The sequence below is a fragment of the Zingiber officinale genome, chromosome 1B (assembly GCF_018446385.1).
Source record: "Zingiber officinale cultivar Zhangliang chromosome 1B, Zo_v1.1, whole genome shotgun sequence".
NCBI classification, from domain to species: Eukaryota; Viridiplantae; Streptophyta; class Magnoliopsida; order Zingiberales; family Zingiberaceae; genus Zingiber; species Zingiber officinale.
The window spans coordinates 157,226,841-157,298,929 of record NC_055986.1 but is presented as its reverse complement, the minus strand read 5'-3'; the positions used below and the strand labels follow the sequence as shown (position 1 = coordinate 157,298,929).

General features: G+C 35.2%; 1 protein-coding gene and 1 long non-coding RNA gene across 5 annotated transcripts; one reads left to right on the top strand and one right to left on the bottom strand.

Annotated features, from left to right (window-relative positions):
- Positions 1-15,841: 15,841 nt before the first annotated feature.
- LOC122013207 lies at positions 15,842-16,063 on the bottom strand. Its single transcript, XR_006120558.1, has 2 exons — positions 16,014-16,063; positions 15,842-15,948 (listed from the first exon to the last, which is right to left on the bottom strand). It is a non-coding gene; the product is annotated as an uncharacterized LOC122013207 (long non-coding RNA).
- A 15,954-nt stretch (positions 16,064-32,017) lies between these two features.
- Positions 32,018-60,392, top strand: LOC121985993 (endoribonuclease Dicer homolog 1-like). Of its 4 annotated transcripts, none has more exons than XM_042539756.1 (19): positions 32,018-33,369; positions 33,441-33,554; positions 39,832-40,042; positions 40,174-40,568; positions 40,639-40,861; positions 50,642-50,814; positions 50,919-51,041; positions 51,364-51,524; positions 51,629-51,862; positions 51,949-52,099; positions 52,175-52,357; positions 54,751-54,909; positions 54,984-55,079; positions 56,895-57,520; positions 57,770-57,870; positions 57,958-58,148; positions 58,244-59,161; positions 59,283-59,447; positions 59,584-60,392. In XM_042539756.1, the coding sequence occupies exons 1-19, from the start codon at positions 32,392-32,394 to the stop codon at positions 60,136-60,138; spliced, it is 5,757 nt and encodes a 1,918-aa protein (XP_042395690.1). In that variant the 5' UTR covers positions 32,018-32,391; the 3' UTR covers positions 60,139-60,392. The 4 variants fall into 4 exon arrangements, with proteins under 4 accessions (XP_042395690.1, XP_042395682.1, XP_042395706.1 ...); XM_042539748.1 differs by having other exon boundaries at positions 57,955-58,148; XM_042539772.1 differs by having other exon boundaries at positions 33,227-33,369; positions 39,873-40,042; positions 57,955-58,148.
- The last annotated feature ends 11,697 nt before the right edge of the window (positions 60,393-72,089 follow it).

Genomic DNA, 72,089 nt, shown 5'->3' with positions numbered 1-72,089 from the left:
GCTTTATTTTAATTGTGACATCTAACTAAGTTGAAAGATCTAGAAAGGGATTATTTTTTATTTTACAGGCAATTCACTCCTCTCTTGTCGGTCGTATGGAACCAACAAGTGATATTAGATCCCAATTGCTTCAGAAGGACTAATCGTCAATCGAAGCAAACAAGATGATGGCCGAACTGAGCATCTACCTGCCAAAGTTTAAGAGAGAATTTGCGATATGGAAGAAACGCATGGAAGTATTTTCAAAACAGATTTTGAAATACTCTTAATAATTAAATATGGTCTTGTAGCCTCCAAAGACCAACAAGGAGCTGAAAAAGAAGAGTATCAATGGACCAACAAGGAACAACCTGACTTTGTAGCGAACGGACTAGCCGAGTTCCACTTGCTAAGCGTACTTCCACCCAAGGAAGGCAATTGAATCAGAGATTACGAATCAACAAAGGAAGTTTGGGAGAAGTTCTTGGAGCTACACAAAGGAACGTCCGAAGCAAAGCTCGGGAGACGAGATCAGCTCCAGAACCAACTAACAAACCTCTGGCTGAAAGAAGGAGAGTCAGTAGCGCAACTCCATGCCAAACTGAAGGAGCTAATCACCAGACTTACAAATCTTGGAGAAAAGATAATAAATCGAGATTCACTAAGGTACGTTTTAAATGCTTTCCCTAGAACACAAGAATGGACGTCCATAGTTGACTCCTATTACATATCAAAAGAGCTAGAGGTAAGTTCATTAGAAAATTTATTTTTCACTTTAAAACTTCACGAATCTATACATGCAGAATCAAAGGAGTCAAGTTAGACAATTATCCTGAAGGCAAGAACAGACGATCCAGACTCTGAAACATCCATCGGCAAAGACGAGGCAGCATTAATGGTAAGAAAGTTAAGTAAATTTATTAAAACTAATAAATTTAGCAAGTTGAAAAAGTATCTTCAGAGCAAAAGGAATGTTCGGTCTACAACTATCAAGAAAAAGTGCACATTAAGGATGACTGCTTTAAACTAAAGAAGAAGGAGAAAGACAAGGGCAAAAGACTAACAAGATCAAAGCATAAGAACTTGAAAGCTACGTGGGATGAATCGTCATCCTCCGAGTCTGAGATCGAAGCCTATGTTGGACTAGCCTTGATAGCAGACCATCAGAGGCACTCCGAAAGTTCTTTAGAGATGAGCATCAACGAAGGGGGAGGATCTTTAGAGGAAAGCAACGATGAAGGGGAAGGAACAAACTACGAGGTAAGTGAGGTACGAGCAATATCTCCTAAGCAGTCTTTCAAATTTATTAAGATGTTATCTAAAAATATGGTAAAATTAGAAAAAGATAATGCTAGGTTAAAATTAAACTTACTAAATTCATGCTCCTTAGATATGCATGATAATTTAAAAATGGAAAATGAGAAATTAAAAGAAGAGATAGAAAATTAAAATCAAAAGGAAATCTTACGTGTTCAAATACATACGCTCCACAAAATAATTTTAGATTCTAGAAAACTAAATTGGTATTATAGATTCCATAATGATTAAATCATAAAAATAACAAGAAAGTATATATCAAGAAAATTTTGATTAATCTAGTAGATAGGAACCTATATTGAGTTTTAAAATCATGCTTAGGTTAAATTTTCATGCATATTCTAATTTTTATTTGCTTTAATGAGTTCCAAAATCATGCTTAGGTTAAATTTTTATGCATGTTCTAATTTTTATTTGCTTAAATATTTTCGTTACATGCTTAAAATTGTCTAACTTTTTAAATAAAATTTTTTTAATCCTTTTTGTTCAAAATTAATTAGATGTTAATTTTTCTATGAAACAAGATTTTATTACTTATCTGTAAGAAAAATTATAAATTTTTTATTGACCGTTAAGTTTTTTCTATGAATTTAATAACAAAAATAGTATTTTTGAAAATTAAAAATATTTTTGATCCGGCAATAAGGTCAGGGGACCCCCTCTGGAGGGGAGTCAACGCCACGTGGAGGTCAAAGGTCAAAAGGGTCAGCAAGAGGTCCGTCCGATCGGAGAAGGGGTGGGTGGACCGGCCGGAAGGGTCCGTGCGGAATCAAAGACAACCCAGCGAGGAGTCGGGTTTCCGACGCTCCTGGTGAACAAGGTCGTCGGGCCGAGCGGGTGGCCCTCTCGGCCGAGGCCAAAAGCAGCAATGCTGTGAAGGAACAGTCTCAGCCGAGCACACGACCGGGAATATCTGGAGCGGACCAGTACCTGCATCCGGTCAGACGTGATGGGACTGCCGAGCGGCTGGGCGCTCGGCGTGGGGAGAGAAAAGACAAAAGGACAAAGGAACATCTTCTGACAGCAAGCATGTTCGAAGACCAAGTCATGCACAGAGTCCTAGGACGGAAGGTTCTACTGTCCCATCAGAGAGGTGCTCGGACTGTAGCAGTATGGTGTCAGGCAAGCTCCTCTGGCAAGTCCATACTGAGGTATGGTAAGAGGACACGTATATGCCTCGGTATGTGTGCATAAGCCTCCTCACAGCTCTATATAAGGGTCCTCATACTTCGCCGGAGGTACGCGATCTCTGATATTGGAAGCCACTTCATATTTTCCTCTTGCCTGACTTGAGCGTCGGAGGGTCGTCGCCGGGAACCCCTTCCCGGCCCGACTCCCTTGCAGGTTCGCCGGAGATTAGTGCAACTGATTGGAGATAGAGGAGAGCGTCACGCTCCCAGCGTCCGTCGACTCAGCGTTCGGACAGGATCAATTTTGTAGATGTATTTTTTTTAAAAAATTATTTTTATTAATAAAACATGATGTTCTCTATCTTAATAAAAAAATTTGATATTTTTTGAATATTATCTTAATTATTTTTTAAAAAGTTAATTTTTAATATTAATTTTTTTTAAAAATATAAATTTGAAAACTTTGATTTTTCTAGCATTAAAAAATATATTTTACATATCCAAGAAAATTAGCATAATTTCTAGAGTTGAAAATATATTTTTCAATATTTATTTTCGAAAATAAGGTTATTCTAATGAGATCAATCAATTATGTTTGATTAAATAATATTTTATTGTGAAAATTTGTCTACTGATATAGATTATTCCGTTTAAGTTTGAAAAATAAATTTAACATTTTTATAAACCAAAAAGTTTTTTTTTAAATTATTTTTGTCAAAACAGAAGATTATTTAGTAAAAATAGAATATTTTTAAAACTTATTTCTGAAAAATATTAGATTAATGGTAACTCTTAGAAAATTATTTTAATTTTTTTAAAACTATTTTCCCTATTTTTTGATGTGATCAAAGGGGGAGAATTATGTACAAATTAAGAGGGAGTTAGGATATTTTTAAAATTTAGAGTTTTTATCCTTGTACTTATTTTGCAAAATTCTTAACTTAGTTAAATCGTTATAATTGCAATTTACTTTACATAATCATGTTATTATATTTTGGTTTAACCCTAACTTTAACTTAGGTTGATGCACACCAAAAAGGGAGATTGTAAGTACCCCATAGTAGTTTTGATGCGGTCAATCAAGTTAAGTTATGTTTTGTTTGTCTTTAATGTCTTGTGTCTAAGTGTATAAGAACTTAGGAGTACAAGAAGTTGAGCGGAAGACACAACTAGAGAGAAGGATGGCACGGGAAATGAGTCGATAGGTTCAATGCATCCAAAAGATGAGGTGTCGCGAAAGAGTACATCAATGGACAAGAAAGACATAAGCGACGTTCAAGGGACGAGAAATCGGGAAGGAAGCCTGCTCGAGGAGAAGGTCGGAGTTGGGTTCAGGTGATCTCAACTCTGGTTAATTGGAACATCACCCACTCAAATAAGATCAGCTAAGGAGCTGATCTGCTTCAGGGAAGGCGCCTTCAATGGCTTGGAAGGCGCCTTCCATGAATAGTGTTGAAGATATCTTCCAGCCTGTTGAAGGCCCCTTTAGATGACCGTCAGCCGAAGATAAAGTTTTATCTTTGACAATAAAACGTATCTCATTGAAGGCGCCTTCAATTGGATTCAAGGCGCCTTCAAGCTTCGGATAGAGTTTTTCGAGACTATAAAAAGATCCCTGGAGGTAGGAAATAAACAACAACTCTTGTATTCATTTCCTAGTTTATTTTTGAGCTTTCAAAGAGTGTAAGAGTCTTCTCCACCTTCATCGAAGGAGATTTTTATTGAACTTTCAACTGCCTTGGATTAACAACCACTTAGGTTGTAACCAAATAAAAATGCTATAGCCTTCTTACTTATTTCCTTTTTTAGTTGTTCAATTTATTTTTGCTTTATTTTAATTGCGCTATCTAACTAAGTTAAAAGATTGAAAAAGGGTTATTTTTTTTATTTTACAGACATTTCACCCCTCTCTTGCAAGCCGCATGAGACCAATAGTAATTCCTTGTGTCTCTTACCTTTTATGTCTTTTACTTTATTTATCTAATGTGTGTGTTTTTGTTGCTAAGTAAGTAGCAAGAGAATAGTTTTAAATTATACTTGCAGGTAATTCACCTCCCTTTTGTTGGCCTCAATGGAACCAATAGAAATAAGCCACGCCTTGTTTGTATAAGATAGAGTGTGTCCCAACCATCCATTAATAGGCCAGACTAAGGAATATTAGTACTTGATTTTAAGTTTGCAAAATCTTAGAACTCGATCGTTGCTTTCCATACGCTAATATTGTAAAGGGTGCATAACTTTTCCAACCCACTTTAATCATGGTTGACCTCTATAATGTGGATGCCTCTAAGATGTTATTATGTTTAAGAATTTGGCTAGATCTCGATGAAGAGCTTGTCTAGAAGGCATTAGGTTAAAGTAGTTTGTATTGAAACATTAGTTCCTTTATTGTGGTTAAGATTGACCTTATTATTTTGATAATTTGATAATATGGTTTAAGTTAGATGTGTATTTGATATTGGTGCATCAAATGTATAAGTTTAGTCGTACCGAATGGACTTAGAGCTCGAGGGTAGGTAGCCTAATGGAGTGGTTTGTATCTAATTAAGGGGAGATAGTTTGAATTAAGGAGGAATTCAAAGAACTCAAAGGGTAAGAAGCCAAATTGAAGAGGAGTTTGGAGGACTCAAGAGCAAGGAGTCCTGTAGTCATAATCAAGAAGACACTCAAAAAAACTCTAAATTATATCGCCCAAGCTGAAAGGAGAAGTTTGGAAGACTAAGGAAATGTAGCTCGGCTAGAGGGAGGAGAAAGTACAAATCATGGAGGAGCTAAAGACAGACATATGTAGCCTATTGATGATTAAATGTTGTAATCTTTGATTTATTATTCAAAGTAGCATGTATTTGTTAGGATTGGTGAGGGAAGTGATTGGATGACTACAAGGGGTGAATGAAAGTTAACCTACAAATAAGAACTTCTATTGTTGCTAATGCCTTACCAAGTTCGCACATAAATTATGCATGATGGAAAAACATAAACTCATAAATTAATCTATAACTGACACAATAGTGTAATATAGTCCAAAACTCTCTTTCCTACTCTGTAACCTTTAACTCATTAATGAGTCACTTCCAAAAATCCATTTTCTTACCTCTCATAACTTTCTTGAGAAGAAGAAATCTCTTACAACAACAATAATCTTTATAAGATTGAGATAAGTGAATGCTTAAAGGATTTTGTTATAAGTACAACAAAAGCTCAAGAGATTACACAATCAATAAATTGTTGGCTTTTGAATGCTCCTCGTAGTTCTTCTTTTATAGCCTCCAACATCTTCATCTTTCACTTTCTACTATGTTGTTATGTTGCTAATCAATTAATTGGATCTACCATCAACCAACTATTTTCTTAATCGCTACAATCTTTAGTTTGCCAATTATTACCTTAGTCTACTAGCTTCCACCATTAATCAACTGATCTTCTGTAGGTCTTAGGTCATCTGACTATTGTAGCTTCAGTGTGTTAGATCAATGACTACATTTTGGCTTTCTTGTTGATTCATCAGTCGAATAGGCTTCAAATAAAAATATTTTATTCATGAGCTACTAAGCTTGAGTCAACTCTTTTTAGTCAACTTAGCTTATTAGTTGAATGGGAACATCTAATCAATTAGAATCCCGACTATGATCATCTTAATGCTCTAGTCTTTGCATGAGTTGGGAACCACCCTTTTTCAAGGTTACGTGTTTCTCAACTCTTACAACTTGCTAATGAGTTTACCTTCTACAATTTGAATTAGCCATCAAGACCATCTCCCACTAGGTTATTTATCCTTCAGATATCATGGTGGCTAGCGCATGAGATGTTGCCACCATGAGGTCCGGAATTTGAATCTCGGTAAAATCGAGGTAAATGTCTCTCTTATGTGTTAGTCACTATTCCAAAGGCTAGTAGCTGCCCGTGATTTACCTCCTCCGTGTTGACCTTGAGACGGATTGACGAGAGCGCTGGGGACGAACGTATTCACTTTTTATACCACCATTTATCCTTCAAATACACTGAATCCTTGGTGTATGATCTCTTAGAAGTCTCATTCCATCCTTCTTCGATTTCTAGTGGACCTTGAGTCACTTAGTCAACTAACTTGACCATGCCAAGTTAAGCTCCATGAGCTACTTCAACACTACCTCAATGATTATAGTCTTATGGTCCCTGAGTCAACCTTTTTAAAACTATATCTAACCTCCAAGTTGTTAAGTGTGTTGCTTTGGCCATGCTAACTCATCATCCACACTCAACCTAAAGGAGGAGTCACAAGCTTCATCTGTTTCATATGCATCTTGCCAAGTTCTTGCATAACTTAACACACATATCAAATACATATCAGGGTTTAATTTAAATCTTTTGCTTAAATATTAAAATCCATAATCAATCATGATGACTTAGGCTATGATTGCACTATTAGAATTAATGAGGTGATCACTTGGGTAATGGTACAACTACTTGAGGTTTAATTATTAAATGTTGATGCGGGAAGTACCCGACGATTGAACCTAGTTTTGATTATGTTAAAGGGTCCAAAGTTAAGTTGTCTTGTTATCTAATAAGGTTGATTGAGCTTGCAGAAAAAATCCTAAGTGTTCTTAGGTAAAAGCCCTAGTGGATTATAGGCAAGTGGAAAATCCTGGGGGTGGTAACCCTAGGTCCTACGGGGCGGTAACCCTAGGTGAGGAAAAGTCTTAGCTGCGGTTAAGCGGGTGGAAAATCCTAGGAGGTGGTAATCCTAGGTGGAAAGTCTTGGCAGGTCGAGTGCTTCGGGCAAAATCCTAGAGTCGGGGACTCTAGGTTGAAATCCTGGTGGTCGCGGACCAGGTGAAAGTCTGGGCAGGTCGTGAAGCAGACATCCAACATGAAGACCAGAAGCATCGAGCGCTGAGCAAAAGTCCAGTCGGTCTGGAGGATCGGTCTAACAACAAGTGACTTCTCATAAGAGGAGTAGGTGATGACACGTTCTCCTGTGAGGGAACAGTAGGCGTCGGTTCGACCTAGGGTTTCCAGAGGAAATCCGAAGTCAAAATCGGACAGTCTGAAAGCTGTCAAAATTATTTATTTACATATTATTTGTTATGTGTTAACTCTGGTTTGCAGGAAGACTAATGATTCTGTAGGTTGATGTTCGGCCTAGATTGGTCGATGGAACTTGAGATCGGTGGGTCGAACTGTTAGACCCCGTGGGTGTTTTGATGTGATCAACCAAGTTAGGTTAGGTCCTGCTTGTTATCTCATCCTTGTGTCTAAGTGTGCAGGAACTTAGGAGCGCAGGAAGTCAAGCAGAAGACGCAGCTAGCGAGAAGGAAGGCACGGGAAGGGAGCTGATAGGCTCGGTGCGTCCGAAGGATGAGAGAGCTGCGGAAGAGTATTCCGGTGGACGAGAAGAATGTGCGCGGCGTTCGAGGGATAAGAAGTTGGGACGGAAACCTGCTCGAGAAAAAGGCCGGGAATTGGGTTCGGGTGAGCCCTATTCCGGTTGGCCGCAATCACCTAAGCTATCGGAGCATCGGAAGCTAAAAGGAAGTGTAAAGGAGCTAGAATGCTAGCTGGAGGCGCCCTCAATGAAGCAATAGAGGCGCTGCGCTGTCCTCAACCTTGAAGGCACCTCCAACAAGTGTTGAAGGTGCCTTCAACAATAGAGGCACCTTCAACACTGCTTGAGGCGCCTCCAAGCTGGTCAACTCGACTGTTTAAGCGTGGATAGAGTTTTATCCGCTTGACTTGGTTAAAGGCGCCTTGGACCTTTGTTGGAGGCGCCTTGGACCTTCGAGATAGAATTTCCAGGAGCTATTTAAAAGCCCCTGGAGCTAGGAAATGATCATTCAATTAAGCATTCAATTCCTAGCAACTTGTGAACTCTTTTAGTGTGTAAAAAAGCTTCTCCGCTTACAGTGAAGGAGACATTCTAGTGGAGCTGTTCAACCGCCTTGGATTAACAACTGTCTTGGTTGTAACCACGTTAATTTCTTGTCTCTTATTTTAATTCTGACTTTTCCTTTAATTATTGCTATTTATTTTGAGTTAAAAAACCGAGGAGGGTATACTTTTATTTTGTAGGAAATTCACCCCCCCTCTTGCCGGCTCCGCTACACCTACAAGTGGTATCAGAGCCTGACCGTCTCAGAATGACTAACCGCCAACTGAAGCACAAAGATCAAGACGATGGTCGGAGCGAACATTCATCCCCCGAAGGACTAACCGCCTGTAGGAAGGAACCTATACTGGGTTCCAAAATCTTTGCTAGTTTAAATTATTTTTAAGTTAGGGCTTACAACGAGAAAATTAAACATTACAATTTTTTTATGAAGTTTTGTCTAAGGAAGTAGTTGTTGCTCCAATAACCAAGAAGGCCTAGTGTCTCGCTACAACCTGGAAACCAAAATATTGAAATAAAATGTTTAATTAACTTTCTGGTAAAACATTAAAATTAGAATTATATAATGCTTTGAATTTTTTTTTTAAAAAAAACATTTTTTTCTAGAAATTCTTCAAAAATATTTTTATACCAAGAAAAATATTTCTTGCATAAAATTTTGATTTAAATAAATTCTCAAAAATATTTTTTTTGCAAAAGTTAAAAATTGTTCTCTGAAATTAGAACTTTTCCTTGAAAATTCTTAAAGATACTCTTAACTTAGAATTTTTTTTACATGGATTTTAAATTCGAAATTTCAAATTTTTACTTAGAAATTTTTTTTACATATTATTCTTTTTGCTGTGATCAAAGAGGGAGACTAAGGTACAAGTTTAGGGGGAGTTAAGAAAATTAAAAATTTTCTATTTTTAAGGTTGAAACTTAAGTTATTATAATTTTTTGTGCTTAAAATGTTAGTTTAGTAATTTTCTTAAATTACTATTTGTTTGTTTTTACCCTAATTTGAACTTGGGTTGATGCACATCAAAAAGGGGGAGATTGTTGGACCCCGTGGGTGTTTTGATGTGATCAACCAAGTTAGGTTAGGTCCTGTTTGTTATCTCATCCCTGTGTCTAAGTGTGTAGGAACTTAGGAGCGCAGGAAGTCGAGCAGAAGATGCAGCTAGCTAGAAGGACGGCACGGGAAGGGAGCCGACGGGCTCAGTGCTTCCGAAGGACGAGAGAACTGTAGAAGAGTATTCCGGTGGACGAGAAGAACGTGCACGACGTTCGAGGGACGAGAAGCCGGGACGAAAGCCTGCTTGAGAAAAAGACCAAAAATTGGGTTCGGGTGAGTCCTATTCCAGTTGACCGCAATCACCCAAGCTACCGAAGCATCGGAAGCTAAAAGGAAGTGTAAAGGAGCTGGAACGCTAGTTGGAGGCGCCCTCAATGAAGCAATGGAGGCGCCTGCGCTGTCCTCAACCTTGGAGGCGCCTCCAACAAGTGTTGAAGGCGCCTTCAACAATGGAGGCACCTTCAACAATGGAGGTGCCTTCAACACTGCTTGAGGCGCCTCCAAGCTGGTCAACTCGACCGTTTGAGCGCGGATAGAGTTTTATCTGTTTAACTTGGTTAGACGCACCTTGGACCTTTGTAGGCGCCTTGGACTTTCGAGATAGAATTTTCAAAAGCTATTTAAAGGCCCCTGGATCTAGGAAATGATCATTCAATCAAGCATTCAATTCATAGCAACTTGCGAACTCTTTTAGTGTGTAAAAAGGCTTCTCCGCTTACAGTGAAGGAGACATTCTAGTGGAGCTGTTCAACCACCTTGGATTAACACCCGTCTTGGTTGTAACCAAGTTAATTTCTTGTCTCTTATTTTAATTCTGTCTTTTCCTTTAATTGTTGTTATTTATTTTGAGTTAAAAACCGAGGAGGGTATACTTTTATTTTGCAGGCAATTCACCCCCCTCTTGCCGACCCCACTGCACCTACACGATCCTCGGGATCGATCGACCGAACCGGGGATAAGCGGTGACGTGGCCGAGCTGAGTTGATCGGACCATATGTGCTGGGGATCGATCGACCGAATTGCAGGATCGGTCGACTGAACGAAGAAAGTATATTTGAGTAGAAGAATCGGAAGGTAGACTGATTTAGGTGGGATTGGTCGACCGATCAACGACGAGTCAAACCTGATCCCGAGATCAGGGGATCTGGATCAGATCAAGCTCGGCTATAAAAGGAGGGCTTGACGAGGTGCTTTGACAACAATTCTTGAAGAACAACTTGAGCTTTTGCGCGTACTCCGAAAACCTCTAAACGCTGCTCTGACGACGATCAAGCTAGAAGTTTTATTTCTCCAAGTCATTGATAACAAGTTTAATTTTGAGCAATACTTGTAAGTTGTATATTTGTACTTGTACTCAATTTTCGAATATATAGTGATTGCCTAACGAAAGCGATCAATGATCGTGAGCCTTGGAGTAGGAGTCACCACAGGCTCCAAACCAAGTAAAAGAAAACTTGTTAGCATTGCTTGTCTTTTCATTCTTTATTCCACTGCGTATTCTGTGTTCTTTGAAATGAGTGAAAAAGCAACGCGTGCTATTCACCCCTCCCCCCTCTCTTATAGCACTTCTACGATCCTACATTAAAGCCTTGTAACTTTTGTAGGACCGTTGGGCCGGCTAGACGGGTTGGTAAATAACCTGTCAATTAAAAACAAACAACCCTTCCTCGAACGATTAAGCTAACACTTGTAAAATGAATTAAGCAGATAAATAAAAGCATAAAAGAAAAGACGAGGCACCAGATGTTTACTTGGTTACAACCAAGGAGGTTGTTAATCCAAGGAAGATTAAGCTCAAAAACTCCTTCAGGCGGAGAAGCCTCTTACAGCGTTTAGGCACAGAAAACAGAAGCTTAACTACAGCTAAAGCATACAAGTGTTTGGAAATAGAATGATCGTAATTGTTGAAAAGCTTCTGGACCAAGGCTATTTTTATAGCCTTGGTCGAAGCGCTGGATGGGTTCCGGCATACAGGATAAATTTATCCCCAGCGGTTGGATCAGTCAAGCTCGATCCGTGAAAGTCCTTCAGGCGCCGGATGGTTCAGGCGCCGGACAGCTCGGCGCCCGGATAGTTCCGGCGCCGAGCCAAAAGTCAACCCAGTTGACTTTTGGTCCGTGCTCTCTTCTGGTTCAGCTCGCCTCTGGTCCGGGTCTTTATGCTCCGGCTCCGTTTGGGTGATCTCTGACATCCGGAATAGGGCTCACCCGAACCCATCTTCCGGTCTTCTCGAGCGTGCTTCCCTCCGGCTTCTCATCCCTCGGAATTGCCGCGTGTCCCTTCTCGTCCACCAGCGTACTCATCCGCAGACTTCGTCCCTCAGTCGCACTCCGTGCCGACCTTCGCGCTAGCTGCGTCTCTTGCTCCCCGAGCAATCTTTCGCTCCGGCTTTCGTACCTCGGAACCACCGCGCGCACTTCCTTCTCGTCCGCCGGTGTACTCTTCCGCAGCACCTCATCCCTCGGACGCACCGCGTGCCGTCCTTCTCGCTAGCTGCGTCTTCCGCTCGAGTACCTATGCTCCTAAGCTCCTGCACACTTAGACACAAGGTTAGAAACAACGCAGGACCTAACTTAACTTGTTGATCACACCAAAACAATCTTGGGGTTCCAACAACTTTGAGATATTCCTAAGTTATTTTTGTTAATGTCTAATGTCCTAGATAATAGCACACCTTATGAGGCTTATAAGTCGATTAGCCTAGTCTAGAAATATTATCGATAGTTGATTGAAGTAGTATTGACAATTGACTATAACACTATAACGATGAATCAAAAATACTATAGCAGTCAACTAGAAATTGTTTTGGGATGATAAAACTTTATACTTATGCTCTAATAGATTGGAAGTCACTAAATGATTAAGTCATCAATCCCTAAAATAAAGCTAAATTGCCTAAAAGTTGGGACATAATTCTCGAGATCCAATTGCTATTATTTTTTTCTCTTCCCTCCATTGATCAAGGATTTTGGTTTTTGGAAGTATCATGTCAATTTCTATGTAATAGAGGTTCTATTTGAGCTTCAATTGACTAGATAGATTATTCAATCAATTGGAAGAATAATCAATTGATTGAAATATTATTTTAGTCAACACTACAAAAAAAAAGACATTTTGGGACAACATTGGGGACGAATTTTAAAAAAAAATTCGTTGCAAAAATTTTAGGGACAAAAATTGGGACGAAAATTTTTTCGTCCCAAAATGGTTGATGCCAACTTTTGGAACGAATTATGAATTGTTGCAAATTTGGGAACGAATTTGGGGACGAATTTGGCGACGAATAAAATTTTCGTCCCCAAATTCGTTGCAAAAAATAGCAACGAAAACTATTTTTGTTGCAAACTTAGGAACGAATTTGGGGACGAATGAATTTGTCTCTATTTTTGCAACAAATTTGGGGACGAATTCGGTGACAAATTATATTTTGTTGCCAAGTTTGTCCCTAATATTGCAACGAATTTGGGGACAAATTCGGTGACAAAATTTTTTTTGTTGCCATTTTTGTTCCTAAGTTTGCAACGAATAATAAATTTGTTGCAAAATTGGCAATGAATTTGGCAACATTCTGTTGCCAAATTCTTTGATTAAATTTTCGTCCCAAAATCTGGGACGAAATTTGGGACGAATTCTGGGACGAATTTTGTGATTCGTCCCAAAATTCGTCCCAGATTAATTTGTCCCAGAATTCGTCGCAGATTTTTTGTTGCCATTTTTGTTCCTAATTTTGCAACGAAAAATAAATTTGTTGCAAAATTGGCAACGAATTTGGCAACAAAAACTTACCAAATTTTTTTATAATCATATGATAAATTTTCGTCCCAAAATTCGTCCCAAAATCTGGGACGAATTTTGGGACGAATTTTGTAGATTCGTCCCAGAATTCGTCCCAGATTCTGGGACGAATTTTGGGACGAATTTTGTGGATTCGTCCCAAAATTCGTCCCATAATCTGGGACGAATTCTGGGACGAAAATAATTTTGTCCGAAATTACGATAGAATTGGGACAACTCATTTTCGTTGCCAAATTCGTCCCTATATCAAATATTTTTTCCAGCTTCAATTTATTTCTGCAATACAATCCAAATACATAAAAATAATATGCATTCAACACATCCTAATTTAACATCAACACATCCTAATTTAACATTCAACACATCCTAATTTAACATCAACTCATAATTCAAGAAATATAAAGATTTCAACAAAGTTTACATACAAGATCCATCTTGTTCAACAAAGTTTACAAGTTCAACAAAGTTTACAAGTTCAACAACCCAAGTCCATCATCCATCTAACAACACTAAGAATACATAACTTTGATCCCCAACACATCAACCCAAGTCATATTCGTGCCACAAAATCTTTGATCCCCATAAAATCTCCTTTGCCTACATAACAACAAACAAATAAACTAGATTATGTGTAACAAGAAAGATTGTAAATATTATACGATATAGCCATGTAAAAAGAATAATTAAAAACAAAACATAAATGTGAAATTCCTTAAACATTCTAATAAAAGCCCTAATTCTAATAAAAGTCATATTTACCAACGATATGAATCATTCATGTCATAGCAACGGTAAATAAAATTATAAGAATTATTTTGAAACTAAATACATGTATCGTAACTATGATACAACCTAATATAATTGGCACATAATATAGAGAGAAAGAGAGAGATCTTGTGAAGTATGGTATTAGGGTTCAAATTTCTCACTTAGTTAACTTTATTTTTCATTTTAATTTGTTGAATTTATAGTTTTATCTTTGGTTGGTATTTAATGTAAACTAAAGGATGTTTAAAATAATTGTTCCTTTCATTGTGTTAACTAGTTGACAATTTCATATGAATAACTTTAGCACATTTTTAACAACTCTTTACAAAATATTAAAGTAGAAGGATGCATCGTTATCTAGTAAAGAATTTTAGAATAGTATGATGTAATTCTAGATGAAATATAGAACTTTTATGTATTTATATAGTTTTGAGATTGTAGATATATCAAATTCAGAACTTTTATGCATCATTATCATTGAAGACAAAACAAGAAAGAGCAGCTTATCAAAAATAAGGAACACAAATAAACAACTATTTAAAGCTAACTTTAACTTAATTATTTAAAGTTAACTTTATATAATTAAACAACTATAACATAATTATTTAAAGCTAACTGTATATATAGATCAGTAAATACATATTAATGAACTTAGGAATACCGAAAAGAAGTGAACAAATACAGCTGTCTTCAACTACAGTGAGATCACACCAAATTGAGACCTGCACAAACAACATTATAAAATCAGGACAAAAATAAAGTCAGAGTATTAGAGACTCCATTCATATTGCCTAGTTATGCTTTAATTTTGTTACTGGTACACAACTAATAATCATATAGATTAGTCTACGTCAAAGATAAGTCATCTCATACATTGACAGTGGAACAGTGCAAGAAGACAACAGACTTAACCTACAAATGGCAGAGTTGAAAAGTTAAAAAACCATTGATTAATATGTAAAGCAGTAAACATGAGAAAAAAATTCATCATACATTATTAAAATCATCAAAAATCATCACCGCCATCATCGTTATCATCGTAGGCATCATCATCGTCATTGGGAGGATTTTGACTTTGAGCGGAGCTCAATGAAGGTGTTTCATGATTAATTCTTGTTGTCGGCGCATATCTCTAATATCTTTCTCCAAATTAGCCCGTTCTAGGTCTCTTTGCACCCTTTCTTGGTCTCTTTGTGATATTATTTCCTTCAGATGGCTAACCTCATCAGTCAAGGTATTTATTTGGGTCGTAAGTGCTGATGTGGAGGAAGAAGTTCCAACTAATCTTTGGGTTCTACTCAAGGAACCCATCCCCAATATTCTTCCCCCTTTTGGTCCTCCACTGGCCTCTAACCATAAACTCAAATTATTGCCAACAGACTCCTCAGACCCCTGACTCTCGATACCAGCTTGTGAGCATGTTTGAGCTAGCTCGAGTTGATCATATTTTTCCTGTTTTATAAAACACATACGATATTGATTAGATATAATAGAAACACATATAATATTAAGACAATAATGATAGATAACTAATTAAATTTAAACCATATATTAAGGTAAAATAAATATTACCTTGACTGCTTTTGCTCTCGCCCCACTCCATGTATTATCTTTTTTTTTAAAAGTGCGAGTGAAAGTATCAATGAAAGAAGGCTCCTTCCCTGTCTCCTTGGTCTAAAAAAACATTATTTCAAATAATAAAATAATTTGATATATATTAAAAATTTATGAAAGAGTGAAACAATTACCATTCTCCGTCTATGCTCATCTATGTTAATGGAGCCTCCCGCATATATAGCACTTGAGTCACCAGAATTGTGAGATTGATTCATTCTATTAAGGTCACTCCTTTGTTTACTTTCCTCCGTTGCCCAAAATATAGTGATCCTCTCCCAATTTTCTTCAGTGATGAAGTTTGGCTTTTTCCCCCGACTCTTTGCGTGGCTTAATACATGTCTAATGTGATCGCCACATTTCTTTTTAAATATTCTTCGTATCTCCATTTCGTCATTCGGGTCCCAATTATTTAAGCGCTGAAATAGAAATTTATTTTATTATATAATCACTATAAAATTGAAGTAAACTCAAGAAAATATACTTTGAACTCGCTCCACCAAAGTTGTTTTGTGGCTGATGGAGTGCTTGAATATGTCAAAGAATCCCCTCCCCAATGGTTGTTCACAATTCTATTTATTTCTCGAACAACTTGTACCGGATTTTCAAAGCTGCATTAAATTACAAAATAACGATGTTAAATAATTAAGAAAGGTCTAACAAATAAAATATTTTATAGTACTTACGAATCACCGATGGGGACTAAAGGAGCTCTATCATTCCTAAACTCAGCAAATGAGTTTCTTGCTGAGTCGGGAGGATCTGAGTGGACAGGTAACTGCTCTGGGTAAGGTACTTGTGGCGGCGAATATGAAACCGGTGCAGAAGGTACATGAGATGGACCCGGCTGATGAAGGGGTGGCATAGGTACACTGGCAGGGGAATATGATGCCGGTGGAGAAGACACATGGGATGGGCCTGCCTGAGTAGGGGGTGGCATAGGTTCACTGGCAGGTGATGGATGTGTCTGGTCCTGTGGTCGCCGTCTACGTCCACCACGTCGAAATATATGCTGAAAATTTCAATAATTTAATAAAGTTAATTACAGATCTGATACAAAACAAAGGATAATTAAAAACTTACCATTTTTATGTAAATATTATGGAAAAGGGTGGAGGGGAAATTTATGAAATGTGACCTCTGATAAACTGTAGGAACAAATACAATGTGTTAACAGATAAAGTAAATCAAATTATAAAAGAGACAATATATACAAAAAAAATATGGAAAATTTCTTTAAATAAGCTAACAAAACTTACCCATCATCAAAAATCAAAGTCATCATTGTCATTATCATCCTCCTCCTCCTCTTCCTCTTCCTCCTCCTCTTCCTCTTCCTCCTCCTCCTCCTCCTCCTCTTCCTCCTCCTCTCCTTCCTCCTCCTCCTCCTCATCATCATCATCAATTTCACTTCTATCTACGTTGATTACTACACCGGTGGGATCTCGTAAAGTTGGAATAATATATTCCTCAGTCTGAAAGGTGTTTAAAACTTCCTCTTGTTGATATGCAATATTTTCCCAACGTGCCTCAATTTTTTTTCGTGCTTTAGTTTTACAAACAGCCCACCAATCAATCTTATCGCGTTTCAAACTCGGATATGAAGAATAGAATACTTGAATTGCTTGTTGTGCCAACACAAATGGTTCATATCTCTTATAAAATCTCTTATGATTTATTTCAACTAAATTATAATGTGGATGCACTTTCATCCCTCTAACAGGGTCAAACCAGCGACACATAAATAATATAACTTGCATTTGTGGTCCTGGGTATTCTACTTCTATAATTTCATCCAACAAACCATAAAAATCACTGCTTGCACCTCCTTCATTGGATGACGATACGCACACCCCACTATTCATGGTATTCTTGCTCATTCCATAGTCTTGAGTATGAAAATTATATCCATTTATGAAATATGCTGGCCAAGTGCGTATGCATGAATTTGGACCCCATGACAGATGGATTAGCCATTCTTGCTCAAGGTGAGCTTGATTAGCTTGAACCTAAGGTCAAAACACAAATTGTTAAAAGTATGCATATGTATCAACAAAATATAGATTATTTACTTACATATGATTTAAACCATGCAGCAAATTCTTCTTCACAAAATCGATCGAACTCTTGTGTCGATAATTCAGAATATAAGTTGGTAAATATCCTACTCAAAAAAACATATTGTTACACAAACAATTGAAAAAATAATAAAAAAAAATAAAAATATATACTTACTCGTAATATGATGATACTTCTGGACAATTTAGTAAAATATATGTTTGGGCTGCTCGCCATTCTTTACCAGTTAAGTATCTTTGTTTACATGGTCCACTTGGTCGACCAAGGTAGTTAAAAATTGAAAATGAGGTAACATTTGGATCAATAGGACCCTCATCATTTCTGCCCGCTCTTCGCCTTTTGCATTGAACATGAGGTTCAAAATAATATGATGCAAAAGTGGTGACTTCCTCCACAATGTATGCATTAACAATAGAGGCTTCAACTCGTGCTTTATTTTTCACCTTTTTCTTCAAATGATATAAGAATCTGTTGAAGATATATAAAATTATATTAAATATATATATATATAAATGATCCAGGAGTAGAAGTATTTTTTTTTTGCATTCAAACAGTCGAATTATACAAATAAGACACTCTACCTTTCAAATGGATACATCCACCGAAAATGGACGGGTCCTCCAACTTTGGCCTCATATGGCAAGTGAATCAAAAGATGCTCCATGGAGTCAAAAAAAGAGGGTGGAAATATCCTTTCTAAATTGCACAAAATAATTGGAATATCTTTCTCTAACTTCTCCATGTGTGAACGTCTCAAAACTGTTGAGCAAATATCATGTAGGAAAATACTTAACTCCGTAATCGCTCCCCATACAAATTGTGGTAAGAGTTCCTTAAAAGCAATAGGAATCAGTCTTTGCATTATGATATGGCAATCATGACTTTTCATACCGATTAACTTCCATTCTTTCATATCGACACATCTTCTAAGATTAGAGACATACCCATCTGGAAATTTCAAAGATTTCAACCATTCACATAGGACACGTCTTTGATCCTTATTTAATGTATAAATTGCCTTTGGCTTTGGTCCTCTACTATTTTCATCGACATCAAGAGTGAGTCTTTTACATATGAGTCGCATATCTTTTCTTGCATTGAGATTGTCTTTTGTTTTTCCAGTGATATCCATCACAGTATTTATCAGATTATCAAAAACATTCTTCTCAATATGCATTACATCGAGATTATGATGTATCAAATGACTAAACCAATACGGTAAATCCCAAAATATACTTCGTTTAGTCCATTTATGTGTACTCCCATATTCATATGTTGTATCATATGGTTGTTCAATAACAGAGGGAAAGTGATGCACTCTGTACCAAATATCTTGACCTGTCAATCTCAATGGCGGAAGTGTTCTTTCGATCCTATTTTTTGTGAATTCATCTTTATTCTTTCTGAACTTATGATTTGTGGGTAAGAATTGCCTATGACAATCAAAATAACTTGGTTTCTTTCCGTGTTTCAATCTGAATGACTTTGATCTCTCCATACATATTGGGCATCCCAAGATCCCAGCAATACTCCAACCTGATAGCATACCATAAGCTGGAAAGTCATTTATGGTCCAAAGAAGAGCAGCCTTCAGTATAAACATCTGGTTAGAATGAACATCGTATGTAGGAACACCTTCATCCCATAGTTGTTTAAGTTCTGCTATCAGAAGTTGCATATAAATATCTATTAACTTCTTTGGATTTTGCGGACCTGGTACAACCAATGTTAAAAACATATAAGGTGTTTTCATGCACATCCCAGGTGGAAGATTATACGGCGTTAAGATAACTGGCCAATAAGAATAATTTCTTCCTGATTTACCAAACGGAGCAAATCCATCAGCACAAAGACATAATCTAATATTTCTAGTCTCCTTTGCAAAATTTGGATATGTTCTATCAAAATTTTTCCACGCATCTGCATCTGATGGATGACACATTAAACCCTCTTCTGTTTGATGAGTTGCATGCCAAGTCATGTGTTCCGCAGTTGCCTTTGATGCATACAATCTTTGTAACCTAGAGTTAAAGGTAAATAAAACAACTGGCTGTGTGCTTTACGTCGTTGTTGACTCCTTCTGGTTGTCTTATACCTATCTTGATTACAGAATTTACAAACCTCTACATCTGCATCATCTCCCCAATATAACATACAACCATCTCTGCAAACATCAATTCTTTCAACTGGAAGACCTAAATCTTTCACAAATTTTTTCATACTGTAAAAATCAAGAGGCAAATTGTGATCACGTGGCAATGTATCGTCAAACGTTTGAACAATATCATTAAAACAATCTTGCGACATATTATGATCTGCCTTTATATTTAATAATCTGGATGTGAGAGATAATTTAGTCTGACTGTCACAACCGGAATATAATGGTTCATTTGCAGCACTCAATACTTCTTGAAATTTGTAATAAATTTCATCCAGACCTGGTACATCAGGCTCCTCCAACGGCAATGCATTAGTGGCAAACATTTGTTCACTTGTTGGAGGAAAACTAGAACTTGCACCAAGCGTCTCGGGAATATAATTCTGACAACTTGCATCAATTACCATCCTCTAATATGGATTGAATTGTTCATAATAACTCTGATCCCCACTAGCAGAGGCTTGAAAATTCCGTCCATAATCCTCATCAGATATGAACGGTTTGCCATGACTTGTCCAATTATAATAATTCGGAGTAAAACCAAATCTACAAAGATGTTCTTCAACTTTGTCGGTGGGTAAAAATTTTCCATTGTGACATTTTCTACACGCGCACCTTATCTTCTTGCCATCCATATACATTATTTGAGTAGATGCAAAATTTAAAAATTGCCTCAGTCCAGTGATAAACTCAGGAGTTAACCCCTGACGATTAGGCAAATTTTTCTTATACATCCAACTTCGCTCATTCTGCATTTTACCTGAATTCAACTATTCAGTTAAACATTATTAAAAGTTACTATAGACAAATCTTATCATTGAAGACAAAACAAAAACAACAGCTAATCAAAAAGAAGGAACGCAATTAATCAACTATAATATAATTAATTATTTAAAGCTAACTTTATATACAAATTATTAAATGCATAATAATGATCTTAAGAATACCGAAAAGAGGTCAACAAATACAGCTCCCTTCAACTACACTGAGATCACGCCAAAATAAGACCTGCACAAATAACATTATCAATTAAGACAATAAATTTCGAAAATTAACTTAAATTCAAGAAGGTGCGTGCACGGCGGCAGCCATACGTCGTCCAGCCATCGCAAGCCAGCGGGCAGCCACACGTCGGCCAGGCAGCGGCCTGCCGGCGGCCAGACAAGGACTGCCGCCGCCGGCCATGCACGCGGCTGGCGCCGGCGGCCATGCGCGCGCATACCAGCGGCCAGGCAGCGCCTGCACGCAGGCAACGCACGCCGGCAAGCAGCCCCGCGACGCCGACAGAGAGAGATCAGAGAGCAGAGGGCTTACCACACGAAAACCCTCCACCGCCGATCGTCGGAGATCACGCCGTCGCCGGTCGGAGATGCGGCCGAAATCCAGGAAATCGCAGCTGGAAAGGGGAACGGGGGAGAGAGAGGAAAGAAATGAGCAGGGAAGGGAAAAAGAATCGGGTAGAAGTGTAGATCTAGGGTTTTTAGGAACAAACATTTTTTGTTCCCAATTTCGTCCCTAAAAATGGGACGAATCCATGGATTCGTCCCAAATTTTGGGACAAATACTGGATTCGTCCCAAAATCTGGGACGAATTCAGAAATTTGTCCCAGAATTTATTTTTTTTTAAATAAAAGAGGAACAAAATCAAAAGGAATAAATACGAACCTAGAGACATCGGAATTTGATGAAACAAGTTTCTATATGCTCGTATCATTATCCTGATCTTAAATCTTTCAATAAAAATATTTTTTCCCAAATAGATATATTTTTGGAATTTTTTAATCCCAAATTGACCTAATTGAGTGTTAAAAATTCAAATGGCTTAAAATATTAATTAAAAATTATGGATGATGACGTATTTACGATCACCTCAACGATACGGACGTATAGAAACTTGTTTCATCAAATTCCGATGTCCCTAGGTCCATATTTAGGACTTAGGTGTTTGATTTTATTTATTAAAAATTATTTTTAGTTTTGGGACGAATCCAGAGATTCGTCCCAAAATTTTATTTATTAAAAAATAAAAAAACAAACTTGGACGCCTTAAATACGGACCTAGAGACATCGGAATTTGATGAAACAAGTTTCTATGTACTCGTATCATTATCCTGATCGTAAATCTATCAATAAAAATATTTTTTACCAAATATAAATATTTTTGGAATTTTTTAATCTCAAATTGACCTAATTGGGTGTTAAAAATTCAAATCGCAGAAAATATTAATTAAAAATTATGGAAGATGATGTATTTATGATTAGCTCAATGATACGGACGCATAGAAACTTATTTCATCAAATTCCGATGTCTCTAGGTCCATATTTAAACTTTCGGACACTAATTTACACTTATTCACTACAAACACATTTTTTGTTAGTATCAACCTATATATGTTTTAAAAAATATATACCTAGAGACATTGGAATTTGATGAAACAAGTTTCTATGTGATCGTATCATTATCCTGATCGTAAATCTATCAATAAAAATATTTTTTACCAAATAGATATATTTTTGAAATTTTTTAATCCCAAATTGACCTAATTGGGTGTTAAACATTCAAATCGCTTAAAATATTAATTAAAAATTATGGATGATGACGTATTTACGATCAGCTCAACGATACGGACGCATAGAAACTTGTTTCATTAAATTCCGATGTCTCTAGGTCCATATTTAGGCCTTAGGTGTTTGATTTTATTTATTTAAAATTATTTTCAGTTTTGGGACGAATCCTGGATTCGTCCCAAACTTTGGGACGAATCCAGGAATTCGTCCCAAAGTTTGGGACGAATCTCTGGATTCGTCCCAAATTTTGGGACGAATCCAGAGATTCGTCCCAAAATTTTATTTATTAAAAAATAAAAAAACAAACTTGGACGCCTTAAATACGGACCTAGAGACATCGGAATTTGATGAAACAAGTTTCTATGTACTCGTATCATTATCCTGATCGTAAATCTATCAATAAAAATATTTTTTACCAAATAGATATATTTTTGAAATTTTTTAATCCCAAATTGACCTAATTGGGTGTTAAACATTCAAATCGCTTAAAATATTAATTAAAAATTATGGATGATGATGTATTTACGATCAGCTCAACGATACGGACACATAGAAACTTGTTTCATTAAATTCCGATGTCTCTAGGTCCATATTTAGGCCATAGGTGTTTGATTTTATTTATTTAAAATTATTTTCAGTTTTGGGACGAATCCTGGATTCGTTCCAAATTTTGGGACGAATCCAGGAATTCGTCCCAAAGTTTGGGATGAATCTCTGGATTCGTCCCAAAATTTTATTTATTAAAAAATAAAAAAACAAACTTGGACGCCTTAAATACGGACCTAGAGACATCGGAATTTGATGAAACAAGTTTTTATGTACTCGTATCATTATCCTGATCGTAAATCTATCAATAAAAATATTTTTTACCAAATATAAATATTTTTGGAATTTTTTAATCCCAAATTGACCTAATTGGGTGTTAAAAATTCAAATCGCAGAAAATATTAATTAAAAATTATGGAAGATGATGTATTTACGATTAGCTCAATGATACGGATGCATAGAAACTTGTTTCATCAAATTCCGATGTCTCTAGGTCCATATTTAAACTTTCGGACACTAATTTACCCTTATTCACTACAAACACCTTTTTTGTTAGTATCAACCTATATATGTTTTAAAAAATATATACCTAGAGACATCGAAATTTGATGAAACAAGTTTCTATGTGATCGTATCATTATCCTGATCGTAAATCTATCAATAAAAATATTTTTTACCAAATAGATATATTTTTGAAATTTTTTAATCCCAAATTGACCTAATTGGGTGTTAAACATTCAAATCGCTTAAAATATTAATTAAAAATTATGGATGATGACGTATTTACGATCAGCTCAACGATACGGACGCATAGAAACTTGTTTCATTAAATTCCGATGTCTCTAGGTCCATATTTAGGCCTTAGGTGTTTGATTTTATTTATTTAAAATTATTTTCAGTTTTGGGACGAATCCTGGATTCGTCCCAAACTTTGGGACGAATCCAGGAATTCGTCCCAAATTTTGGGACGAATCCAGGAATTCGTCCCAAAGTTTGGGACGAATCTCTGGATTTGTCCCAAATTTTGGGACGAATCCAGAGATTCGTCCCAAAATTTTATTTATTAAAAAATAAAAAAACAAACTTGGACGCCTTAAATACGGACCTAGAGACATCGGAATTTGATGAAACAAGTTTCTATGTACTCATATCATTATCCTGATCGTAAATCTATCAATAAAAATATTTTTTACCAAATAGATATATTTTTGAAATTTTTTAATCCCAAATTGACCTAATTGGGTGTTAAACATTCAAATCGCTTAAAATATTAATTAAAAATTATGGATGATGACGTATTTACGATCAGCTCAACGATACGGACGCATAGAAACTTGTTTCATTAAATTCCGATGTCTCTAGGTCCATATTTAGGCCTTAGGTGTTTGATTTTATTTATTTAAAATTATTTTCAGTTTTGGGACGAATCCTGGATTCGTTCCAAATTTTGGGACGAATCCAGAGATTCGTCCCAAAATTTTATTTATTAAAAAATAAAAAAACAAATTTGGACGTCTTAAATACGGACCTAGAGACATCGGAATTTGATGAAACAAGTTTCTATGTACTCGTATCATTATCCTGATTGTAAATCTATCAATAAAAATATTTTTTACCAAATATAAATATTTTTGGAATTTTTTAATCCCAAATTGACCTAATTGGGTGTTAAAAATTCAAATCGCAGAAAATATTAATTAAAAATTATGGAAGATGATGTATTTACGATTAGCTCAATGATACGGATGCATAGAAACTTGTTTCATCAAATTCCGATGTCTCTAGGTCCATATTTAAACTTTCGGACACTAATTTACCCTTATTCACTACAAACACCTTTTTTGTTAGTATCAACTTATATATGTTTTAAAAAATATATACCTAGAGACATCGAAATTTGATGAAACAAGTTTCTATGTGATCGTATCATTATCCTGATCGTAAATCTATCAATAAAAATATTTTTTACCAAATAGATATATTTTTGAAATTTTTTAATCCCAAATTGACCTAATTGGGTGTTAAACATTCAAATCGCTTAAAATATTAATTAAAAATTATGCATGATGACGTATTTCGATCATCTCAACGATACGGACGCATAGAAACTTGTTTCATTAAATTCCGATGTCTCTAGGTCCATATTTAGGCCTTAGGTGTTTGATTTTATTTATTTAAAATTATTTTCAGTTTTGGGACGAATCCTGGATTCGTCCCAAACTTTGGGACGAATCTAGGAATTCGTCCCAAATTTTGGGACGAATCCAGGAATTCGTCCCAAAGTTTGGGACGAATCCAGAGATTCGTCCCAAAATTTTATTTATTAAAAAATAAAAAAACAAACTTGGACGCCTTAAATACGGACCTAGAGACATCGGAATTTGATGAAACAAGTTTCTATGTACTCGTATCATTATCCTGATCGTAAATCTATCAATAAAAATATTTTTTACCAAATAGATATATTTTTGAAATTTTTTAATCCCAAATTGACCTAATTGGGTGTTAAACATTCAAATCGCTTAAAATATTAATTAAAAATTATGGATGATGACGTATTTACGATCAGCTCAACGATACGGATGCATAGAAACTTGTTTCATTAAATTCCGATGTCTCTAGGTCCATAGTTAGGCCTTAGGTGTTTGATTTTATTTATTTAAAATTATTTTCAGTTTTGGGACGAATCCTGGATTCGTTCCAAATTTTGGGACGAATCCAGGAATTCGTCCCAAAGTTTGGGATGAATCTCTGGATTCATCCCAAATTTTGGGACGAATCCAGAGATTCGTTCCAAAATTTTATTTATTAAAAAATAAAAAAACAAACTTGGACGCCTTAAATACGGACCTAGAGACATCGGAATTTGATGAAACAAGTTTCTATGTACTCGTATCATTATCCTGATCGTAAATCTATCAATAAAAATATTTTTTACCAAATATAAATATTTTTGGAATTTTTTAATCCCAAATTGACCTAATTGGGTGTTAAAAATTCAAATCGCAGAAAATATTAATTAAAAATTATGGAAGATGATGTATTTACGATTAGCTCAATGATACGGACGCATAGAAACTTGTTTCATCAAATTCCGATGTCTCTAGGTCCATATTTAAACTTTCGGACACTAATTTACCCTTATTCACTACAAACACCTTTTTTGTTAGTATCAACCTATATATGTTTTAAAAAATATATACCTAGAGACATCGGAATTTGATGAAACAAGTTTCTATGTGATCGTATCATTATCCTGATCGTAAATCTATCAATAAAAATATTTTTTACCAAATTGATATATTTTTGGAATTTTTTAATCCCAAATTGACCTAATTGGGTGTTAAACATTCAAATCGCTTAAAATATTAATTAAAAATTATGGATGATGACGTATTTACGATCATCTCAACGATACGGACGCATAGAAACTTGTTTCATTAAATTCCGATGTCTCTAGGTCCATATTTAGGCCTTAGGTGTTTGATTTTATTTATTTAAAATTATTTTCAGTTTTGGGACGAATCCTGGATTCGTCCCAAATTTTGGGACGAATCCAGGAATTTGTCCCAAAGTTTGGGACGAATCTCTGGATTCGTCCCAAATTTTGGGACGAATCCAGAGATTCGTCCCAAAATTTTATTTATTAAAAAATAAAAAAACAAACTTGGACGCCTTAAATACGGACCTAGAGACATCAGAATTTGATGAAACAAGTTTCTATGTACTCGTATCATTATCTTGATCGTAAATCTATCAATAAAAATATTTTTTACCAAATATAAATATTTTTGGAATTTTTTAATCCCAAATTGACCTAATTGGGTGTTAAAAATTCAAATCGTAGAAAATATTAATTAAAAATTATGGAAGATGATGTATTTACGATTAGCTCAATGATACGGACGCATAGAAACTTGTTTCATCAAATTCCGATGTCTCTAGGTCCATATTTAAACTTTCGGACACTAATTTACGATTATTCACTACAAACACCTTTTTTGTTAGTATCAACCTATATATGTTTTAAAAAATATGTACCTAGAGACATCGGAATTTGATGAAACAAATTTCTATGTGATCGTATCATTATCCTGATCGTAAATCTATCAATAAAAATATTTTTTACCAAATAGATATATTTTTGGAATTTTTTAATCCCAAATTGACCTAATTGGGTGTTAAACAATCAAATCGCTTAAAATATTAATTAAAAATTTTGGATGATGACGTATTTACGATCAGATCAACGATACGGACGCATAGAAACTTGTTTCATTAAATTCCGATGTCTCTAGGTCCATATTTAAGCCTTAGGTGTTTGATTATATTTATTAAAAATTATTTTTAGTTTTGGGACGAATCCTGGATTCGTCCCAAATTTTGGGACGAATCCAGAGATTCGTCCCAAAATTTTATTTATTAAAAAATAAAAAAACAAACTTGGACGCCTTAAATACGGACCTTGAGACATCGGAATTTGATGAAACAAGTTTCTATGTACTCGTATCATTATCCTGATCGTAAATCTATCAATAAAAATATTTTTTACCAAATATAAATATTTTTGGAATTTTTTAATCCCAAATTGACCTAATTGGGTGTTAAAAATTCAAATCGCAGAAAATATTAATTAAAAATTATGGAAGATGATGTATTTACGATTAGCTCAATGATACGGATGCATAGAAACTTGTTTCATCAAATTCCGATGTCTCTAGGTCCATATTTAAACTTTCGGACACTAATTTACAATTATTCACTACAAACACCTTTTTTGTTAGTATCAACCTATATATGTTTTAAAAAATATATACCTAGAGACATCGGAATTTGATGAAACAAATTTCTATGTGATCGTATCATTATCCTGATCGTAAATCTATCAATAAAAATAATTTTTACCAAATAGATATATTTTTGGAATTTTTTAATCCCAAATTGACCTAATTGGGTGTTAAACAATCAAATCGCTTAAAATATTAATTAAAAATTATGGATGATGACGTATTTACGATCAGATCAACGATACGGACGCATAGAAACTTGTTTCATTAAATTCCGATGTCTCTAGGTCCATATTTAGGCCTTAGGTGTTTGATTATATTTATTGAAAATTATTTTTAGTTTTGGGACGAATCCTGGATTCGTCCCAAATTTTGGGACGAATCCAGAGATTCGTCCCAAAATTTTATTTATTAATAAATAAAAAAACAAACTTGGACGCCTTAAATACGGACCTAGAGACATCGGAATTTGATGAAACAAGTTTCTATGTACTCGTATCATTATCCTGATCATAAAACTATCAATAAAAATATTTTTTACCAAATATAAATATTTTTGGAATTTTTTAATCCCAAATTGACCTAATTGGGTGTTAAAAATTCAAATCGCAGAAAATATTAATTAAAAATTATGGAAGATGATGTATTTACGATTAGCTCAATGATACGGACGCATAGAAACTTGTTTCATCAAATTCCGATATCTCTAGGTCCATATTTAAACTTTCGGACACTAATTTACACTTATTCACTACAAACACATTTTTTGTTAGTCTCAACCTATATATGTTTTAAAAAATATATACCTAGAGACATCGGAATTTGATGAAACAAGTTTCTATGTGATCGTATCATTATCCTGATCATAAATCTATCAATAAAAATATTTTTTACCAAATAGATATATTTTTGAAATTTTTTAATCCCAAATTGACCTAATTGGGTGTTAAACATTCAAATCACTTAAAATATTAATTAAAAATTATGGATGATGACGTATTTACGATCAGCTCAACGATACGGACGCATAGAAACTTGTTTCATTAAATTCCGATGTCTCTAGGTCCATATTTAGGCCTTAGGTGTTTGATTTTATTTATTTAAAATTATTTTCAGTTTTGGGACGAATCCTGGATTCGTCCCAAATTTTGGGACGAATCCAGGAATTCGTCCCAAAATTTTATTTATTAAAAAATAAAAAAACAAACTTGGACGCCTTAAATACGGACCTAGAGACATCGGAATTTGATGAAACTAGTTTCTATGTACTCATATCATTATCCTGATCATAAATATATCAATAAAAATATTTTTTTACCAAATATATATATTTTTGGAATTTTTTAATCCCAAATTGACCTAATTGGGTGTTAAAAATTCAAATCGCTGAAAATATTAATTAAAAATTATGGATGATGACGTATTTACGATCATCTCAACGATATGGACGTATAGAAACTTGTTTCATTAAATTCCGATGTCTCTAGGTCCATATTTAGGCCTTAGGTGTTTGATTTTATTTATTTAAAATTATTTTCAGTTTTGGGACGAATCCTGGATTCGTCCCAAATTTTGGGACAAATCCAGGAATTCGTCCCAAAGTTTGGGACGAATCCAGGAATTCGTCCCAAAGTTTGGGACGAATCTCTTGATTCGTCCCAAATTTTGGGACGAATCCAGAGATTCGTCCCAAAATTTTATTTATTAAAAAATAAAAAAACAAACTTGGACGCCTTAAATACGGACCTAGAGACATTGGAATTTGATGAAACAAGTTTCTATGTACTCGTATCATTATCCTGATCATAAATATATCAATAAAAATATTTTTTACCAAATATATATATTTTTGGAATTTTTTAATCCCAAATTGACCTAATTGGGTGTTAAAAATTCAAATCGCTGAAAATATTAATTAAAAATTATGGATGATGATGTATTTACGATTAGCTCAACGATACAGACACATAGAAACTTATTTCATCTAATTCTGATGTCTCTAGGTCCATATTTAGGCCTTAGGTGTTTGATTTTATTTATTTAAAATTATTTTCAGTTTTGGGACGAATCCTGGATTCGTCCCAAAATTTGGGACGAATTCAGGAATTCGTCCCAACATTTGGGACGAATTCTCGATTTGTTCCCAAATCTGGGACGAATCCAGGATTTGTCCCTAAATTTGGGACAAATTTTTATTTCGTTCCAGATTTGGGGACGAATTTAGCAACGAATTTTTTTTATGTTGCAAACTTGAAACGAATTTTGTTTGTTGCAAGTTTTGTTGGTTATTTGGGTCGAAATTTATTTTCGACCCTAAATTTGTCCCAATTTTGGGACGAATTATTTTCGTTCCAAACTTTTGTCCCCAAAGTTATGTTTTTTTGTAGTGCAATTAATAATATAGCTATTGGAGTCCAACGTTTGAATATGTATTATTTAGTTAATTGGGTTGCTAGTCCAATTGACAAGAGACATCCAATAAGTGTTCGCTGAGCCCATATTATATAAACTGTTAGAAAACTTTTGGGCACTTAGAACTCACCATTTCATATCAAATTCTTTTGTAGTCAAGATTATTGAGTTTCCAAAATTATCCATGAAAAGGATTAGAAGACTTTAAGCCTTAAGCTCTTAGTAATATATTTCTCTTCCCTTAGATTACATTACTATCATTAAGGAGAGGTGATAAAATTTTATATTACTGTATTGTTGGTAAAATTCTATGTTGGGTCAAGCTCATTGAGAGCATGTGGAAATTCCATCTGTTGGGTCAAGGTTAGTACCTTAGAGGTTTCATACTCAAAATTATAGAGATTTACCCCATCGCCTCTTGTGAAGAGATGGATTAGTGGAATCCTATGAGAGTAATGCACCAAATATGTCATAGGTTATGGAGTACTATAAATGAGCTCTCTGGACCATATATAGTTTATAATGCTAATATTGTTGTCTTTATTTTATACTTTCATACGTATTCTTAGTATTATTTTGTCTATCATGATTATATATATGTTTCACACATGTACACTCACTACTAACCTTGTTTTGAGTTTGTAATTGTACAAGAATTGGCATTCATTTATTCATCCTCCCTTCTAGTTGGACCATTATAATCCTATAGTTTGGTCATGACTCATGATGTGCTTAGATGGTTGGAAGTTTAAATAAAGTGAATAGGTGGAGTTGGTGTGTGTACGGTTTGAAGTGAAGGTGGGGGAGCAAGTGGTTAAGAGGGACAATTGTGAGATTTGGTTTGTGAATTAGTAAATTAGCTTACTTATTTAAATTGAAATTGTTACCATGAGATTTATACAATCACTAAGAGCAACTTTTCTCTTCTACTTCTAATGCTGTGGCAAAAATGTCATTGCGATGATGCGGCGATAAAAATCCACTTAGCACCGAGTGCGACGAAGTGCTGCAGGGTAGGGACACGTGGATGCATCTTGCTGACCGGAGCCAGCTAGATACCGATGGTATCAACTACCAATTCATCAAGTGCTTCACTTTTATATACCTAAGAGTGAATAGATTAGGAATTAGTAGTTAAAAGGGCTAATTATGGTTTATGTGCGTTGGCCAACTAGTTCATTTGCTTAAATTGAAATTATTTTAATTACAAAAAAATGAATAGACCTCAAGTTAGACTAGGGTGAGTCCAAAGTGAGCATTATCTAGAAACTTGCTCCCCCTCTCCTTCCAATTGATTATCCCTTTTATTGCCTTAAAGCGATCATGTGGCTAATGGTCAAATGGGAGTTTGAAGATGATTTTGTTATTGGGATTGTTGCCTTGATGCAAGTCATTTAAGAGCTATGCTTGACCTTAACTAAAGAGGAAAAGAGAGAGAAAGAGGGTCCTCTTCGCTCTTCTAGATGGCAAAGGTCGGTACACTTGCAGGGAGACAACGACATTAAGGAGAGTTATTAATGCCTACTTAGTTTTTGATGTGTATATTCCACTAATTTCACATATGAAAACATCAACAAGTCAAGCGCAAAATCTTAAATAGGAAATTCTGGACTGACATAATAGAACATAACATCTACATCTGCACTACTCTCCTTACTTTCCCCCAATTTTTTAACATTAATTCCGCTTTATGATTTAAATGAACTATGCATCCCGCGGATAAAATTGTAAACAGGTCATTATTTAAAATTTTGCTAGGAAAGTAGCTTCTGAGTTCTGATCAAATTTATCGAAGCTGATGAGCCAGAAGCCATGACAGCGTCGCATGGGCCAAGAAGGCAAGAACCGACCATGGACAACACCGCCTTAACTTTTTTTTTTAAATTAATTTTTTTTTTCTCATTGATATTAACCTAACCGCGGTCGGAGGTGGCTCCGAATTATTTCGCTATCCTGCGTGGTTTCGTCTCCCAGCGCTTGCAAGTTGCACTTGTGGCAGCGAAGCGAAAGAATCTCTCCGCTTTCTCGCGGAGGCGGCGGCCGAGCAAGCGGGTCTCGAAAGGGGGCCAAATAGAAAAAAAATTTATGGATGCGTAAAGCGAGCTAGGGAAAAGAAAGAAGAGAGAGACGCGTTGGTACACCGCCGAATCCAGGAACTCGATTCCTTCGTCGCCCACACACACACTCTCGCTTTTTTGCGTGATTCGTACGGTTTATCACCGCCTCTCTCTCCCTCTGTCTTTAATCTCGTTATTTTGGGATTCCGACGGGTTGCTTGGAGCAGAAGTCTTAGGGGTCGAGGGGCGCAGAAGATGGGGGGCGACTCCACATTGTCCGGGGTGGTGGGCGACGCGGCTACACTTGTCAGCGGCGGCGATCCGGTCTCGTATTGGTTCGACGTATGCGAGGACGATGGCAGTGGGCTCTGCGGCATCGACTTCTCTGACTTCGACCCCTCCGCCCTCCCCTCGCTCGACCACACCGACGAGGAAGGCCTCCTCGGCGAGATCGACCGCATCCTCGACAGCATCAATGGCGACCAACTCCCTTCTTCTCTCATGCCGCTGTCGCCGCCAGTGGAACCTGCCAGTAACGTCCCCGTCGCAGCTGAGCTTGTTGTCCAACAGTGTTTGTCTGTGGAGAACAGTTGTGGAGGCGATGGGGCTAAGGATCGCCGTGAAGTTGTCAAGTTAGAAGATAAGGATGGAAGCGCTTGGAATGGTGGGAGGAAGTACAATAGTACGAAGGAGAAAGTCTGCGATCGGAGGGATGAGCGAGGGGCTAATCGCCGTGATCGCTACAGGGAATCTTCAGCGTGGCGTCGTCCGCGACGTCCAGATGAGGCTGGCGATTGGAGGAGGAGAGACGGCGAGTGGGGTAGAAAGAGAGAGCGGGATGGTGGTGGGGAGTGGAGGGAGAGGGATAGCAGAGGAGGGTACTGGGAGCGGGATAAGTCTGGTAAGGTTATCTTCCGAGTTGGCTCATGGGAATCAGGTGCCAACAGGGAAGCGAAGAAGACTAAACTTGATAACGCAGAGCAGGTTAGGAGGAGCCCCGAGAAGAGACCTCAAGAGAAGAGAGAAAAGCCGACTGAGGAGCAAGCCCGTCAGTACCAGCTAGATGTTCTTGAGCAGGCCAAAATGAGGAACACAATAGCTTTCTTGGAGACTGGCGCAGGGAAGACTCTGATTGCAGTAATGCTTATCCAAAGTGTCTGCACAGAGATGCTCAAAGAAAATAGGAAGATTCTGGCAGTATTTTTGGTACCAAAGGTTCCCCTTGTATACCAGGTATTGGGTCAGAAAAGGTTCTATCTTTGAGTGTTTGTTGATCTGCTATTTATCAGGAATTTTGTTATTAGCAAGCTGAGGTTATTCGCGAAAGGACTGGGTATAAAGTTGGGCATTACTGCGGAGAGACAGGTCAGGATTTCTGGGATGCCAGAAGATGGCAGCGTGAATTTGAGTCGAAACAGGCAAGAAACTCTTTTCTCTATTTTGGTCCTTAATGTATTATTTTGATTAATTGATCCATCAGTCTCACTATTGCTTAGATGCTGATGACCTTGTTAATTCTTCTATTGAAGTAAACATTTTCTGCATCCCATGAGCTATCATCTCTTTAGAACTAACCTTCCAAGCTGTCAGTCCAGCAAGCTAATTCATTTGACTTCCCTCTTTAGTCTTTTGGTTATTTCATGAGGATTTTTTGCTGAAGGCTGAACATGGATTTGCTATAGTCTATATATTGGATTGATGCATTCACCTGTATCAGTTGGTACAACATATTCCTTGGTCAAATTCTGGAACCAATGTCCAGCATATAGTATTAGTAGGTTCCTGATCAACATTTTCACAAGAAAACCTTCAAAGGGAGTTAGCTCAAGGTATCACTGGCTTGATCTGTTGAGATGTAGAATATGTTTCAAGGATGGTCCTCCAATTTTGGCCAAATTTACCTACTTATCTAGGTTGCAAGTTGTCACTCTTTCATTATACGCCTTTAGTCAGCTTTCAGGTTCAGACATATTCTTATGAGGGTAAATACAATAAACTGCAAGTTCAATTGTACAAATGCACAAGCATATATTGCTTTTCAATTTTTTTTTTTTTCTAATACCTCTTTTGGTTCCTTTCCGTCCATTATTTATTTTATAGGTACTTTTTTCTGTTGATTATGACTATGGATTCCTTGGTTCAATCACACTTCAACATAGAACATCCACCCACATTAACATCCAGTCAACCATAGGCTTTAAAACTTGTTTGGAAGACTATACATCTTAGAATGCAAAGATCATATCCTAATGTAGGCAGAATGTGTTTGTTTGAACAAATATGTCAGATTCAAAACTGACCTGGAATCTTCTGCAGGAAGTATTGCATTTTTTTGACCTTTTTTTGAGGCACCGCACAGGTAACTCATTCTCAAGGTCCTTCATTGGAAGTGTAGTGGGTTGGTAAATTTGCTCATATTGCCTTGATAGCTTTTAGTTGAGCGTTAGCACAGGATGGTTTACCTAATTAGTTTGCCTAACTTGGTCCACCAAGTTGGTTGGTACAAGCTTTTTTGTAGAGTGTGTTCATGATCATATTCCTTAAGACCTATTTCCTATAAGGGAGATACGAGAAAGAAAGGGTAGGAGAAAAACTCTTAGGAAAAGATTAAGAAAGATTTCTCTAGTTTTGATTTCTCTCGAACGAAAGAAATACATTTCTCCATTCAATTGTTTCTTTGAAAGGAATGGGATGAAACTTAAATTTCAATTTTTTATTTGTTAACAACATAAAAAATCATAAATATATTTGAAAAGAAAATATCTTTAATTTTTGTAAGGTTGGATATGAGCTCCATTGTAAGCCAAGTTTAATTTGGGCAAAAATCAAATGGTCACTTCGTATCACCCTTTTTGTTAGAAGGGTGCCCCTTTTAAAAAATATTAAAATAGTGCCCTAATATATTTCTTATCTAGAAATACCCTTATTCCAACATTGTTGTAGAAACTATGACATGTTAAGATAAACTAGCTTAATTTAATCAAAATTATTGTAGGTGCTCCTCATAGCCCGCCTCAGGTTATGTGAAGGGAGGTAAATCATGGGGTCATCTTATAGCCGGCCGCCAAGTGACTAGATGGGAGGAGTTTTTTTTCCCAAGGTATACGCCTGGAATCAACCCCTTGCCTTATTGTAGCAAAGCTACCACCCTATAATCAAAATTATTGCACATAGATCACTTGGTCAAAATTTCTTGATCAAAATTGCTTTCAACTTCAAAATTAGGTCAACATTGTTGTAACAACTGTTATCCATAGTTGCTATAATGGTAAGAGTTATGTCATAGCTACTACCACTTATACCCGTGCATGTTAAAATAAACTACCTTAATTTAATCAAATTTACAACACTTAATGGACTATTTTGTCAAAATGCTCTTTATCAATTTGGTCAAAATTGTTTGAACTTATCAAAATTGTTTCAAGTTGGTTAAAATCGGGCCAGCACTACTATAACAACTATTGTCCGTAGCTATTACAATTGTAGTAGCTATGCCATAGCTGCTACAACTTGTAGCAGCTATTGAGAATAACTATTATAATAGTTTTAAACTGATTTTGATTGAGTTGCAGTAATTTTGACTAAGTTGATTAAAAAGTATTTTGATATAACAATTTTCTATGTATAGTAACTTTAATTAAGTTGAGCCGGTTTATTTTAACACATTGTAATAGCTATTCCATAGCTGCTGCATGTAACAATTACGACATAGCTGCTACAACAACATAACATTGGAATAAGAGTATTTTTGGAATGAGAAATGCGCTGAGGCATTGTTTTGATATTTTTTCTAAAAAGGGGCACCCTTTTGATAAAAACAATAATAAGGGGCACCATTTTGATTTTTGCTCATTTAGTTTTTTTTGCAAGCTTGATAGAATTAATATAAAGGAAAATGGAGAAAAAAATTTCTCAATTTATTTTCTTCCCTTTCTCTTTTTCTGACAAACAAAATAGAGTGAAAGTGTTGCTGACAAATTTTTGTTGTCATCTTGCTTCCTTTTGCATTTTCTTCCCCCTTGCTGTTGGGGAGATCTTTTCCTTTCCTTAACCCTGTAATCAAAATTATTGCTATAATGGTAAGAGTTATGTCATAGCTACTACCACTTATACCCGTGCATGTTAAAATAAACTACCTTAATTTAATCAAATTTACAACACTTAATGGACTATTTTGTCAAAATGCTCTTTATCAATTTGGTCAAAATTGTTTGAACTTATCAAAATTGTTTCAAGTTGGTTAAAATCGGGCCAGCACTACTATAACAACTATTGTCCGTAGCTATTACAATTGTAGTAGCTACGCCATAGCTGCTACAACTTGTAGCAGCTACGCCATAGCTGCTACAACTTGTAGCAGCTATTGAGAATAACTATTATAATAGTTTTAAACTGATTTTGATTGAGTTGAAGTAATTTTGACTAAGTTGATTAAAAAGTATTTTGATATAACAATTTTCTATGTATAGTAACATTAATTAAGTTGAGCCGGTTTATTTTAACACATTGTAATAGCTATTCCATAGCTGCTGCACGTAACAATTACGACATAGCTGCTACAACAACATAACATTGGAATAAGAGTATTTTTGGAATGAGAAATACGCTGAGGCATTGTTTTGATATTTTTTCTAAAAAGGGGCACCCTTTTGATAAAAACAATAATAAGGGGCACCATTTTGATTTTTGCTCATTTAGTTTTTTTTGCAAGCTTGATAGAATTAATATAAAGGAAAATGGAGAAAAAAATTTCTCAATTTATTCTCTTCCCTTTCTCTTTTCTGACAAACAAAATAGAGTGAAAGTGTTGCTGACAAATTTTTGTTGTCATCTTGCTTCCTTTTGCATTTTCTTCCCCCTTGCTGTTGGGGAGATCTTTTCCTTTCCTTAACCCCACTAGCACAAGGTGGTTTACCTGGTTGGTCTCCTCAAGCTTTTGAGAGAGTGTGCTCATAATCATATCTTTTACTTATGAGCATTTATCTGATTTATTTTCATGGTATTCACTTTATTATGGTTCACCCTCTCAGTCATGCTAATTATTCATCCACATTAGCATAAATCTAGCTTACGATTTTTAAACCAAAGTGAGACTAATTAGCTTCACAAGTTTGTAAGAATATAAAATAAGTTTTAGTCAACCGTGCTAGCATGGTATTATCTCAAGGTTCTTAGCTAAATACCTGAATTCATTGTTTGTGGTCCTATCCAAAGCTTATACCACATTTAGCAGTTCACATAATATTGACATATGTTGATTTCTTTTGTAACTGAAATCCTCTAACACTAAAACAATAATTTTATTAGCCATTCCAATTATTCTTCCTTCTATACATCTATAGGAATGGTAAGATGAACTAAATGCTTCTGAGCTAGTCATGTAAAGTTGGATTTCTGTGCATGGTGTTCTATGGCACATCCAAAATCATATCCTTAGATATTAATTAGGTGCCCAAAGTCAGCTGTGAATGATACGTGTATTGTGTGATGGACTGTTCATTTATGATCTTTCTAGAAGTATCAATGATAACTTGGTTCAATTTAAAATCTCTCTTGCAACATCTGAAGTACTCTAATGAAAAGTTATACGCTAATTGCAATATCAGTGTGTAATGTTGTGTAAAGATTGAGAAAAAAACATGCACACATGATAATTGAACCTTAACTTTCTTGCATTTAGCAAGATATTGATGGGAAAACCTAATGATAATTGAGATATTTTAAAAAGAATAATAATTTTGATAAGTCTTGTTGAGATACAATTTTCATGAAACAACTATTGCATCATTAAGTAGCGTAAATTCAACTATTTGGAGTCAACAACAATTATAATAAACAAAGTTTATAAAGGCGATTCCCATCGGTAGGCGATTGACTCATTGTGTAACATTTAAGTGGTTGAAGAGAAGAATAAAAGGGCAGCCCAATGCATGAAGTTCCCTCCAATGCGGGGTCCTAGGCAAGGGTCTATTGTACATAACCTTATCTTGCTTTGCTAGAGGCTATTTTCGATACTCGAACTAGTGACCTTACACGGAGACAACTTTACCATTATGAGAAGAGAAGACTATTAAATTAAAAATAACTAATATGTATATACATGTTTTTAAAAAGTGGCTTAGGTGGTAGGCGATCCTTAGTAAGATAGTGTTTCAAAAGTTAGCCTAATCTAATTGCCTTATTGGGCTCGGTAGATGACTTACCTAAGCGAATTGCTTATGAGGTCCATGCATGTTTAGGGTAAAATAATTTTATATATATATATCTTAAGTTTTAGGCTCATTTGTTGATAAAAATAATCCTAAATCTTTTAATTGTTTAACATCCCACGTCACCTCAACCCATTGATTTTAGCAATGCTCACACTTCCTCTTCACCCAACGTCAACCATTTTTTTCTTCTATTTTTCAGATAAATTTTGTTTCATGCCCTCTCTATTGCTTCTTTTCCTTCATATATTTATAATTTTTTATCATTTATTATTAGCCCTTCAATTAATTTTGGTTTTCACATCTTCTTTAGATTTGTTTACTTGCACTAAGTTTATTCAACCGCTTCTATTGTTTCAGTTTCTTCATATATTCCTAATCTTTTTCAACATATATTCTTAGCCCTACAATTTTTTTTTTTTTTTTTTTTTAAATTTGTGATTATTTTCTGTTTTTTTTTAGAATTCTTAGCCTGGGACTCGTATTAGCGGGAACTTTGTGCATCCTTTTTTTATCCTCTTAAGTAATAAAATTTTTAGTCTATTGTTGTGAATCCATTTAAAACTCTTTAACTTTTATGATTTTAGATTTGATTGTATGATCTTATTTTAATAATATTTTAATGCCAACTGCTTAAGTCCCTTTGTAATAATATTTTAATGCCTACTCAGGCGCCAGGCATCTTGGAGCCGCTTTTTAATACTTCTTTTGTGTGTGTCTCTATATATATTATATATAGAACAATTGTAAACAAATTTACACTCACAAAGAAATATGTCATAATTAATCACAAATAAATAAGTCATAATTGATATTAGTATACACTAGATACATAACAACAACTAACTGTTTCATATTCATATTTTAACTAAAAAGTAATGACAAAAAAAAATTCTAAGTGTATTGTGATCAAATATTGAAAAATTTAATAATAAATTTGAAAAGATGTAAGAGAATTGGGAAAACATACTTAGGGAAGATAAGTATTAGGTGGGAGGCTCAGCTGAACAAAGTCTTTTGGGATGGGGTAATGGGGAGAATTATGAGTACTTTATAATCATTAAATTAGTATTTTATTAGAAAAATATTTTTTCTTAGGCTTTCGTGGATTGCTTGGGCCGTCTAGGTGATCGGCTTGAGCCCCCTTCTAAAAGGGTCGCCTAACAATTAGGTGAAGTTTTAAAACTATGATAATAAACTTCCTCTTTGAAAAATCTTTGCTTTTTAGAGAAAAATTCTTTTTGTAGGTTCATGCATTTGGTTTTCTTAGTCTCTCATGTATGCTTTAAAGTCTGCTGTTAAAAGTTTTCAACACCTTATGGTGGCATTCCTCAATGTTTCAACTTGATGATTGTATAAAATTTATTGCAGCATTTTGGAATCTGATGTTGTAATGGTTGTAGATAGCAAAGTCGGAAGTGAAAAATTGTTATTAGAGCTTTGATAGCGCACTCTAGTTGTATTTAAAGAGAGTGTTTCATTGCAGGTTCTAGTTATGACAGCTCAAATCTTGTTGAACATTCTCAGGCACAGTATACTAAAAATGGAATCAATTAATCTTTTAATTTTGGACGAATGCCATCATGCTGTGAAAAAGCATCCGTATTCTTTGGTGATGTCTGAGTTCTATCATACAACTTCAAAAGATAATCGACCAGCTGTCTTTGGTATGACAGCTTCTCCTGTCAACTTGAAGGGTATGATTTTTTTTTAATAGTCTTCCCAGCTTGATTATGTACACAGTTTTATACTTTTTTTTAATCATAATATTTCATCTGGAAGTTCCATCTTCAGAGTAGCAGTAAATCTTATTACCCATTGTCTACAGGAGTTTCTAGTCAGGAAGACTGTGCAATCAAGATTAGGAATCTTGAAACGAAACTAGATTCTATTGTGTGTACAGTGAAGGATCGGAGAGAGCTGGAGAAACATGTCCCAATGCCCTTGGAAATTGTTGTGCAATATGATAAAGCAGCTGTCTTATGGTCCCTTCATGAGAAAATAAAACAAATGGAAGTTGAAGTCGAACAAACTGCTCATTCAAGTTCTAGAAAAAGTAAGTGGCAGTTTATGGGAGCCAGAGATGCTGGTTCCAAAGATGAACTGCGATTGGTGTATGGTGTTTCTGAGAGGACAGAAAGTGATGGTGCTGCTAATTTGATACAGAAGTTGCGGGCTATTAATTATGCTTTAGGTGAGCTTGGGCAGTGGTGTGCTTACAAGGTAGGTCTCTAATCATTATTGCTTCATATTTTCTTTTGTGACAGTGACATATGACGGTACATTTTTTCAGGTTGCAGTTTCCTTCTTGACAGTTTTGCAGAATGATGAAAGGGCTAATTACCAGCTTGATGTTAAATTTCAAGAATCATACCTGAAGAAAGTTGTTGCGTTGCTGCAATGCCAGCTTTCCGAAGGTGCTGCCAATGGGAATGGTGTAAAGGATGCTGATATGCATCTCTCTGATGCTCAAAAGGCTGATGAAATTGAGGAGGGCGAACTACCTAACAGTCATGGTCAGTGTTCTTAATAGTTAAATTTGTAGCAGCAAGGTTGTCTGATTGAGGTTGAAATCGTGAATTCTTTTGGTGATTTTACAAATCATGTATTATCGTGAATCATAAGGTTGACGCTAAACAGATAAATAAGTAGGAAAACTAACTAAAATTTACAAGAATATCCATTATGATTAATAAAGTATATTGTCACCAATAATTAAAATGAATTATGTAACAAAAGAGACTAACGGCTATATTATTAGATTAATATCCCCAAAATGTCCTTAAATGTTTTATCTATTTTTTGTATGAGCATACACACACATATAGATAACTCTAAGAGAGATATATCACAATCACGCCATATCCTCTCTACTTTAAATGTCATTATCCTTATTATCTTGGTCTGGCATAACTATCTCGACCTTTTCTTTTTTCCTCTTCACTTTCTTCCTCGATAATTTCTTATAAAAGATGAAGTCTCTAATGTCTTGGTCAATAGGTTCGCTGTTGCTTGTTGAGGATTAGGGGGTCGAGAGACATTGATGTCTTTGGTTGAAGTTAGGACAATACAGGATGAATGTTCTCAAGGAGTATAGATGTAGATGATGGTTGTAGAAGATGACTATATGAGGGTTGTATTTGTTAGGATGCATAAGAAATACAATCATGGACATCATCATCCTCTAGTCAATAATTGGTTGCAAAAATCAGCATTAAAATTTGTCCTTTGATTGAAGACACATGCGGAAGAAGCCACTGAAGCTTCAAACGAACTTGATCCTGATTGTGAGATATCTAATGAGAGAGTTGACAGATATCCACTTGGAAGTTATCCTTTGATGACCGAAGTGTTATTGACAATGAGTCACCGACGAAGTTAGCAACCTTTGGTATTTAAAGAGTTGAAGATGATATTGACATGTGAAGGGTTGAAGATGAATCACAAATAGAATAAGGAATGAAGATTCTTTAACCTAAATTAATTATATAGAGCTATTTATTTGTCAAATTACACTTAATTAATGGCTAAGTTTAGAATTGAAAATTGATTGATTGGTACTGAATTAGTTCAAATCATATTGGGTCACACTGATTCTTGACCCAAACAATTCACTCATATTGTTCAAACTGATTTGGGTGTGGATCAAATAGAATTGTGCAATTCAAATTGTGAATTTTAAGACTTTTATAACTATGGTTGGAACTTTTTAAAAAGTTTGATATTTGTTTAGGATTTGCCTTATTTTGCAATATAATTTTTGCACAAGTGCAAGTGAACGTATATTACTATATCTATATGAAAGTATGCATAGTATGCCTGCTCTTATTACAACCAAACTCTTCAAGAAAACTTTTCTATCTCTTCAACACTTTAAGATTTACAGCCAAGAAATAAAAACTCATATAACCACTTATAATTGTATTTAATATTTAGCTTTTTGGAGGTAGTTTCAATATGGGAAAATACCCGCTGTTCACTAAATTTGTTAGATCAAATAGTTGGTTATTTATTACTGCAGCAGTTTGAACTTGTTGATTATTCACTAGAAGTCTAGAACAGAATAGTTTATTGTAATTTATGACGAATAATGCCACTCCTATAGCCTTCATTTAAGATACCGATCAGTGATCTATTCAATGCTTTGCTAGAATTAAGGATGGACATGTTTTGGTTTATCGGGTGGTGAAGAAAATTGAAACCAAACAAAGGATTTCAGTTTGAAAAATCCAAACCAAAACTGAACTATTTTTGTCAGTTTAAAACCAAACGAAAAACTTTTAGTTTGATTCTGCTTGAAACTTATAGTTAAAAATAAATACAACAACAATAACTAAGTCTTATCCCATTAGGTGGGATGACTATATGAATCCTTCTACGCTATTGAGCTCTATCCCATACTATATTATCTTATTTTTTTTATTGTTGCTAACCAAGTTTTCTTTGAACTTTCTCATCCACTTTGATATGCACATTTATCATAGTTTCACATTGCCTAATTGAAGCATCTATTGGTATCTACATACATGTCCGTATCATCTTAAACACGTCTCTTGGAGTTTTTTCTCAATATATGCAATTCCAACTTTCTCTCTAATATTTTCATTTATTATCTTGTCCATTCTTTTATGTCCATACATCCATCTTAACATTCTCATCTCTACAACTCTCATCTTCTACTCATGTGCTTGAGTCATAATCCAACATTTAGCTCCATATAATATAGCATGTCTAACCGTTATTTTGTAAAACTTTCCTTTTAGTCATAGAGGTACTTGATGATCGCAAAGAACACCTAATGCTCTCCTCCTTTTTAACATTCTACTTGACATTTCTCTCAATCCCTTCCTGCTTTTGTAAAATGATCATAAATACTTAAAGCTCTTAGTTACAAACAACTCGTCATCTCTTATCTTAACCATTACGTCTAATATTACTAAACTTAAATTCCATATATTTTGTCTTTATTCTACTAAACCTAAGACCTTTCACTTCTATCGTTTTTTGCCATGATTCGAGTTCAACATTTTGTCCTTTTCAGGTTTCATCTACTAAACCAATATCACCTGCAAACAACAAATATCATAGTATTGTATCTTGCATGTGTCTATCATTAGTATAAAAAGATGGATTCTTTGAACTCTATTTTAAATTTTTTCTAGACCAACAAATATCATATGTAAGTTTTGTTCCTACTCCCGATATTTTTCAATTAACTACCAAAGAAGATGTATAACTTCTATTGTTGACCTTTCAGATATAAGTCCAAATTGATTTTTGGTCATCGTGGTCTTTTTCCTTTGTTTTTTTTTTCTATTACTTTTTCCCAAAATTTTATGGTATGATTCATTGGTTTAATATTCCTATAGTTTAGATAATTTTGTACGTCTCATTTATTCTTATATAAAAGAACTAGAGTACTTCCATTCATCAGATATTTTTTTCGTTTTCAATATCAAATTGAATAACTTTATAAGTCATTCAATATCTTATTTTCTTAGACACTTGCATACCTTTATCGGAATATCACTGGGTCCTGCTTTTTATTTTGCATCCATAGTTAAATTAAAAAAAAATCAATAAAAAATTATAATTTAAGCGCTCTCTCTCTCTCTCTCTCTATATATATCTCTGAAGACTTAACAGTTCAGTTTTAATGGTTTGTGCAAGTTCAAACCAAAACCAATATTTACGCGGTATGCAAATTGAAACCAAACTGATAAAGTTGATAAATTGAATTTTTGGTTTTAATCGGATTGGTTTAGTTTGATTTATAAATTTCAGGTTATACATGCACAACCTTAGCCAGAATGGTATCATGTAGGTGCTTATGTGCATGGTCAGCTTAGGTAGTTATTTCCAGCCAAGTTTTGGACCGATAGCAAATTGCTAGTCCAATACAGAAATATCCAATATTCCAATGTCTTGCTTCCCAAATAAAACTAGTGTGATGTAAAATAGGTTTAATTAATCATTAAAGTTATTTCACTGGCTGATGTAATGTCAGTTAGTGCCTTTAGTGGGTAGTTTTTCTCTGATGACTTTAATACACATCTTGTGTATAACTTTTTTTTTCATAATGTTAGATATAAAAATATAAGTTACACACACTTTGTCATTACAACAACAACAATCAAGGTTTATCCCACTAGGTGGAATCAACTATATGGATCCTTTTACGTCATTAAGCTCTATTTCGTACTATATCATCATCTATACTTAAATAAATTTTATCTTATTTTATTATTACTAACCAAGTCTTTTTTGGTCTTCCTCTTCCTCGTTTGATATGTGTGTTTATCATAGTTTCACATCCCCTAACTGGAGCATTTATTGGTCATCTAAGTACATGCCCATACTATCTTAAATTTGTCTCTCGGAGTTTTCTTTCAATAGATGCAACTTCGACTTTCTCTCTAATGCTCTCATTTCTTATTCTGTTTATTCTCGTATGTCCACACATCCACCTTAACATCCTCATCTCTGTAACTCCTATCTTTTGCTCATGTGCTCGAGTCATAGTCTAATATTTAACTTCATATAATATAGCATGTCTAACTACGATTTTGTAGAACTTTCCTTTAAGTTTTAAAGATACTTTACGATCACATAAAACACTCGACGCTCTCCTCCATTTCAACCATCCTGCTTGTATTCTATGTAAGACATCTCTCTCAATTCCTCAATCGTTTTGCAAAAATAATTTTAAATATTTAAAGCTCTCGATTCTGGATAACTCATTATCTCCTATCTTTGCAATTGTATCATTACGTCGAATATTGCTAAACTTAAATTTCATATATTTTGTCTTTATTCTACTAAGCCTAAAACTTTCCTTTTTAATGTTTTCCGCTAAGATTCTAGTTTATCATTTACTCCTTTATGTGTTTCATCTACCATAAATAATATCATCTGCAAATAACATACACTATGGTACTGTGTCTTGAATTTGTGTAGTGAGTTCGTTTAAAATTAGTGTAAAATAATAGGGACTTAGTGCTAATCCTTAATGTAACTCTATCTTTATTGGAAATGCTTCAGTTATTCCGCCTGAAGTCTTTACTCAGGTCGTTACGTCCTCGTACATATCCTTAATTAATTTAATATATGTTACGCTAAAACCTCTCTTTTCTAGAATTCTTCATATAATTTCTCTTGGAACTCTATCAACTTTTTCTAAGTCAATAATACCATGTGTAGATCTTGTTTTTCTCTCAATATTTTTCAATTAGTTGTCTAAGAAGATGTATAACTTCTATTGTCGATTTTCTAGGCATGAACCCAAATCAATTTTCAGTCGTCTTCTTCCTTAATATTTTTCTATTACTTTTTTTCTAAAGTTTCATGGTATGATTCATTAGTTTAATACCTCTATAGTTTGCACAATTTTATACGTCTCCCTTGTTCTTATATAAGGAAACTAAAGCACTTACCATTTATTGATCATACATTTTTTATCATTTTTAATATTATATTAAATAATTTTGTAAGTCATTTAATACCTTATTTCCCTAAGCACTTTCATACCTCTATCGGAATATCATCTGGTCTAATAATTTTTTCATTGTGTATCCCATTTAAATCATGTTATACTTCTAAAGTTTGAATTTTACGATAAAAATTTAAATTTTTATACTCATTTGACCTACTAAATTACCTAAGTTAAATTGGTCACCTAAAACTTATGAAAATATCTCTTCTACCGTTCTTTGATTTCTCCATCGCTTACTAGTACTCTATTATATTCATCTTTAAAACATTTTATTTGGATAAAATCTCGTCTTCCTTTTTTCACTTTAGCTATTCTATAAATATCTCTTTCTCTTTCTTTTGTATCCAATTTTTAATATAATTTTTCAAAAGTTCATTCTTTGCTTTGTTCACTACTTTCTTAGCCTCTTTCTTGGCTATCGTATATATATATATTTTAATTTTTCTCGTTTTTACAAATATATAATTCCTTATAAGTTATTCATTTTTTCTTCACTTTCTCTTGTACTTTCTCATTCCATCACCAAGATTCCTTATTTAGTAGTGCATATCCTTTTAACTCAACGAATACATTCTTAGCTACTATTTTCAACTTTGATACAATTTTATCCAATGTAATATATTTCACTTAATACTTGTACTTCTACCTTCCCCTTAAATATATTTTGCATCCTATCCTTTGATTTTCACTACTTAATTCTAGGAGTTGTATATATTTTTTTTCTATTGATATTATGCTTGAGGCGTATATCCATCACTACTAACCTATGCTGAGTAGTTAAGGATGACCTTGCAATCTTTACAAATCTTTCTATCCTTCTTCCTAATCATAAGAAAGTCATTTGCGATTTATTATTCCCATTTTTGAACTGACTAAGCATTCTTCTCTTTTTCTTAAAAAATGTATTAGCTAATATAAGATCATATGTTATCGTAAAATCTAATAAAGTTTTTCTTTCTTCATTTTTCGTTCCAAATCCATAACTCCTATATATCCTCTCATATTCTTCATTTTCACTTCGACATGTCCATTTAGATCACCTCCTATTAAAATCATTTCATTTGGCAGAATATTTTGTAATACTCTATTGAAGTCATCCCAAAACCTTGATTTGATAGTTTCATCTAATCCTAACTTGCGGTGCATATACGCTAATTATGTTTATAGTTTCTTTCGTCACTATTATCTTAAGGGCTATAATTTGATCCACTTTTCTAATTATTCCAATAAATTCATCCTTTAATGAACTATCTACAATAATACCAACTTTATTTCTTACTTTACTCTTTCCTATGTACCGTAACTTAAAATCTGAGTTCTCTATCATTTTTGACTTCTTAACTACTCATTTTATCTCTTGTACACACAAATACTAATTCTTCTCCTAATCATTGTATCTAGTACTTCCATTGATTTACCAATGAGGGTTTCTATGTTCCATGTTTCAAATATTAGACTCTTAGTATTTCTATCATATTTGTTCTTATCCAACCTATGGTGTGAGAACTATTGCCTATTTAACACTACACTCAAGTTCTCATGGAGACGTAGCAGTCCTTGCCGATATGTTATAGTCGGACTCTGCAACGCTAAATCTTGCATATTTAGTACTACGTCCGGGTTCTAGAGATGTAACTGTCCTTGCCGAGATGTTACAGTTGGACCTCTTTTCCGGGAACAACCTAGCATTAATACAATAGTTTAATGGATCCATTCATTGAACATTTACTATAGTTTTAACGTTGGCCTAGCCTAACACAACCCTCCTCCTTTATCCGGGCTTGAGACTGGCCATGACTTTGTCATTAGCAGACTAATAAAATTTTGTAGGAGCTTCAACTAAATGAGTACCAAGTCATATGGGTTATGTAGCAAATAGTTGTGCTCGATCCAATATGTAAATCACAACAAATAAAAGTTGAAAAAAACACATCCCAAATTGTTTTTGGGGTATTTGCTACTGTTAGGTCATATACATTTGTCAATCAACATTACTCCTTACTTGAGACTCCATAACATAAAGTACTACAATTACTTTTGACATAAAGAAAATTGCATCACATATGAACCTCAACTCAACATATACCTTTCGAATGGAAAATTCATGGACTCCTACCAGAATAGGCAAACCAACAGTCTCCAACTCATAACAACATAACCAAATCAAAGGACAAAATTTAATAACATGCTCTTGGGGACCCCCGGATAGTGTGCTATGCATTCCATCTCATCTCCTCAGCTATTCCATCTCCACGTCCTCTATCACATCCTTGGTGACATCTTCCTCACCTAATCATTTATTTCACGAGTCCATGAACCCAACAAGTGTATTGCACTAGTAGGTAAATGACATGAGTAGCAAAAATTAGGAAATAAGGAGGATGAACTTAACTATACATAAGAGGAAATTTAGGCATTCATTTGGTAAGAATAAAGTTCGGGAACTTTGAGCATGGCATACTTACTCATAAAAGAATACGTAAACATAACTTAGTGTAAATAAGCATGATGCAAATGTGGTGACTGTCAGTAGAGTACATTTATTTGATCCCTAATCATGAACCACCGAGAGGTACCTCTTAGGAGAACTTATATTCGTCTAGCCGAAGCCATCGTACATTGCATCATCAGTCATATTTGGAAGGACCCTCCCCGGAGCTCATCCTGGGGCATCCATCCCGTACTGTCACCACTCATAATCTTCTAGTTATCCTTATAGGAGATACATACTCAATCATACCATTCCATACAAGAAAGCATGCATAGTTCTTCCCATTTAGATATCTTAGGAATATTGAAAGAACAACTACTTTATCCACACAAATTTCTACTCTACTAATTCTGACCCAAAAGTTTGAGTTCATGGAAAAGAGAGCACAACATCAAACAAAGCAAATTTGCCCTGCAATCTGAAACCGTCTCAAGGAGCAAAAACACACACAACCCAAACAACAATTCCATTCTGCACAAACCGAAGCCCACACATGGAGCAAAACACCATACAACCAAAACATCACTTCCAATCTACTCAACAAAACCGAAGCCAACCCAAAGAGCAAGCAAAAACACAACGCAACCAATCAGCACTTCCATTCTGTCCAGAAATCTGTAGCCCTCACAAGGAGCATGAACCCAAGAAATCCTGCATTACAATCTCCTAGCTCTGTCCCCCAATTCACAACTAACTTGCGGAAAACAAATACCACATCCAATCCGAACCCCCACCTTCCAAATCTGATCAGAAATCAAAACAAGAACCCTCAGGAAGACAGTGCAAGGAAATAAAACCATCATCGATGTACAACTCCCAATCCGTTCCAATGAAACAAAACTATTACAAGGCGGCAATGAAATAATTGAAAACCGGATAACAACTTCCCAAATCCGCAGCAGAAAGAGAAGAAACCGGGTAAGAAAACCTTGATTTCATAACAGGGACAGAATCTGGTTCATCTTTCTACCCTACTGGGAAAGCACTCATCCCATACCTACTAGAGGAATCTACTTGCCTTCCTCTTGCCGCTGCTGGGAGCTCTAGCCCACAGAATGATGCTCGGTGGTGAAAGGTGGTCGCGGAAATCTGCGACTTGTGGTGATGTTCACCGAGGAGATCGCCGGCGTGGCGGCGACGGCTGGCCGGGGCTTAGGGCACGGGTTGAGGGCTTGGGTTGAGGCGGAGGAGATGAGAGGGGGGTAAGAATCGGGATGAGAAGATAATGAGGGAATGAATAGGACTTAGTTTAGACTTATATACTTAGGTTAATAAATCTCCATCTTAGGTTAATTGAATCTATTCACTCCTAACTTAATTGATATCCTAAACAAGCTCCCTCAAAGCCTAATAGGCTTATCCCAAAAACTTCCTAATTTTACCATTCAACACTAGTGAGACCTTACAGTAGGAGCTTCAACTAAATGAGTAGCAAGTCATATGGGCATCTCAAATTGTTTTTGGGGTATTTGCTACTGTTAGGTCATATACATTTGTCAACCAATGAATCTTGTTGACAAACACTCAATCACCACTAGTGAGAATGCTACATGAATTAGCACAACCACAAGCATTAGATTTAGAAATATTGTAGGAACTTGAATTCTGTTGTGTGTTCTAATCATATAATGTGTTATAACTATTATTATAATGATTGTGTTTGGTGAGCTTTCATGTGGCTCACTCTTAGCTATGCTTTTCTTGACATGACAAAAGTCATGAACATGATATGACATATTCTGCTCGTTGACTAGTCTTCTATTGTTGTTTAATTGGTTTTAATAGTGATTTGATAGTTGGAATCACGTTGCTGATCAATGCCTTATGTTTTCCATTGAACCTTCTTTGCTTGCTAGCTTGATATGATAAACTAGTGGATCAATGCTGACATCATCAGTCACAAGGTTCTTGCATATTGAATTGGAAGAATCTTTTGAGGGCCATGTCAAACTTAGGTAGTCTCTTGAAAGTTGGCAAAGGGTTCAATCAGTCATCCCTTAGGTCAACTGGAACCTTTTATTTTGTTCAGCCAAATCTGATTGACCTCGTGTTCTTGGCTTGCTTTTTCTGCAATAGATTTTCATTACAACATACAGAGTGATTAGCTAGCCAAGATGCATGCTTAATGCCTCCCAAAATTTATGTTTTATGAGATTTTGGTACCTTCTCATTGTTTTGAGTGATCATCCTAGTCTTGGTTTTAAACCTATTAAATTTCAAGTTTGTTAGATCTGAGTTTATACAAGTTGATATGCACTGAATGCTGTTTTTGCTACATGTATCATCACTCTGTAATTTGCTATACATTTTCAGCGGTCTCTGGTGGAGAACATGTAGATGTCATAATAGGTGCTGCTGTGGCAGATGGGAAAGTTACTCCTAAGGTGCAAGCACTAATTAAAATACTTCTCAAGTATCAGCACACTGAGGACTTTCATGCCATCATTTTTGTTGAGCGTGTTGTTGCGGCATTAGTCCTTCCAAAGGTTATTCCCATCTTGGTTTTTGTATCTTTTTATTTATTTTTATTTTAAAAGGATTCTATTATTTATTAAAAAAATGCTGATATAGAGTTGAAACATGTTTGCAGGTCTTTGCAGAACTCCCATCATTAAGTTTTATTAAATGTGCAAGTCTGATAGGACATAACAACAATCAGGAAATGCGTACAAGTCAAATGCAAGACACAATTGCTCAATTCCGCGATGGCCGTGTATGATATCTTCAATATATTGTAGTTAATTATGTGGAATATAATTAAAATGCAATGGTTTCAACAAGGTTTGGGAGAATACTTGGAAATAATAAATCCATGCTACAATCTTGAGTCGTGAAATTGAATGTTTGTGAAACTCCAATATAAAATCTAGCAATGTTGAGATCTTTCATGAAACTTCAATGTTAAATCTAGATCAATGTTAAACTTTGTAGATGTTTCAATCTCAAAATTAGCAAAAACTTAGATTAAACTTGATATGTTTAGAATGTTCATTTGCAAATTCATATCCAATACTGTGGCTGTGTATTATTTACAGATTACTTTATTGGTTGCCACAAGTGTTGCTGAAGAAGGACTTGACATTAGGCAATGCAATGTTGTTATTCGCTTTGACCTTGCAAAAACAGTTTTGGCCTATATTCAATCAAGAGGTCGTGCTAGAAAGCCTGGCTCTGACTACATTTTGATGATTGAAAGGTATATAATATGTATCTTTTTGTTGGTCAGTTCCAAGTTCTAATTGCTTTAGTGTTATTTTAAGAAGGGTTGCTTGATAATGAAGCCTTAATTTTCAATTCCAGAGGGAATCTGTCACATGAAACTTTCTTAAGAAATGCTCGTAATAGTGAGGAGACACTAAGAAAAGAAGCTATAGAGCGAACAGATCTTAGTCATCTTAAGGATATTCAGAGATTATCTTCAGCAGACACATTATCAGGATCTGTGTACCAAGTTCAATCAACTGGTGCAATTGTAAGCTTGAACTCTGCAGTTGGACTCGTACACTTCTATTGTTCCCAATTACCAAGTGACAGGTGTCTAATATTTAGATTCTGAAACCACCTGTTTTTCAGTTACTTTCTTCTTAATTTCTCTTGTTAATGTGTGCCCTATGAACTAGATATTCAATACTTCGGCCTGAATTTATTATTCAACGGCACGAGAGACCAGGAGGGTTGACTGAATACTCGTGTAAGCTTCAACTTCCTTGCAATGCACCATTTCAACAGTTAGAGGGTCCTTTATGCTGTTCTATTCGCATAGCCCAACAGGTACTGCATGAAGCTTTTTGTCTTTCAGATGAAATTTTCCTCTTTCTGCTAGTCTAAAAAGTTTGTAACATACAGGCTGTTTGTTTAGCTGCTTGTAAGAAATTACATGAGATGGGAGCATTTACCGACATGCTTTTGCCAGATAAGGGAAGTGGAGAAGAAGGTGAAAAGGCAGAGCAGGTTGATGAGGGCGATCCTCTTCCTGGGACAGCACGGCACAGAGAGTTCTATCCTGAAGGTGTGGCAACTATTCTACGGGTGAGTGCTTTAAATGTAAATTTCTCTAGAAACTATTTCCTGCAGATGAACAAATTTAGCTTCTGTACTATACAAATAAACTTGCGAAACTAATAAATGAAATACACAAATAGACTGAGCTCCTCAAGGCCGAGGCAATTTGCTTGGAACCAGTTGTTTTCCTTTCCATACCATTAGAGAGCCAACGCTCTTGATGCTGTTGGGATCTATAGCAAAAAATATTTTTTTTTAAAATGCAGCGGAAATTGATCCCTTTAGAGATTTATGCGAATGCAGAACTACTCTTGTAACAACTTTAGCGAATAGGATTATTATCTTTGATGCGTGAACAATCCTTACAAGATTGCTAGTCCGGCTGATCTGAGCGTGATTAGAATGTTTGTGCCTCTAGAGATCCACACAAGCACGTTCTTCGTTTGTCCCTCGAACTTAGAAATTTGGATAGTCTCACACACCTTTTACTTTTTGCTAGAGATGACTATTTAAGGTGACAATTTAAGAAGAAGCTAACTCTTCACCTTCTTGTCCTCTTTAAAGAGATAACTATTAAAGGTGGCAATAAAGAGATGATTATTTAAGGTGGCAATCAAAGAAGAATCTACTCTTCACCTTCTTGCCTTCTTTAAAAAGATGGTTATTTAAGGTGAATATGAAAAAGAAAACCTAACCATTAGGGTTTCTTGTAGTGGGCTTTCTAGGTGGGTTGAGCTTAAAAGAAAGAACAAGAATATTGGATTAACTCATTAAACCAATAAGCCTTTAAGATCTAATTGAATTAACCTATCAGTTTAATCTTAAGATTCGAAACCATAAAATAAACCTATCTCTAAATCGACATGCTCTTTGTGTGTGACCCATTAGGTTCTCGTAACGTTGGTAGTGTTTCTAAAACTATTTTAGATACACAAACAATGAGTGACATCTAGCAATGCATTATTGCTACCCAAGTGATGAGAATGTCGAGATCCAACCTAATCTGTCTGTGACCATTATCTTGTATAACTCATTCCTCTTGTCCTTGATATCTAGATTGATTCATGAGGCATAGATCGTGTCATCCTCTCATCAATCTATGTGTTTCTCTACCTCTAAGTTAGGGGTGTAAATGAACCAAGCCGCTCATGGGCTATTCGAAGCTCGATTCAATAAAAACTCGTTTGAGCTCGTTTAATGAGGCTCGTTAAGATAAACAAACTAAGCTCAAGCTTCACAATATTTGGCTCGTTAGCTCGTGAATATGTTCGTTAAGTTCATGAATCAACTTTTAAATAAAAAATAATAGTTTTAATATTGAATTTATATATTTTACACTCTACTTATGAAACATATAGACAAATATATTAAATTTATTTATTAGAATAAAATTATAAATTTTAATAAGAATATTATAATTTTCTCTAAATATATATTTTAATTTTAATGAATTTTTAAATTTATAATTTATATTTATTAAGTTCGTTTAAGCTCGAATAAACTCGTGAGTCATGAATATATTCGTTAAATAAAGCTCGAGCTTGGTTCGATTATAAATGAGCCAAACTCAAACATTCAAGGGCTCGACTCGACTTGATTCGATTATACCCCTACTCTAAGTAGACTCACTTAACGAAATAAATTTAATATCTTATATTGATTTATTTGAGTATGACCATGCGTTTCAGTAGTGCTACTCAATCAAAGTGCCTAGAGATATCTCTTCCGTTATATGGAAGGGACAAATCCCGTTTACATCACTCACATCCTTTTGCATAGCTCATTACATACCAGTGAACGATTTTACCATCTTGTTATAGGTGATGTTTGTTGATGCCAAAGTATATAACTTTTTACGTAGGGAACCGTAGTGACTTCGGTTTAAAGACTATTTATACTAATAGTTACTATGAGAATATTTATCACACTCATATAACGATCCATGAAACTTCTCATGATTGGTCAATTCGATATAGATTCTCTAATATATACTCATGTGTCAAGTTGATATCTTATATCCATGACTCGTGAGAATAAGTCATCAATTGACTTACATGCTAGACTCAACATATTAATATTGTCTTGGTATATTAATACTTGACTAAGAATAATTAAGAATAGTGTTATATATATATATATATACACATCCAAAAGTTTAAGTTTAACATGGCTATTTTTCTATATAAATACTTGAGGAATTATAATTGCAGAACTGAGAGTCTGAGACCCATAGGAAGGTTAAGCAGGTTGATCAGTCTCAAGTATATTGGTGCAATATCTTAATTTTAAAGTTTTGTGATAATCTTGATCATGGTTGTTCCATATGCATGATAGATGAATAGCCTTTTCATTTGTTCTGGTGGTTTATCTTTCTAAATGTTGGTTGAATATACTCAACATGTTGAAATTTGTAAATACAGGGTGAATGGATACTGTCTGGGAAGGAGGGTTGCAACAATTCAGAGGATGAGTTATATATGTATGCTGTGAAGTGTGATGACATTGGAACTACAAAGGACCCATTCCTTACACAAGTTTCAAATTTTGCTATACTTTTTGGAAGTGAACTGGATGCAGAGGTATTCTTCAGCCAATTTAGCATAGCATTTATATGATTTGTTGAAATTACTTCTTAATCATGTTGTGCTTACAGGTTTTATCGATGATGATGGATCTCTTTGTCGCAAGAACAATGATAACAAAGGCATCTCTCGTCTTCCAGGGAACCATAAAGTTTGTAGAAACTCAGGTATGCAAATTTTTATTTGATTTAAATAATATTTGTGATGTAATACAAAAGCGAAGTAAAGCTGGGTGAAAAACTATTACCCACTGCAGTTTGAGGGATATATAATCTTAGGAATAGACGATTTCACACGAAGATCTAAACTCATGAAGAGGAAATTTTATTAAAGACCTTAATCAAAATAAGATTGAAAATAAATCAAATTATAGGATAAAAAGCAGGAATTGAAGTGCTGGGTTGTACTGGCATAGGTGGAATTTACCATTTGACTTGCTAATTGACACGCGGGACAATACTGACATTAGAGCTCGCTTCACTTTTGCAAGCAGTGGTGATCACACGCAACAAAAATAGAGACACAAGGAATAGAGAGAGTAGGAGTGAGATTGAGAGAGAGAAGGTTTGCTAGATTGTTGCTGCTAGTGGTGGGCACCGACAGAAGTTGCCTACATTGTTGCTGCTAGTGAAGTCATACGCATTGTGCATGAGGATAAGTCAGCTCACTGGTAAAGGGCAGAAATGTGATCGCTACGAAAATGCTTAAGAAGATGCAATGAGTTGCAATTCTCCAGAGTGGTGGAAGTGCAACAATGATAAGCAATAAAGGTGTGAATGATAAGCCACAGGTGTTGCTTGTAGGAGTTAGCCAACCCCATTGGAGTGGGGTGGAGCTGTTGAGAGGCAAAGGGTATGGCGTTAGGCTAGTTGGAGATCTTAGGTTGGTAGCATGAGGTAATAGGTAGGACGATCTCGCATTGTGGCAATAAAGATGTGAATGTAAGACAATAGGTGAGGTGGTGGTGGTGGTGGTGGAAGTGAGGTTGATTCGACAAAAGAAGGTGATAGAGTCGTGCGAGGAGGTAGTTGAGGAGATTACATGGTTTCCAAAATGGTGGTACACGTGATTTCTGTAGGATAGAGGTGAGGTGAGAAGATGAGTGATAGAGGTTGAAATAAAGGTACCAACTGAGCTAGGCCACTTGACCTATCATTTTATGGGTCATGCTAAACACAACCCAGCCATCTACAAGCTGGGTTGTATCAAACTTGAGCCTAGCGAAAGGTTCAGGTCGAGCAACATATACACAACTCATAAGTTGGGTCAGGTATACGAGCCATGCCTCTCCCAACACAGTATCAGGCTTAGCCTAACCCGTGGGCTGAATGCGGCCCACCTAAATAAACTATATATAAATGTGAGTTATTAATATTAAATATTTCTAATAATATTAATATTTATTTTACTTTTTTGAAAACTTTTATTAATTGTTTATTTTTTTAAAAAATATATTTTAAAACATAAATATTAAAAGAAAAAGGGTGCCCAAGGCTTTGACTCTGCTTGATCTTGACTCAAATCGGGTTGTGGTCGTGCTAACACAACCTGATTTGAGTCAAGTCGTGCCTAACCCGACGAGGCACCTGGTTGGCTGAGGCTCTACTGGACTGCACCAACACAGGCATGATATAATGACATCTCCAAGGATGAACATAGAAGAGTGAACCTACAATCGAATATCAAGCTCCAACCCTAATAAAACTGAAAATAATTTAAAAATATTAAGCAAATAAGCAATCCTATACCTGATAAAACGCAGGCAAACAAAGAAAGAAACTAAAGTAAAATAAACTTGAACTAAAATTTTCCTACACTACAATTACCGTTTCAAAAATTATGTTAAATAACTTCAATATAAGAGGATCTAACAACAAAAATTATTAAACTTCTATAAAATTTATTTTTTAAAAAAATTAAACTACTAATTCTCACTATTTGGCCTGAACTATTATTACTTAATCTTCTTTTTCTGTATCCAGCTGGCTGCACTGAAGAGCTTTCATGTTAGACTTATGAGCATTGTGCTCGATGTTGATGTTGATCCGTCGACTACTCCATGGGATCCTGCAAAGGCATATCTCTTTGTTCCCCTGATAGCTGAGAAATATCATAATCCTTTGGAAGGAATTGACTGGTGTTTGGTTGAGAAGATAGTGGAGACAAATTCCTGGAATAATCCTCTTCAGAGAGCACGCCCTGATGTTTATCTTGGTACTAATGAGAGAACCTTGGGTGGAGATAGGAGGGAGTACGGATTCGGGAAATTACGCCATGGCATGGCTTTTGGCCACAAAGTTCACCCAACATATGGAATTAGAGGGGCTATTGCACAGTTTGATGTTGTGAAAGCTTCTGGATTGCTTCCAAGTCGAGACTCTATAGAACCCACAGATGTTTACCATTCCAAAGAAAAGCTTCAGTTGGCAGATTCTTGCATTGATGTACAAGATCTAGTTGGAAGGATTGTAACTGCTGCACATTCAGGGAAAAGGTTTTATGTGGATTCTGTTCGGTATGAAATGAATGCCGAAAATTCTTTCCCTAGGAAGGAAGGTTATCTTGGTCCACTGGAGTACAGCTCATATGCTGACTACTACAGACAGAAGTAAGATTCTGATCATATTTTAGTCTTTAAGATAACATATCTAGATCAGTCAAATATTATAGTATTTGATAAATACATATCAAGAGAGTATACATCTATCTAGCAATGGATAAATATCATAGTATTTCCTCTTCAATCAAATTAGTGGTCTCAGTGCTATATAGGTTTTCTATACCAAAATTTTTAAGTGTGATTAATTTACATTTTGTTTCCTTGCATTCTGAAGCAGTTTGATTGTTGTATTTGCAGGTATGGAGTAGATTTGAGGCATAAGAAACAACCTCTTATAAGAGGTCGTGGAGTCTCCTATTGCAAGAATCTTCTATCGCCTCGATTTGAACATTCGGAGGGTATTGCTATAACTCATTTGCTTTTGCCTACATATCACACTTGCTATTCTTTATTTCTTATGAAAAAAATTGTGTTGTGACCAGAAGTTGAAAATGAAGAGAATTTAGACAAAACGTACTATGTGTATCTACCTCCAGAGCTATGTCTCATTCATCCACTCCCTGGTGCCCTTGTTCGGGGAGCGCAGAGGTTACCCTCTATTATGAGGAGAATTGAGAGTATGCTTCTGGCAGTTCAGCTGAAGGATATGATCAGATATCCTGTTCCTGCTATGAGGGTACTGTTTTGAGTTCACTTGTACATTTCATTTGCTCACTCTAATTAATTTCTCATGCTACATCTCTCAGCTGATGTGATCAATATCTTATACAGATATTAGAAGCTTTGACAGCTGCTTCATGTCAGGAGACCTTTTGCTATGAACGAGCAGAGCTACTTGGTGATGCATACCTAAAGTGGGTAGTTAGTATCTTTCTTTTCCTTAAGTACCCCCAGAAGCATGAGGGCCAACTTACAAGGATGAGGCAACAAATGGTTAGCAACATGGTTCTATACCAGTATGCATTAAATAAAGGACTTCAATCGTATATCCAGGCTGATCGGTTTGCTCCATCTAGATGGGCTGCCCCTGGGGTTCTCCCTGTCTTTGATGAAGATAGTAAGGAAACAGAGTACTCCATTTTTGATGAGGAATGTCCTGCTACTGAGACTGAGCCACAAAAGGATTTCTATGCTGATGATTGTATAGAAAATATGAGGGAAGATGGGGAAGTGGAGAGTGATTCAAGCTGCTACAGGGTTCTTTCTAGTAAAACTTTAGCTGATGTTGTTGAAGCATTGATTGGTGTGTATTATGTTGAAGGTGGGGAAAATGCTGCAAATCATCTCATGAGATGGATTGGTATTCAAGTGGATTTAGATCCCAAGGACTTTCCTTGCCCGAAGCCTTACAATATCCCTGAAAGCATAATGAGGAGTGTTGATTTTGAAGCAATAGAAGGTGCACTTAATGTGAAGTTTAAGGATAGGGGTTTGCTTGTTGAAGCCATAACACATGCATCTCGTCCCTCATCGGGTGTCTCTTGTTATCAACGACTTGAATTTGTTGGTGATGCTGTACTAGATCATCTAATTACAAAGCATCTATTTTTCACCTACACCAACTTGCCTCCTGGCCGTTTGACAGATTTGAGAGCTGCAGCTGTGAATAATGAGAACTTTGCACGTGTAGCAGTCAAGCACAAGCTGCACGCGTATCTACGTCATGGTTCAAGTGCTCTGGAAGCACAGGTTTCTTTATTTGCTCTCTTTATTTTTTTCATTTTACAATTTGAATAACAATTCTTTTGAAGCATAAGTTTGTAGAGAGTCTTCATACTAAAATAGTAAATTTATTGTGAATTGTTTCTAGATACGTGACTTCGTGAAAGATATTCAAGATGAGTTGTCAAAAGAAGGTTTTAACTATTTTGGGCTTGGAGATTGCAAGGCTCCCAAGGTACTTGGAGATATTGTCGAGTCTATTGCAGGTGCAATTTTTCTTGACAATGAACGTGATGCATTTATTGTCTGGAAGGTAATCTCTTATCGGTTTACAAAATCATTTTTCTATAATGTTCAACCCAATGGATGCCATCTTTACTAACATTATTTCCTGTTATTTTTATTATCATAATGATCTTTTCATTGATTTCTGCTTCATGGTATCATAGGTCTTCCAACCTTTGTTGCATCCTATGGTGACACCAGAAACCCTTCCCATGCATCCTGTAAGGGAACTTCAGGAGCGCTGCCAACAACAGGCAGAAGGTTTAGAATACAAAGCGACACGCACAGGTAATATAGCTACTGTCGAAGTTTTCATTGATGGGGTTCAAATTGGAATAGCTCAAAACCCACAGAAGAAGATGGCACAAAAGTTAGCTGCAAGGAATGCACTAGTAGTTCTGAAGGAGAAAGAGGAAAATGCAATGACTAAAGATATGGACAATGGAGAGAAAAAAAATGGTGTTCAGATTTTCACCAGGCAAACCCTTAATGACATTTGTTTAAGACGGCAATGGCCTATGCCACAGTACCACTGTGTTAATGAAGGTGGTCCAGCTCATGCGAAAAGATTTGTCTATGCTGTTCGTGTCAATACATCCGATCGAGGCTGGACTGATGAGTGCATTGGTGAGCCCATGCCTAGTGTAAAGAAGGCGAAGGATTCAGCAGCCACTCTTCTTCTTGAGCTTCTTAATAGATGTTACCCTGACAATAGGTAGGCATTGAGGAATATCCAAGATCAATCTTGCCTGAAGTCAGTTGTTTTTTGTAGTGTTATTGATTCCTATTATCAAGCTTAATTTCCCAGAAGTTTATGTTCATCTGTTAGGATAAACAGCATTATTGTATTTCTTTTTTCTCAAGAAGTGAATGCCCTGAAAGTCCTTTTTAAGACTAGTTATTCATGCAGCAGACACATGCATCATTGAACTTATTGTTTTTTTTATTTTAAATAATTGTTTTAGCTCTGATATTTCCCTGGATTGTTCTTTGACAGCATTTTTCTGTGCAGAATAACGAAATTATTTGTTTTTTTTCATATTTATTTATTCTTTTGGCGTGTATTTTGACTGGATCCAATCTCTATCAAAAAGGTCATTTGTCTGGATTCCTGGGTGTCTTGCATGGTAGATTTATTTGCTGCAGTCCACGGTTTAATATTATCGGTCATATGACAAGATATAAATAGGTAAATTATGAGAGATATTTTATTCTAGTATTTTTTTTTATGATGAGATAAAATGTTTATTTATATCTGTTGAGAATTAATTCTAAAATTTATTAAAATAAACATTAGATATTAATTACAATTCTAAAATTTATCAAAATAAACATTAGATATCATTTATTAAAATAAACATTAGATATCAATTACGCGCCAACTCATGAACATTACACTTTATCAATCTAATTAACTAGTCAAGTTGTCATTTCTTGCCATCTTAAAAGCCAGCAGGCAGTGCTTATATTATTAATGGAGAATCAAGTTAAGAGTCATAAATGAATTAAATATATTCATAAGCGAATTTGATCTGAGTTTATTTATATTCATTTAATATAAAAAATAATTTCTTAAATTAAATAAATAAATTTTACCCATGATATAAACTTAAACACACGAGTTCAACTAGTTATTTATGAACAAAGATAGTGAATGGTTTATAAATAATATAAAAAATAAATTTTCTGAATTATATTCATTAATAAAGTTCTTATTAATATGATAAATAAATAACAATTTTAAAATCAAATTTACTAATTAAATAAATAAATTTTAAAATATAAAAATTTTAAATAATCAGAAAATTTTAAATTTATAAAAAAAGCAAGTGAACAATTATTTTAATAATTTAATTTATTTTAGATTCTACTTGATTATCTCATCATCAGATAAACTTGAAAAACCTAAAATTAGGTTTACTGTCCTACATCAATTTAAAGGATCATATACGTAGTTCACGGTAAACAATTCAGTAGCAGATGATTTTTTTTTTCTACTCGTCTCTTGTCTGTGTATGCTATTGCCATCTGATTCAATTATGCAGTGTTTATCTTAAGTCAAAACAAGATGGATGTATATTTTAGTGAACTTTAATTGGGATCAAACGCCTCTTGTTTGTCGGACAAAAACGATCGGAGTCAAACGCTTTGAACTCACGATTCCGAAAGAAGGATCGGAGTCGATAAACAATCATAGTGTCGCACTGCAACGTCGCAATTTGATGTGAGCGACCTCCACTTTGGAACTTTATTTCTTTCCCTTGATGCAGATCAAAATATTTCAATTTGCCCTCTCAAATAAACAACGACAGCCTAACCTTTTGTTGGAAAACGAATTGACCGACTAACTCACCCCATGCCAAATTGCGACTTAAGGACAAAATGCTTTTGATATTTTCATTTTTTTTATATTTAACTTTAATCGGGAAGGAATGAGATTTATTACGTAGCGATATAAATTACTTTTAAAAGTTTTATTTCACATTTTATCATTTTGTGCTTTTAAAGTTTGATATTTTATCTAAATCATGCGCATTGCAACATTTTAGAATCCACATAGTGAAAAGTGATGATACATGTCATAATAAACGGATCCAGAAAATAATGTAGTAATTAAAATTAGGATGATGTCATCGTCAAAATCAAAATAGATGAGTATTTTATATCTAATTTTGTTGATCATCCGACCTCAAAGTTATCGGATCTTACCCGTGTGATCCCATAGCAGAACATCCGGATAAGGACAATCGGATGTGAATTTAGTTGAATATAAGGATTCTAGGGGTTTACTTAGAAAATAAAAAAGTAGTATGTTCGGTCATGGGCACTATATTAGAACAGATCCCTGTAGTATTTTAACATACGATAGGACAGATTGATATAATGGCAAGTAATACGATCAGTCTTATAACAGAATACAATAGCAAGCAATATAGCCAGCCTTATGGACCGGTCGTGATACTATGACAGAATACAATGACAAACATATGACCGACATTCCAAACCAACCGAGATATATACAGCAGACAAACAACCGACAATATTTTAACAACCTTATATAATTGTCGGAGAATATTCCTTTGGAAATTCCTCTGGAGTTCATCTGGTTTTTCATCGATGGTTCATCTATAACGACATCTCTCTTTAACGACTTCAGAAAAGATTTAGAAAATATTTAAGTTATAAATAATAAAAAGAGGTACATCTGTGGGTATAAAAAAATATTCCTTGGAAGCTCTTCGAGGAACTACCTAACAAACTTCGACGCATAAAGCTACATCATGCATGGTCACAGAGATCGTGAGAGGTGGTATAAAAGGAGATCCTCTCTGTTGACAAGGTACATAATTTTTGTATCTGAAACCTTCATTCGCGCATCCACTATTATTCTTTTTCTTCCACTTGTAAGGAAGCTGTACTAACTTAGCGTCGGAGGACCTTGTTAGGGATCCCTTCCCTGGTCTTAAGTTATTAATACTTCTTTGGATCGGTTGATTATGCGTAAGATCATTGAGGAGTTACATATCCAACTCACCCCACCACCACTTGCCCTCTCGGCTGCCATGATTTATCTTTCTCGTGATGACCTGGGATTGGATGCGGCGTGGACACTGAGATGAATGATTTTATCTTTTTTACCACATTGAGGAGCTACATATCAAATCGAAGAATCAATTATTTATCAACAAATTATCCACCTAAATTAGTAGGTCATCCCCTTAATATTCAGGCAGGATAGGTGGAAAAACTAATAACTGTGTTTTTCTCTTGAACTACCACCAGCCCTGCCAAAAGCATTTTCGATTTATCATTTTGGAAAAAAGTATATACATATATATTTTAGATCATGCCTAATTTTGAATGAGTATTACAATTGTCAGGTGAAGTGACATTTTTATTTGCACATATTTTCCGGTCTTAGACAAAATTATCACGTGTAGTCTTTTTATAAAGTTTAATAAAAAATGAAGAGTATTGCGTGTGGTACAAGTAGAGTTTTTAGTTTCTACACAAACGGCCGAGAGAGTTGTTAGGCGTCGTTTTGCTTTTATTATGTTTAATGACAGCTAGAGAGAGCAGCGCAAGTAAAGACAGCTCCTCGATGTGGCAATTAATGATGCATGCATCAACTTCATCTGCATCTCCTTCCTCACGTTTGTTTCTTCGCACGCTTCGTTGTCATTGGGACATACATACATTTTTTTTTCCCGTGATTGGCTATGCATGGATGGACCCACCTAATTTGATTTCTTGGATGAACCAATACAAGCAATGGGCAGCCTGGTGCGCATGAAGTTTCCATGTCCCCCGTCCCGGTCCCGGAAAATTAAAGACCTATTATATGTATACCTTACTTGTCACTTTTAAGCTACACCATAGTAATTTTATGGTTGGGCTAATACTCTCCTTAAATGTATTTAAAACACTGGTTAATAGATTTGTTGGGAAGAACTGGAATGCATCAATGAAGCTAAGATTAAAAGCCTATTTCCATAGGGGAGGTTGACTCGATTGAGCCAAAGATGTGAATAGACAAAAAAAAAAAAAGTTAAACAAAGAAGAAAATAGACAATGCTACTGACAAACTCACCTCGTCGAGATCTTGCTTTAATGCTCACTTGATAACACTAATGTTCCTGTTTTGCTTTGTATTGTGCTACTTTACTTGCACTTTTAGCTCAATTGCTCATTTGATTAGCATCGTCTTCGATAGAGATGATGACGACTTTTACACCTTGCTTGAGAATAGAGTCTCTTATGATAGATTTTGATATATGGATGAGCGTAAATAAAAGATTTTGAGATTTTGATGGATAGAGATGTTGAAACAATCAACTTAGATAGAAAAAAGAAGTCCCAAGAAAAATGCAAAGATTGTCATCACTCTACAATGTGGTTTACAAATGAATGAATATATATATTAGGTGAAACCATTTCAAAATGCAAAGGAGCTATGAGAAACAAATCATTAAATTGCATCAAGGAACATTCAACTCCATGGTAGCAAGAGGGACCTATGGATGAATGAATTATAAAACTTCGAGATGCAAGAAAGAGAGTCCATGAATTACATTCATGGACGATTCAAGAAAATCTATAATGGTTTGATTGTACTTAGAGAGGAAATTGTCAATCATGATTGGTACATTTTACTCTGAAGATATTCTTTAGGACAATATTCTTGACTTCAATAGAGGATGCCTACAAAATATCAAGAACCTTAAAAATTCCTTTTAGATGGACCATTTGTTAACCAAATGAAGCTCTATGAAGAGTCAAATTGAATTTCAAAGGCGACCAAAGAAGAGGTAGCTAGCGCTTGTGACATAAGAAGAAGGTGACAAAGATAGTTTGCCACCATCACCATCATTATCCTCTTCGTCATCATTAGATAACAATGGCGATATCCATACAACTCACATGAATTAGAAGACAATAAAAAAGAATAAGAACTTGAACATTAGTGAAATCCAAAAAATGATCAAAAATTAAGGGAAAATAAACAATACTAATACTTCAATTGTCATAAGGAACTTTTAGATTAAATTTCCTTTGTTGAAGAAGGAGAACATCATTAGGGCGACATTGAATTAATGATAAATCTAGAAAAAAAAAATATCCAAGAGGTGCAACCGCTTAACTTAATGGTAATTTCTAGTGATAACAACTTAACAAGGAGATAAAAACAAATAAAAAAAAGCATCAACTGAAAGCAACCATAAAGTAAATTCTCTTCTGTAGATAAATTATTTTCTATAATTTTTAATTAACCAAATCATTGGTTTAAAACTAGGTTAAAGACAAAGCACTAGCAATTGCAAACCTTTAGGGCTCAAACCAGTTAACCAATTTATGATAAGGCTAATGATTACGTTCAATATTGGGTTGAAAAGTTTGAGGTTAAAAGTAAAAAATTAAAATAACAACTAATGGGATGAGAGAGCCCTCAGATAAATTACCAATGGTTCTGGATATCTTAACATGATCACGGATAACTAAACAATGAATTACAATAAGGTTATATTAAGTTATAAGTCAACATCTAAGGAAAAGACATACTCTTTATTGATTATTAGATGCCAACTTAAGTCAAAAAAAAAAAAAAAATCAAAAGGCTGATTAAAATATGAATCCCTAATGACTACCTAGTAAACTCAATTAAGCCCAACTTATTTTAGGATCTTAAATCTATCATTTCATCCTTTTAAATTGGGTTAGGTTGCATCGATGAATACGGAAAGATGATTTGGCATATCAATTAGAATCTCCTCATGCCATGTGTTCTTCGTGATACATATTTTTAATTGCTCTAGGTGAATATTATGCTTTTGATTCATTATCATTCTATAATTAATGAATTATGACTGAAATCATATGCTTATACTCCATGTTACATGTTATTTGATTGAACATATATCACACACACAAATGCTGAGCTCTGCATGTCGCACATCCCGTGAGCATTTTTTTTTTTTTTCGTTTTGAATTTTTTTATGATTAAGACTATAATTAAATCCCTAAATCCTAAAAATAAAATCTGATTAAGATAATCAGTTGCTTAAAAAAATAAACAAGAAAATAAAAAAAAAAGATTACACTCTCACGGTATAGTTTCTATTGATCATTAAGGTAAATCTGAAAGAAAAATGATATGCACAAGAAAAAAAATTCAATGAAAACTTCAAGGATAGACATATAAAATGATGGGGCCCACAAAAAGTGAAATGGTGGGCCATGACTTTATGTGTCTATCCTTGAGGTTTTCATTGAGTTTTTTTCCTTGTGCATATCATTGCTCAATCTGAAAATATTCGTAATAGACGGCTTAGTAGTCCAACATCCTAAATTTATCATCCCATCAGAGGAAAATACTCTATAATACACCGTAACTAAGAATCAAATTATGTATATTTAAGAAATTGGGCAGCAGGTGTATAAAAATCATGGTGGCAAAAGACGAATACACTCGCCCCTAACGCCCCCGCCAATCCGTCCCAAGGCTAACACGAAGGAGGTAAATCACGAGAAGCTACTAACCTTTGAAATAGTGACTAGCACATAAGGGAAGTATTTACCTCGACTTTGTCGAGATTTGAATCCCAGACCTCAAGATGACAATATCTCATGCGTTAATCATGTGGCAAAAGGTGATTCGCTCGCCCCCAGCGCCCCCGCCAACCCGTCCCTAGGCCAACACGGAGGAGATAAATCACGGGTGGCTACTGGCCATTAGTGCAAATGACCAAGACATGGGGGAGGTTATGCTCGATCACGACCTCATGTAACAACACCCCATATCTTAATCATCGCACGCGCCCCGAAGAAATCATTATATTGTAATTGCTCAACTATGTTTTGGACACATGTAATTCATTCATATAAATATCGTTCAATGTTCACCCAAAAAACATATCATCTAGTTCAACACTTAGAATTGACAGCTCATCTTAGGGACACCTACATTTTAACAAGTTTCTTCATCGTATACAAACACAACAACTCAATATACTAAGGCACTTAATTTTTTTAGTATTTTATTTTAAAAATTCTTTTCCGAGATGATATAGTTTTATTTTCTTCTCTTACATCTTATCTTTTTAATAATTAGTACATAGTTTGATAATCTTTATATGATGCACTATTTTAGAAAATTAGATTCCTAGAGTTAATAAAATAAAATTAACATATTAAAAAAATCTGCATAGATGATTAGAGCTAAATTATTTTTAAAAATAATTTCTCAAAGTGATTTAATATAAATAGAATAAAGATCTTATTTTTAAAAACAGATTTAAAGTATGCAAAAAATTAAAATAAAACTTAAAATTGGAAAAAAATAATTTGAATAATAAACTAAAATTAAGCAATATGAAAATAAATGAAAATATATAAAATAATGATGTTAATTAAATTAAAAAAATTGTAAAGTGAGTGTAAAAATGCCAAAAGGTAATATACATAAATAATATTATAAAATAACAATGTTACTAATAATTGACATAATATAAAATTGAATTGTTCTCAATGCCAAGAAGACTGGAGCAATTCAAAAATTAGTAAATTTCCAAAGGAGGTACTTAAGTTTGGTTTTACCCAAAAGGTGTATCCAATTTTCATTCTCAAAAGGCATACTTGATTACAATTTTACCCCTATAACAATTATTAACTTTTTTTTCTTCTCCTTCCTCTCTCATTTGTAAGCAATATTTAATCTTTCTCTTTCCTCTCTCTTAATTTTTCTTTTTTCTCTTTCCTCTAAAATTAATTTATATTTTAATTAACACTCTAAATTTTTTTATTTTAAATTTTAATTTTAATTTTGAAACTTTAATGAATTTTTATAAAATATAAAAAAATAATAAAATATCTAAATAATTTTTCTATTGTTTAATATCTTCTATTTTTAATATCTAATTATAAAAGAATAATAAACTAAAATTAATGAACTGATTTCATTAATACAAAGAAATAATAAAATAAAATAAATATTACTTTGTTTCTAGTCTTCAAAAACCAATACCACAACTTAAATATCAACATCACTCTGGTGCTAATTTTCGAAAAATAGCACCACAATATCATGAAAATTTTAAATCATTTTGAGCATTACTGGGAGGAACTTAAAATAGTAAATGATGACTTATTTGAATTCGGATTCACTTAATAAACATATAGGAGTTGGAATGAGTTCGATTAAAGCTCTTTAGATTCATCAATGGATTTTGACCAAAATCCACTGATGGACTTAGGAGACTCGGATTTCTAAAAATTTAAAATGAGATGGAAGAGGTGAGTGTGTAGAAGGGAGATATGGTGAGAAATCCTGGTCATGAGTCTCCTACACGAAGTTATAGATCCATGTCAATTGGCACAAAGTCTAAAATGTTTTAGTCCTTCTGAGCAATCCTGAGAATCTTTTACAATGATAACGGAGGGTACCCTTGTACTCTTGGGCACTACAAAAACCTACAAGAGTTGGAATGAGTCTGATTATAGCTCTCTAGTTCCATCAATAAATTTTGATCAAAATCTAATGATAGACCTAGATAACTTGGATTTATGAATTTTTGTAATGAGATAGAAATGTGGAGTGTATAGAAGGCAGATATGTTGAGAAGTTTTGGTTATGAGTCTCCAATATTAAGCTATAGGCCCGTGTCAATTGACACAAAGCCTAAAACTTTCTAAATCTTCTGAGCAATGCTGAGAATCTTTTACGATAATAACGGAGGGGCACCTTTGGACTCTAGGGAACTATAAAAAGCTATAGGAGTTGGAGTGAGTCCAATCAGAGCTCTCTAAGTTTATCAATGAATTTTGATTGAAACTCATTGATGGACATATATGACTTGGATTTCTAAAATTTTACAATGAGATAGAAGTGTAGAATGTGTAAAAGGTATATATGGTGTTCAATCCTAGTTCTAATACATATAGACGAAGTTATGATTGCGTGCTGACTAGCACAGATTGTGGTGCTAGTTTTCGATGACCAACACCATAGTGGTGTTGGTATTCAGAAACCAGCACCACAATGTTGATTGTAGATGAAGCGTGTGAGAAGTGGTAGCCCTCTCGATGGTGTTCTCAACCCTGAGAGGGTCACAATAACAAGCTTCTACATGTGAAAATCATGTAACATTCCTTAAACAACCTATTCGTTAATTAAGATCGACTGTATTAAATATTCATATATATACTCATGCATTTTATCTAGAATAAATTATGATCTTCATCTCTTTCAAGTTTACAGCTGGAAGAAAAAACAATGGAGGCAAGGGGGATCGTTGAGTGGTATGCTTACGTTTCCATTTCTTGGATATGGCAAGTGGTGTGGTGGTGGTAGAGCTTTTTGTTCTTCCCGCTAGCCTGCTGCTATAATGACAGTGGAGGCAGCAATGAGTGCTACTGCAGAAGCTCACCGTCATGCTCCTCTCTGCAACCGAGAATGCCATCGAATGGGTTGCTGCTTCTCACATGCTTCACCCACAACCAGCACCACAGTCTATGCTAGTTGGCACACGATCATAACTTTGCCTACGTGTATTGGGATTAGGATTGGATACTATATATACCTTCTACATACTCCATACTTCCATCTCATTATAAAATTTTATAAATTCAAGTCATCTAGGTTCATTAATGAGTTTCAGTCAAAACTCATTGATGGACTTAGAGAGATCTGATCGGACTCATTCCAACTCTTATAGGTTTCTATAGTTCCCTGGAGTCCAAGGGTGCCCTCCATTATCATCGTAAAAGATTCTCTACATTGTTCAGAAGCTTTAGAAAGTTTCAAACTTTGTGCAAATTGACACAGGTCTATAACTTCATGCAGGAGACTCAGAACCAAGATTTCTCACCTTATCGATTGGGATAATGCTTGTCGCGGGGACTCACCCGATCGATCGGCCGATTGATTGGGCATGATCCAATCGATCGGCTGATCGATCCAGATCTTGGTTTTTGCCCAAAACCAAGTCCAAAGCCCTCTAAATCAACATCCAGTCAACCATGACTTGTTGGTACATAAAACCTAGCATCTAGTCACCCTTGACCAGCTAGGACTCTCTCACCAAGTGTCTGGTTAATCCCTTTGACCCACTTGGACTTTTCTCCTCTTGCCAAGTATCCGGTCAATCCCTTTGACGTACTTTGACTTTTCTTCCTCGTGCCAAGTATCCGGTCAATCCCTTTGACCTACTTGGACTTTCACCAGATGTCTAGTCAACCTTGACCCATCTGGATTTCCCCGTGCCTGGCTTTACTCACCAGGACTTCCCTTCTGCCTAGCTTCACTCACTAGGACTTCCACCTAGCTTCACTCACTAGGATTTTCACCTGGCTTCACTCACCAAGATTTTTCTCTGCCTGACTTCACTCACCAGGACTTTCACCTAGCTTCACTCACTAGGATTTCCTCACTGCTTAGCTTCACTCACTAGGTCTTTCACCTGGCTCCACTCACCAGGATTTTCTTCTGCCTGGCTTCACTCACCAGGACTTCCTTTGCCTAACCTCCAAGTTAGGACTTTCACCTGACTTCACTCACCAGGATTTTCCAGTCAAGTATCCGGTCAATCTTGACCTATCTAACTCTCCATCACAATCTCCATACATGAACAATTGCACCTGCAATTTCCATGTGTTGTCTACATGAATTGTCAACATGTATTGTCAAACCATCAAAACATAAACATTAAGACTCGAGCTTGACCCAATTCAAGCTCAGTCAAACTAGGTCAACATTGACCTGGGGAATATTACACCAACAATCTCCCAACAATCTCCCCCTTTTTGATGTTTGACAATACCTTCTTTAAGTTAGGCTAATCCCATAGCCTAAACCTCCTTCATGCCACTAGGTAATGAAGGCATAAGTTAAAACCCTTCATTCTCCTCCTAAGAGGGCAAACTCCCTCTTAGATAATGAAGGCCTAACTTAAACCCTTTCATTCTCCCCCTATTGGCACACATCACAAACACTCCCCATCTTTGGGCACACATCAAAAACAAACTCTCCTCCTGAAGAGTTACCCTAACGTTGTTCACAACTTCACTTGTTGCTCACAATCCGATAACGAAGGTCTCATACCCTTCACTATCATTAAATGCTCATCCTTGAGCAGACACCCCTTGAATAATGAAGATATCCACTCTCCATTATCTTCAAGTGCTCAACCTTGAGCATTTCCGCGAAAGAAGGTTAACCACCTTCCAAGGTGTATGAAAAGTATTTTTCATGTCCTTAAAGAGTAACTCCCCCTAAAAACATGCACGAAACTTCTGTCATTGCACCAACAATGACTTGGAATCCCTAAACCTTTAGGAAATCCAAATTTAGAAGTTTTGAGGTTCATAAATTCAATAATGAAACCAAACCTCAACCTAAACCTCTACTTAGTCTTTCTTAACCAATCCATCCTAGTTTTTATCATGAAAACTCCCCCTAAATGTGTGCAAATGTGCTCCAAGGGGTTTGGAATGGTTACCTAGACTAAAGATGGTCCAAAATGCTAAAATCAGGTTTTACCAGCCAAAATCAGCATTCCCAATCGATTGGAGTTGGGTCCCAATCGATTGAACCTGCTTGAATCGATCCACTGATCGATTCAGGAGGGCTGGATCGATCGGTGGATCGATCCAGGAAGCTTCTGTTCGCGAGAAGCTTGCTCTCAATCGATCGCCCGATCGATTGAGACCCTTCAATCGATCGGGTGATCGATTGAAGCTCTGAAATTGTTGAAATTTCATTTCAGTCAATTTCAGAAACCCCTAGAAAATTCTACAAAATTCCAAAAATCGTAAAAATCGTTGTAGACATTATTTAGGGCATATAGTATCATGGAAAAATAGTTTTCTAAGAAAATACTTCATATTTTCAAAGATTGACATAAACTTGAAAACTTATAAAAACTTTAGTGTTTTCTTCAAGTTTGTGTTCAACTATTTAATGATGATTACTATCCAAAAGATAGCCTTCATCAAGGTTTTCCAAAATATATTTAAAATCATTTTCAAAGCCAATATCCAACCATGTTCCTTGGGCTCAATGCACATGACTTGTACATTAACTTTCCCAATGATTGGAAAACACATAACTATGTGTTTTGATGAATCTAAAACTCAAAAGAATGCACTAAATCAACATATTGAGTTTTGTTCATCA

Coding starts and splice junctions, on each gene's coding strand:
- LOC121985993 (XM_042539748.1), top strand. CDS start 32,392: ATGGGGGGCGACTCCACATTGTCCGGGGTGGTGGGCGACGCGGCTACA. Junction 51,042..51,363: donor CTCAATTCCGCGATGGCCGT/GTATGATATCTT, acceptor TATTATTTACAG/ATTACTTTATTGGTTGCCAC. Junction 51,863..51,948: donor TCCCAATTACCAAGTGACAG/GTGTCTAATATT, acceptor CCTATGAACTAG/ATATTCAATACTTCGGCCTG.